The 72,089-nt window shown below is 38.0% G+C and overlaps 2 protein-coding genes across 3 annotated transcripts; both read left to right on the forward strand.

The window, feature by feature from the left end:
* Positions 1-2,027: 2,027 nt before the first annotated feature.
* On the forward strand, positions 2,028-7,634 carry LOC307121111 (complement factor H-like). Its single transcript, XM_079808544.1, has 9 exons — positions 2,028-2,181; positions 2,261-2,443; positions 2,621-2,726; positions 2,800-2,876; positions 3,154-3,342; positions 4,041-4,232; positions 4,328-4,519; positions 6,871-7,056; positions 7,224-7,634. The coding sequence occupies exons 1-9, from the start codon at positions 2,106-2,108 to the stop codon at positions 7,415-7,417; spliced, it is 1,395 nt and encodes a 464-aa protein (XP_079664670.1). The 5' UTR covers positions 2,028-2,105; the 3' UTR covers positions 7,418-7,634.
* Positions 7,635-8,882: 1,248 nt separating this feature from the next.
* Positions 8,883-54,553, forward strand: LOC307121106 (complement factor H-like). Of its 2 annotated transcripts, none has more exons than XM_079808529.1 (20): positions 8,883-8,944; positions 9,107-9,179; positions 9,568-9,759; positions 14,595-14,774; positions 14,885-15,052; positions 19,685-19,876; positions 22,226-22,411; positions 22,579-22,686; positions 24,467-24,655; positions 28,872-29,066; positions 29,145-29,321; positions 29,408-29,584; positions 29,719-29,892; positions 29,974-30,144; positions 30,267-30,446; positions 31,532-31,675; positions 41,235-41,429; positions 41,508-41,684; positions 41,771-41,947; positions 54,286-54,553. In XM_079808529.1, exons 1-20 carry the CDS (start codon positions 8,921-8,923, stop codon positions 54,291-54,293), a joined length of 3,087 nt encoding a protein of 1,028 aa, XP_079664655.1. In that variant the 5' UTR covers positions 8,883-8,920; the 3' UTR covers positions 54,294-54,553. The 2 variants fall into 2 exon arrangements, with proteins under 2 accessions (XP_079664655.1, XP_079664656.1); XM_079808530.1 differs by having other exon boundaries at positions 24,521-24,655.
* Positions 54,554-72,089: the final 17,536 nt, after the last annotated feature.

The raw sequence follows: 72,089 nt of genomic DNA on the forward strand, positions 1-72,089 counted from the left end.
ACACCCAGAGGGGGTCCCATTACGTCATTAAAGTGACGCAGCGTCGAGTGAACCTATGAAAGAGAACTCTGAGCGTGTCTGTCTGTCTCTGGCCCAATGACAGCCAAAGCGCGAGTGCAGATTTGAATTTAGTAGTTGATGACATGATGCACTGAACGTTATAATCACACCGGTGTGATCGTACACTTAAAAAGTGTAATCATCAAATGTCTGAGTGGCACGTTTCCCCTCTGTTTGAATGGGCACGATGCCTCTGCCTTAAAATATGCTTTAATCACGGCCGGGAGGACCTCAGGCCAATTTCAGAGAGAATCCCACCAGCAAAAAGAGTACAACAGTTTTTAAGAGCATGACAAAGCTGGCATGATGCATTGCATAATTTTTCTCCAACATCATATACAATTCAGCAAACCCTTTTGTTACTTACTTGGTAAAAGTAAATCTGATTTGTTTTATTTTAGCTTATTACTCAAGTCATGAGGTTATATATTTAGACAGCTGTCTAGTTTTGTTTCCCCTTTTGTTATATTCAGACATGATTCAGACACACTTTGGCCTAAATGTTGGAGATATTTAAAAAGCATATAAATGTTAATCCTGCAAGAAAAATAAATGTAAGTTATGATTAATCATGTATGCCATATGTAACATGAAAAAGCTGTGTGACAGGAGAAAATGTGTAATTTAATAGTAATAATTTTGAACAATTCACCTTAAATGATTTGCACAGAAGAGGTCACATGCATTGCGAAATTGCAGAAGGTCCTACCGAATGATTTTATTTTGTCCAGGGCATTGCTTCATGAAAACATCAATTCCAGGATATTTCTATTTGATCTTTCCATACAAAGTGCACTTCATGTTTGCACAGAGTATTTGCTTTGCAGTAGTTAAATTGACTATGTGTGTGTTATGAAAGCACCACAACAGTTCCAGAGGTCCTAAGCTCACATTTGTCAATGTTTTGAAGCTGGATAGGCTACATCACTCACAGGAGAAAGACATTACACAACTCCCTCAAGTGGTTGTTATCGCAAATAAAGTATTTTTGTGGTCTCAGACACATTGTATTAATAAATTCATACTCTAATTTCTAAAAAATTCTCAACTAAACTCAACTATTAAATGTTTAGGATTTACCAAATACACAATGCAATACCGCCGTTAAAGCAATTGTTTTCTTTTCTCTTTTGTTTAGTTTAAATTCACTTTTCACTCAAATTGTTCCTGTCTGCCAATGATTTACTTTGTGGTGAATTTAAAAATCAACAGAAAAAAATGTTAAATGGGACCATTATCACTGGTGTTCAGACTTTTAAATCTCATTATACACTGATACAAATTATTTTAAATACTACAGAAAAAAACATGTAATGATATAGTCGATGATCTATTAGTACTCAATATTCAATCTTGTAGAAATTAAAGCATACATATCAGCATTATAAAATTAAGTAAACCTACTCAAAATTTCTGATAGTGGTGTTCCCATCATGCACTGGGGCTTGAATAATTAATAAGATTTTCCAGCTCTAAATACACTGTTTTATCATTGCTTTTGTTGGTAGGTTTAGTAACTAGCCATTTTGTGACATTTAGAGTTGTTCTACTCAAAATGACACATTCATACTCAAAAACTTCTTCAGTCTTTGTGTTCAGGTGCCGTTATGTAGATATGGTGTCTATCTACTGTATTATTTACTTTTGTATTATTTTGTTTCTAAGTAAAGCATACACGTTAAAAGTGTGGTTTAATTCAGTGTTTTATTATTTGAGTAAAAAGTTTTACAAAGGAAACTTCAACTAAGTAGAAATTACTCAACCTTTTACTGGCCAAGTTAAAGTTTACTTAATTCCATATGTGAAATTTTTAGTCAAAAATTAAGTCAATTTTACTTATAGTTTTTTTTCTGTGTATTTCTGTTTTATTGCTGTTGTTGTTTGGACAAAAAAGACATCTTTTTCACAAATAAATTTCACAAATTATCCCAAATAAACATAATTCAGTGCACAAAAGTCCTGCCCACAACTGGCAAATATTAACTAGGGTAAAGACCTTTTTGGTGAGTTTCTTCTTCATCTCCTACAGTGAACAAACTAACAGAATGGGGAAAATGAGATCAAGTTTTGCTATTTTATGTGTGTCTATATGCTTTAGTGTTGATGCATCAACACCGAATGGTAAGGCATTCCTTTTTCAAATGAATAACAAAGAATTACACACAAAAATGATAGCAATGATGGCATTTTATAACTGTAGCAGGTTGCTCTGAGATCCCAGAGGTGGAGAATGCAGAGGTTTCTCAAAACTCAAGGAAAGACAACTACACTATTGGTGATAAGCTTGACTACAATTGCAAACAAGGCTATGCAACTCCGCTAAAAATCACCTACGTATGTCTGGATAATAAGTGGTCTAAATGGCGTGGTGTAAAATGTTCACGTAGGTATACAAGACACACACTTAAAGTTTAGAAATCAGTGGACTGCTCTAAAAATACTTTTAAATCTTGTTGTATGCATTCAACATACTTAAAGTATCTTCTTATCACGCAAGTTCATTGGACTGCTGAATTCTTAGAACTCTGAATTGTATATTTTGTTTCTGATTCACAATCAGTCAAACGCTGTGAGTTGCCGGAAGATATTCCAAATGGTCGGTACACTATTGTGAGTGGTGGCAACTTCGTTTTTGGAACGACCATCAAGTATATCTGCAGCGATGGGTAAGAATGTAAGTTTATATTCAGACAGAACTATTTGAAAGTTTAAAACAATCTTATAGATATATTTGTCAAGCTACCAGATGATGAGTCGAACTGACACCAGAACATGTCGGAATGGTGGATGGGACAATCAATTACCTGCATGTGAAGGTACTGAAAAAGTCACCTACACTTATAAGTCAAGGGTCCAAAAGTGTGTTTTTCATAGAAGAAGGGTGCATTTAGTGTGAAGGGTGCATTCAGGCCTATGCTTTTTTGACTTCACACAAAAATACAGGTGACATCAGATTGTTGTCTTAATATTTTGAATGTCCTACATTATTTTTAACTGTTTAAGTGGCTGGGCGGCCTGATATAACTGCTTTGGTGCTAGGGGATTTTGCAGTCTGAGGTCCTGAAAACTAGACTTGTTCTTTTTTTTTTTTAGAGATATCGTGTGTCCTAGACAACACAGAGAAAAACATCACAGTGGAGGGACTCCCTGATTATGATGAATTAATCAGATCTGGACACAGGTTGACATTTTCGTGTGATTATGGGCTGATCTTAGAAGGACAGAAACAAATCACCTGCCAGTCGAATGGACAATGGAGCAGCCCATTTGCTAAATGTGTAGGTAAGACCACAAAGGGTATATTCAAATTTAATATAATAAAAGACATAATACGTATGTATGTATAAATAAATATATAACACTCTGTATATAATATTTGTATATACTATTTTGCATATGTCTATTAAATATTTTGTATAATTAATATTATATTACATTACATACATTCTATTTTATAATATTTCTGGTCTGATTCTTTTATTATATTATGCATCTTATAATACTTTTTTGCATAGTTCTACAAAAAATATTTTACATAAATAATGTTAATTCATTTATTAACATTATTTTGTATTATACATTTCATTCATACACTCTAAAAAGTGCTGGGTTAAAAATAACCCAAGTTGGGTTGAAAATGGACTAACCCAGCAATTGGTTTTTTTTAGCCCAGCGTTTGGGTTAAATGTTTGCTTAAAACAACCCAATTGCTGGGTTAGTCAATGCAAAAATGGCATTTCCAACGTAATAACATATTGTAGTCAGGATAGGCAATATATTGAATTTTTCATAACGTTGTTAGTGATAGATGTATACACCATCTTTAACTCAATACCATATGACAAAAATGTAGTTGTTATGCTAAACCATTACTCAGTATACAGTGGAAATCAGTAGGATATGACTCCAAAACACTGGGCCGCATAAAGTATAAATGATCTCTGTGGATAAATATGTGATCAAATGTCTGCTTTCTCTAGAGGTAACATGTCCTCTAAACACAACTGTGGAAGACTTAACAGTTGAGCGATCCCCTGAAATGGAGGGTCCCGTCAAATTTGGACACAAGTTAAAATTTTCATGCAATAGACAGGGGCTGAAATTAAAGGGACAGAGTGAAATCATCTGTAAATCAAATGGAGAATGGAGCAGCCCTTTTCCTAAATGTGAAGGTAAAGCCACAGACGGTAAAGCCTCGGATTGGACAAAGATTGATCTGTTTTTCACATGGAGGATGCTTGATTGATCAGATCTTTCTGTTCTTTAGAGGTAATGTGTGTCGCAAACCTGCCAGCAAACATGAGATCAGACAGACACCCGGGGCCTGAGGTTTCAATCAGACCTGGAGACACAATAACTCTTTCATGTGTTGGGAGGGGATCCGAATTACAAGGACAGAGCAAAATCATCTGCGGGCAAAATGGAGAATGGAACGTCCCATTCCCTAAATGTGAAGGAGGTATGGTTCACAGGTTTACTAAATGAGCTTTATTACAGTTTTTTACGATTGCTTAAGCACAATTTTAAAAACACGGCTCATTTTGTCAAAACACACAGTACACACTGCTGTGCTCAATCTTAAACACTTGTAAAATTTCTACTTTTCTAATGATATAATCTGGGTTAGATTTTTTTCAGAGATATTGTTAGAGTAAAGTATATGAATATATTGACCAAATAGTACACACAAGACCAGTCCTGCATATTGATGAAAATATATATTTTTCTCCACATTGTAAAATCATTCGATTCATTCATGCATTTTTAAAGGTTTGTTTTTTAATTCTGCTGAGGTTGGGCTGAACTCTCTGTCCTGCCTCTCTCAATGTCAACCCACGGGTACTCAGTACTCATGGTCAACCAAGGTTGCGCGAATCGCATCTGATAAATTTGGTTCCCTTCTTCTTTGTCCACGTCCTACTCCAGGTCTACCTCTTCCTATACCCCTTCCCCTCACCCCCTCTATACCCCTCTTCCTCCACGGGCTCCCCCTCTCATCCTCACTCTTCCTCTTACTGCGACATTGCTGTCCATTTTAGTTGAAGACAGGTAAACTCACTTGTTGCCTTTTTATAGTGTTTACCCCTGATTGTTGAGTTTACAATTAAGCACCTAAGACTAATCAATTGGTTTATAGGGGTGGTATTTTGGAAAGCAGTGCCTTGAAATGGCAAAGAAGTGACATCAGGTTAGATTTCTGTGTCTAATGTAGACACACTAACCTCTTTGACCTAATATATATGCTTGAAGTACCCCTGAGAATTTGAGTTAATAAGTTAGGTCAATAATAGAAGTAAAAAAATAAAAATTAAAAAAAAGTTCACAGTTCTGTGATGTCCGTTAATGGTCACATTACATGCAGGTAAACAATTTTTTTTTTTTTTTTTTTTGTAAGTATTATATTTTTAAAAAAAATGAATTTTCAATTCTTATAATATATTTACTGAATAGCTTTTCATTAAACTCACAAACTCCCATGCAGTTCCATCACAAACCCCAGTCTGGGAAAGCCTGACTAATGTAATATTTAATGCACTTCTCATTTTGTTAATAAAGCATGGAATATATTTTCTTTCTCTTTGTATTTTTATGGTCAATATGGTTCAAGATTATCCTATTCAAATCAATGCAATAAACAAGTTGGGTCAAAAGTAATCTAAAAGTAATCAAAAAGTAGTCTGATTATATTACCTTAATTGTGTAATATAAATGTGTATATACAATTGTTGTCATGTAATTTGGAATCAGTAACACACCGACTACATTTTGTAAGTAATGTACCCAGCTCTGCCAATAGGAGCAGACTGGTGGGAGTTGTCTTGGACGGCAACAAGCCCAATGCATTATGGGCGTCAAAGTTTTGCCATATACCTATATGGCAAAAGGAAGACAACAGCGCCTTTTTCTCTGTTTTCTCTAGTCAGGTATCACCAATTTTAACAAAGATTTAGCCTTTCTACCACAAAGGCAGCTTTATTGAAAGCCATTTTGTCAGCAGAGAATTACATGCTCATTAAATGAATGCATGGTAAAAAATGAAAGATGCACACCAAAAAATGTGGAGGGAAGCGCTTTTGAGTACCAACATTTTTGGGGACAGGTACACGGACACCTTTACTTACTGGAGTAGGATTTTTCTCCATCTCTGATAAGATAGCAATCATGATTAGGGCAGCACAATATAACGTTTTAGCATCGATATCGCAATGTGCTCTGTATATGTATAGGGATCTTAGTTGATCGGTTCCGGTTCGGAAAGCACGTGGTTAGTGGATTAATTACAAAGTTTCCCTATCATAGAGTGAAAGTTTTTCATTTGCATGTTTTTTTAAGTCCTGGCAGTTTAAACATCAAGCACAAGACCAAGACTTTAACTTGCATGTTTTATGTGCATAGACAGCCCGTGACAGCCCTCTCTTTCTCTTATTTTGAGCTTAAACTGACACATGCATACAAAATTAAGTCAAAATGCCTGTCTTGGCGAGTATCCAATTGAGAAATAAAACCAGATGCTTCTCATTTGATCTGTGCATTCGTCTTAAAGGGACAGAAGCCTAATATACCTGCAGCTGTTTGTCACCACCAATGTTAATCAAACAACAAATGAGCACCAAGCAGCATCTCCAGGAGCTCCCTTGAGAACCAGACCAAAAAAGTTACATGCACCTCTGCTTATCTTCTCATATTCATGCATTACATTAAACACATGTTCTGTTGTTTAAGGCTGTAAAAGAGGCATGTGACTGATATTGAGATTTATTAATGCCACACTTGATCTAAAAACAGTCTAAAAAATGTCTTTGTCCTCAGGGAAATGTGGGCGACCACCACATGTGGAATTTGCAGATACAAGAGAAATGACAAAACCTGAATACAATTCATGGGAGAGAGTTGAATACATCTGCTTTGATAAATACACACTGGTTCCGCATCACCCCTACTCCAACTACTTGACCTGTGAACAAGGCGAATGGAGAGGAAATATTAAGTGTTTAAGTAAGTATGAACATCTACACCATATTTAAGACATTAAAAGTCATGAGGTTTTTCTCACTGTATTTGTTTTAAGTTTGATGTAATCTTGTAGTTGAAGTTGTAAATCTGGTTCTGATGAATCAATGAATGTATATTGTAACACTGACAGTGAGATGTGTTTGTTTCAGAGCCCTGTACAGTGACGGTGGAGGAAATGGATAAAAGAGGTATACAGCTGAAGTGGGGCGGACGGCAAAAGATATTCTCACCACATGGGGATAGAATCACCTTTGCATGTCAGTGGGGAAAACAACATTTAAAAGTCAATGCCTTAATACAATATTGTAATGATGGAGTGATGATTTTGCCTAAGTGTGTGTGACAAGGAGAATAAAACATCACTGACGCATCAGCTGTACGAATAAACCAAAACAAAACAAAATAAAATGTTTTTCCTAATTCAGTTTCTCTGTTTGTGAATTATTCCAAGTAAAACAAAAATGATAAAAGCTGTTTAAAAATGTGCATGTATAAAAAGGACATTAATTCATTTAATGCCAAGTGATCATATGTGTATTGTACAATAAAAAAACATTTCCAAAAAAGATTCAATCAACTCTTTTTAGACTCTTCAAACTAAAGAGTACATTTTGGTCACAAATTAAATTAAATGGATTAAATTGCAAAACTTCAGCTAATATTAGCGCACAAACAGAACAAATTACAGTTCTGTGCTGTTTACGCTCATAAAATTTGTGTGAGCCTTTTTGCATTCCAACTCAATATTTCAAGTCAGCAAGTTTAATTGGAATGTGAATTTGTGCAGTACATCTTGAATTATTGTCAAAATAATGCAAAATTACAGTTCTCGTCCTTAAATAAAGAACACTGTCAAGTTATCAAAATAACATTGGTGGGAGGGGCTGAAGAGGCGGAGGGGAGGGGCTGAAGAGGCGGAGGGGAGGGGCTGATGAGGCGGAGGGGAGGGGCTGAAGAGGCGGAGGGGAGGGGCTGAAGAGGCGGAGGGATGGGGCTGATGGGCGGAGGGGAGGTGCTGATGAGGCGGAGGGGAGGGGCTGATGAGGCGGAGGGGAGGGGCTGATGAGGCGGAGGGGAGGGGCTGATGAGGCGGTGGGGAGGGGCTGATGGGGCGGAGGGGAGGGGCTGATGGGCGGTGGGGAGGGGCTGATGAGGCGGAGGGAAGGGGCTGATGAGGCGGAGGGGAGGGGCTGATGAGGCGGAGGGGAGGGGCTGATGAGGCGGAGGGGAGGGGCTGATGAGGCGGAGGAGAGGGGCTGATGAGGCGTAGGGGAGGGGCTGATGGGGCGGAGGGGAGGGGCTGATGGGGCGGAGGGGAGGGGCTGATGGGGCGGAGGGAAGGGGCTGATGAGGCGGAGGGGAGGGGCTGATGAGGCGGAGGGAAGGGGCTGATGAGGCGGAAGGGAGGGGCTGATGAGGCGGAGGGAAGGGGCTGATGAGGTGGAGGGGAGGGGCTGATGAGGCGGAGGGAAGGGGCTGATGAGGCGGAGGGGAGGGGCTGATGAGGCGGAGGAGAGGGGCTGATGAGGCGTAGGGGAGGGGCTGATGAGGCGTAGGGGAGGGGCTGATGAGGCGGAGGGAAGGGGCTGATGAGGCGGAGGGGAGGGGCTGATGAGGCGGAGGAGAGGGGCTGATGAGGCGTAGGGGAGGGGCTGATGAGGCGGAGGGGAGGGGCTGATGAGGCGGAGGGGAGGGGCTGATGAGGCGTAGGGGAGGGGCTGATGAGGCGGAGGGGAGGGGCTGATGGGGCGGAGGGGAGGTGCTGATGGGGAGGAGGGAAGGGGCGATTGCCTTTATCTTACACAGACTTCAAAGATTCATATCGCAACCAGTCTTACGAGTGTTCATGAATATAACTTTTGGAAAACAGGTAATATTAGATTTTTTATACATATATTTAATACTAAAGAAATCTTTGCTTTGTTTAAAATAAATGAAATCTAAACTTGTTCAAAATAAGGAAAGTGTAATTCTTTAAATACTCCATGTTCAACCTTGTAAACTGTACTAAGCAACCTGTCATGTTTTACAGCCTAAAATGAAATATTCTAAGATATTTCTCTTTCTTCTATTCACGACCGTGGATGTCTCAACAAATGCTCAAGGTAACGCAACAATATAAAAAATAGCTAAAGCAAAAAATTATAATATGGGTTTTTATAAACAAGTGTTTATTTATAATTTCTGTCTAAATTTATACTGCTTTTTCTTCATTTTCCATAAAATCCAAATGTGGATTAAAATTGAAATAGATTTTAAAAATGAACTGAAATTATAAAACAAGAGTATCATTGATTTTATTAGTAGTATACTAGCATGGCATACACCCTAATTAGGGTACTTCAAATATACACTGCAGTATGGTTTTGATGTCTTAGAGCATTTTTCCTCATTTTCATGCCTTTGTTTAATGTCAGATGCTATTAAACTGTTCTTTATTCCAGTAAACTGCTATCTTTTTATATTGAATTAATTTTATTTCTTCTTCTCCAGAAGTTACATGTGAGAGCGAACAACTCATCAATGTTGACATTTTAATTGGACATCCAGGTATCGTTTCACCTTATAAACCTGGACATATCTTAGTTTTCCGATGCACAGATGTGAACATGAAGATGTACGGCCAACGAACAATTGAATGCCTGTCAAGTGGAAAATGGGATAACCCATATCCAAAATGTGGAGGTATGAAGAGATACTGCAGTAATATATTTGATTAAAATATTTAAAGGTTTGTTTTTACACATATAATGTTGAAAAAATATCATAATTGTAATTTATACCAAAAAAGTAATGTGTTATTCTATGATTGATCCATTAAAACATCAACCATTCAATACATTCACACATGAACGCTGTCCCAACTGGGAAAGACCTTTTAAAGATTTTGTTTGCTATCTTGCTTTACCTTAGAGTGAGTTAATTAACAACTAACAAAGCCTCAGTCTACACTACACAGTGAAAATGAAAAATACGAGATTCTAGTGCACTTTGGACATTTCCTAGACACTGTGGTTGTTGGGAAAAGTTCAATTTGTGAACTAATATGACTTTCACCTTTAAAAAAAACAAAACATTTTGATAGTTGACGTTGTATATTAAAACATATGACCTAAATTCTTATGAATAGATAAGTCCAGATGGAGGACACTGCAGTGAACTTGTCCTCTAAAAACAATAGAAGACTTAATGGAGCGATTCCCTGATATTGAGGGTCCAGTCAAACCTGGACACAGTTTAATATTTTCATGCATAAAATTCAAATGTGGGTCTTAATTTGAAGTAGTAAGTGTAGGGACACACCAAATCGACCACAGAACTATAGCGCTGATGAAAGCAGACTGTGTTGTCAGAATCAGAATCAGAAAGAGCTTTATTGCCATGTGTGCTTTCACACACAAGGAATATTTCTTTCTACTGAAACATCCAGTACACATACAAATACAACAAGAAACAGTAATACAAATTCAATGAATAAAAATATGAAAATAGTATAAAAGTACAAGGGCACAGTTAGCTTTTGTCAGAATTAACATTTATAGATTATGAACGTATTTACAGTATTTTGAATAGTATGAATAAATATAAATATCACCTGAGTTTAGAAGATTGCACTAAACAGTGGGAAAATTGCACTTACATGAATATGCCTTAGGGGTATATAACTGTTCAAAAGGGAAATGGCCTGTGGGAAGAAACCTATGCCTAGATGTTCTAGTGGCCAGTGATCGGAGTCGCCGTCTTGACTGTAACAGTCAGGGACGTGCACAGGAATTTTGAGGGGCAGTTGCTCTGACCTAAAAAAAGGGCACTCCCCTACCAACCCACCACCAACAACCCGCCCCGTGTCCGACAGCTCATCAAAATTATCAGCCCGAGTCCGCCTGGAGCCCGTGTTTTTTTTTTTATCCTCCCTATTACACATTAGTTGCAGCCATTAAAAGTGAGTTAACCCAACGCTTTAGCCTCTGAAATCAACACTTGACTTCTCTTGCTTATAAAATCCATATAAAACACTTAAAGCATCGTTTAAACGTTTAGCCTACTATCACCACCATCACTGTAAAAAAGGCATTTTTGACAAGATGAGGCAGGCAGATTGCAACGGCGCAAACGAAACGGGCTATAGGCTACACAATCTAAACAAATAAAAATAAAAAATAAACGCTGGTTGTCTTACACCTCTCCGCGAAATTAATATAAATCCGATCTTCAATTCCTGTGCTATATGCACATTTAGAGTTCATGTCAACGAAAGCAACCGATATGAGCATTTTATTCATCAGCTCATTTCAACATCAAAGACCGCATTATGAGAACAAGCGACCTAAACACTGGTAAAAGCCTCTAGTCTCATTAGTTTTAATGAAGATGGTTGTGCTTTTGAGCATCTCAGACTTAGCTTATTTTCAGTTTCACTTGTGGCAGTTTGCGTGTTGGCTTGCTTTACTCATTTGCGGCGATGCGTGTTGCATAGCGCCAGCCCCACGCCGTCCTCTAAACACTGTGCGAGTCAGTCTTGACAGTTGCGGACTCGCGATATCATGGTCTCATGTTGTTTCCACCAGCGCAGCACATCTCATTGTTTCTTTTAATTATTGAATGTCTAAAAAATAAAATGAAGGAGAAGCCTAAAAAGACCTGAAGCCCGGCCCGCGTTTGAGGTATGACGGGAAAATTGGCCCGATGCCCGGCCCTAGGGGCGTAAAAAAGTCGGGGCCGTCGGGCTCGGGCAGAAATGCAGGACTCTACTTCAAACAATACCAAAAATAGTGATAGGATTTAGGCATTTAACCATTTTGAATAAAATAATTAATGTGATGCATTACTTCCATCATTCATTCTTCTTGCTAAAACGAAATGTGAGAAACTAACTATCAGCAGACATGTAGCTTAGTTTGCCTAATTCCTACCAAAAAAATAGTAGCCTAATGCAAGCTATCTGTCTGATAATTTAGGCTAAACGTGGCAAACTCATCCTGGATTTATGAAGATTTTAATTCATTTCATAAAACTTGATGATGATGATCGTCCGTTTGTTATACCTTTCCGACAACGTTAAGTCGTCTCACCCGACATCCGCGACAATCTCCTTCTATTGCCGCTCATGTAGGCTCAGCGAAGGTGCCGGTCGCGTGCAGCCTCTACTGGCTTTCACTTTCGGACGGGTGCCCGAATATGGAAGTGAATGAGGCTTTTGAATGAGGAATGAGTTCAAACAGGTGGTGTCCAGGGTGAGTGGAGTCTGTGATGATTTTACCTGCTCTCTTCCTCACTCTGGAAGAAGAGTACAGGTCCTGGAGGGTCGGCAGGGGGGCACCTATAAACCTCTCCTCAGTCCGGACTGTACGTTGTAGTCTCCTGATGTCTGATTTGGAAGCTGAACCAAACCAGACAGTGATGGAAGTGCATAAAACAGACTCAATGACGGCCGAGTAGAACTGAATCAGCAGCTCCTGTGGCAGGTTGAACTTCCTCAGTTGACGAAGGAAGTACAGTCTCTGCTGGGCCTTTTTCACAATGGCATCAATGTGATTGTCCCACTTCAGGTCCTGAGAGATGATGGTGCCCAGGAACCTGAATGACTCCACTGCTTCCACAGAGCTGATCCATAGACCGTAAAAAAATATGGATGACGTGACTTCATTGTCTTCTGCTGAAGTAACTGAAGCCTCTGGAGGCTCGCACACGCCGCTGACATCTTGCGCAGATTTGGGACCGAGTCTGTGGAGTAGTGATTTCGGGACCGGAATCTGTGTGGTAGAGAGCAGGAAGTAGAAGCGCAATGTCAAAAGCCCGCCCACACTCTCACAGATGCAGAAAAATTAATTATGTTGGTGTGAAATAAACAATTATGGAAATGTAGAAATTAAAACTAAAGCTCAACTCTCCTCCCGAAAATCCTGAAAAAAGTCCATTGGTGCCTCAGTGACAACTTCACTCAGAGAAGCCGTCAATCTCAGCTGTCAATCATGACCTCACATGTTATAACTGCACCAGACAGCTAGCTGTTCAGTGACTCGTTACCGTTTTGGATGAGGCCGATGACAGTGGTGTCGTCTGCAAATTTCAGGAGCTTGACAGTGGGGTCTTTAGAAGTGCACTCATTTGTGTACAGGGAGAAAAGCAGTGGGGAGAGAACTCACCACTGGGGGGCACCAGTGCTGATTGTGAGAGTCCTGGATGTGAGTTCCCCCAGTCTCACAAGCTGCTGCCGGTCTGTCAGGAAGCTGGTGATCCACTGACAGATTGAGAATGGCATGGAGAGCTGGGTCAGTTTGGCTGTGAAGATCAGGCATTACGGTATTGAAGGCCGAAATGAAGTCCACAAATAATATCCTTGCATAAGTCCCAGGTCTGTCGAGATGTTGCAGGATATAATGCAGTCCCGTGTTGAATGCATCAGCCACAGACCTGTTTGCTCTGTAGGCAAATTGAAGAGGATCCAGCAAGGGTCCAGTCAGAGCCGGCCCAAGGCATAACCGAACTAAGCGGCTGCTTAGGGCCACCCTTGCCACCAGGGGGCCCCCAAGACAAGAGCACATGAAATGTTATGATTATTGTCAATGTTGAAAACAGTTGTGTACAATATTTTTAGGATTTTTTGAAAGCTTTCTATTTCAGAGAAATGCTGTTCTTTTGAACCTTCTATTCATCAAAGAATCCTGGGGGAAAGTGAGCATATTCAGCATATGAGACTACTTAATTATTATTATTTTTTTAAGTACATATCCAAGTCCGGACTGTAGTACAGTAAGGCTTTGAATGTTAACATCTGACCACTCTTGTTGTTTTGCTACTGTTACAATTAAAAACCGTATAAGGGTAAAACCATTACAGCAAGACATGATGAAAGCAACACAGCTACAACTACTAAAATTGATACTGGGTGTGCGAATTATCAAGAATTGACAATAGTCAATTGTATCGGTGGCACCGAGGGGCCCCCAAATAAAATTGTGCTTAGGGCCCCATAAGGGCTTGGGCCGGCCCTGCTCTTGGGGGCCCCCTGGTGGCAAGGGGGGCCCTAAGCAGCCGCTTAGTTCGCTTATGCCTTGGGCCGGCTCTGCATATGCGCCCGAATATTGAAACTGTGCAATCTCAAAAAACATTTGGGAGCATTTGTGCGAGTGCAAATAATTGTTGAGGTGCGACCTCATTTCTCTACAAAACGTTCGCTTATAACTGCACAGTATGTGCCCGCTGTGAGCTGATACAGTGACTGATCCACCGTTCTATAAATAACCAATTAAACTTCATCTTTACGCTCTTAACTTTAAAGCAGACTTTAGGTAACTGCGCTCCGTTGTCACATGACAGGGAGCTAACTAGCCTACAAAATGTAAAGAGCTGAAGAAGATAAATATTTTTTTGAAAGGGCAAGTGAAAGAGCCAGATTAAAACGTCAAAAATGAATCACCAAAACATGATTCTGGTTTTATTTCATGTAGTGTAAGTGATGATTGATGGTGGATAATAATATTAATAATTTTTTACTTATTGTTATATTTTATTTATAGTGAAATGTCCAGCCATCCACACAGATAGAGGTGTGACTGCAACAGGAAACACGGAGGAGGGAAGTTATGGTGATGTTATTCACTTTGAGTGTGAATCTTCAAACCAAAAGTTAGATGGGAGTAGTGACATGTACTGCACAGAGACGGGCGAATGGAGTGACTCTGTTCCAACGTGTAAAGGTTCATGCCATTGTTTAATTTATTGTTTGTCCGTATTGTCACCCAATGATCACAGATTTCTGTCAAATTTAACAATTCAACTATTCCTCTTTCCCTTGCTTTACACTCAGGGATAACCTGCACAGCACCTGACATACCGAATGGTTATGTTGATGAGCAAGTCCAAGTATATCAGAAAGATGCCATATTAAAATACAAATGTTCAAATGGGTTCAAGCCTAGAGAGGGAAGCTCCAGATGTGCTAAATTTGGCTGGACTCTGAACCCAGAATGTGAAGGTAATGCACCACTGTTACATATTCAAATAAGAAATAATAAAATCCTTATATCTATATGTATATTGCTTTCATTATGCTAAAAAAATTATGTTAAACATTATCAGTTTTATATGCTTTTAAAATTGACTTGTTTTTTTTTTCTCTTCTGGGAAAACAGCAACAGTTTTTTGTCCAAATGTTTTCTAGAGTCAGAATCAAACGAGTGTTTTAGTGCCATTGTTCTAAATGTCCTTCTCATAAAGATTCTCACCAGCTTGAAGCCATTAGAGAAAGAGGGCTGAGTGGTTTAAAAATGGTCACGTTAATCCTCAGTGAATTCGCAAAATAAAAGAGATTATAGAAACTTTTTTAATAAAGTAGCAGAGACACCAAGTATAATGTACAAACCTGAATTTATCCAAAGCTATTAATGAGGAACATTCAAAAGAATGAATCCGACTCCACTCAGCCTCTCTCCACATATATATCATAAACCTGTTTGTGAGGGTAAGATAAAAAAGAGCATTTTTTTTCTCCAGATTTACGCATTTCAAGTAGAAAATTCCATCAAATTGAGTTGAATAATCCTTGCATATTTTCATATTATGAATTAGAATTAATACTAGATCTTAATAAAACATTTTGTATAAATCTTAATGGTTTACACAGTGCAAATATTAAAGCCAAAAAAATATGTATCAATGCAACTTTCATGAAGTAAAATTGCTAAAATACTTCCTTCCGCTGGAAAAAAAAGTCCCTGACCATGAACAGCAACTGACGTTACATTATTACACCATCTGCTGAGATGGCAGAAAAGACCGTCTTAATGAGTGAGTCGGTCAGTAGCGAAGACTTTAATATTGGACTGAAACTTGTGGTGAACACGGAGCAAGACGCAACTGACAAATGCTCTGACTAGCGCTGTCAGTGTCAGGACAAGGGAAAACCCCTTAACTATTAAAGGGAATATATCACAGTGGACATTCAAACTGATTTTTTTATTAGGAACATAGGACAGACCTGAAGGAAAATGCTATATCTAAATACAGGTAATACACTTGCTCACTCGATCTCTCTATCACAATACTCTTCTACATAATACAGTAAGCTTCAATTAACAAAATCAATGAGAACAAACATATGTTTACGTTGCTAAGAGTGGTTGCTAAGGGTGTTGTGCAGTAATAGAACCGTTGGGTGAAGCAGTCAATAATTTTTATCATAAATAAAAATATGCATATGCATATGCGCCCGAAATTGAATGTCCAATGCATTATGGGCGTCAGAATTTTCCTATACCTATTTGGCAAAAGGAAAGACAACAGCCCCTTTTTCTCTGTTTTCTCTAGTCAGGTATCACCAATTTTAACAAAGATTTGTAAATAAATGCATGGTAAAAAATTTAATGAACAAGACTGTAACTTGCGCGCTGTTTTATGTGCACAGACAGCCCGTGACCGATGAATTCAGCTCTCTTTCTCTTATTTTGAGCTTGAACGGACACATGAAAAAAAAAAATTAAAGGGGTGATGAATTGAAAAATCAACTTTCCCTTGAGTTTTTGATATATAAAATGTCATGGTAATAAAAGAATATCCTGTAATATTCAGAGCTGAAAACTTCTTTGTTAGTCAAAGAAAAGCTTTTAAAGACACCAGGCCCAGCAAACGATCGATTTCAGAATGTGCCCGGCTATGACGTGAGAGTGTAATGAAGCACCGCCTGATTCTGTAGCCCCGCCCACCGACTCGTGCCACTAACATGACAGCTAAGAGCAGAAATAGAGCTAAACAGCATCGAATTTCTAAACATACCACATAAGCTTTTCGGATTCTGATTTTTAAGCATTCGGATTCCAATATTATGAATGCATGGATGAACTTTATTTTTAATGAATATCCAGCTCACGTGTGGAAGACATTGCACGTATGTTCATTTAACCATGGAGTCGTTTGTAAACAAGAGACTGGATTTGCAGACAGGATGAGATTACATGCAGGGCTCGACATTAACGCTTGTCCGGGACAAGTGGATTTTTTGATGGGGCAAGTGAAAGACAATTTTACTCGCCCGACCAGACAAGCTGATTAAAACATCAATAAAAAAAAATATGTAGGGAATCACCAAAATGCAAGAATGATTCTGCATTCATTAGTGTAAGTTACGATTGACAGTGGATAATAATGTATAATGTACTGACGTTAACAAGGTTGTGCTGTTGACACTCGCGCAGCCTCTCGAGGAGAAATCAAAACAAATGTGTGCACTCACACGGAGAAACTCAGTTAATACACTGCAGTTAAAATGTAGAAATGTGGAGTTTATTTATATTTATAACATATGATACAGTTGCAACATCACATTACCAAGAGTGCTGTTTCCCTGAATACCATCATGATTGAAAATGTGACACTGATTTCACATGACAGTTCCATAAACAATTAACATTAAGTCACTTACATTTTAGACGCAATATTGAGTGTTTTTATTCTATTTCAGCAGCAAAAATATTTCCAAGATCTCATCAGAAACGCGCATCATAACGCATCTCACAGCAGCAGTGTGTTACTGAATAATTCAGCCTTTTGAATGAATCAAAGATTCAATGACCTGTTCATAAATGACTGCCTCATTCCTGAATGAATCAGCAGTTTGAACGAATCGACTCAATTTCTCATTAAGACCTGCGCCACCTACTGGCAGTTTAGTTTCATGTTTAAACATTCTTTCCAACATTTCTTATTTGTATATTCAAAAAATATTAAAACGATCTTTCAGTGTAAATTATTTAATTTGATTGGTAACAGCCCTATAGTGTCTTCTAATTTAATTTATTGATAAAATGTAAGAATATAAAAGGAAAGCTGAAGCATTGCCTATATTTAATAAGATTAGGGGGAAAATTCCCTTTATAAAAGGTAAAATATATGCAGATTTAAATATTTCAAAGCTGATTGAACACTGGTGAGAATATTGCTTCAGAATAAATTTTATTTACAACACACAAAAAAATACAAAAAATTTCCCGAACAAGCAAATCTTTTACTCGGACAAGTGAATGACAGATTTACTTGTCCGAAGGACAAGCACTCGAACATTCTTAATGTCGAGCCCTGACATGAACGAATGAAGCAACACACTAATGTGAGTGAAAAAAAAAGGTATTCTATGTGATAGTATTGCATTGTTACAGATCGTTTTATATCTATGGATTATGTGTACGTGTCTAACAGAACATACCTTAGCATGCTGTCACATGCAGGCTGGAGAATACTTTATTTGTGGTGTTCTTGGTTCATTACTGTCTTGATGTGCGTGGTTCACTCTCTTGACTCGATATTTGTTCGTGGTTATATTCATCGATCGGGCAGGCCAAGTAACGCTAATAAAAAGATATAATTCCAATAAATCGCGAGTGGATGAGGGATGAATCATTGTGTTTGTTTGATAAAGACATTTTGCGAGCCCTGGCTGTGGGCTGGGCGATTCATTCCGGTTGCCATTTTCCACACGCTCCGCGTCCCAATTCGCATACTATCCGCACTAAATAGTATTCGAAAAAATAATTAGTATGTTTCAAATCGTAGTATGTTGAAAAGAGTATTCCAAAGATTCCCGGATGGTCTACTATTTCCGGTCAGAATTCGAAGTGCAGATCGATGCCAACTCTCACGGCTGATATTGCCCACAACCCATTGCGAGATGAACGAGGATTCGATTAGAACTACAAACACATATAAAAAGTGTTAAAAAAACGACAATCATGACGGTTATGGGAGTCCGAGGGTTAATTAGAGAAGGTTAGATAAAGGGGTTTGAGTGAGCAATTATCAGTATTTAACCTGACGAAAAGATATTTATTCAATATTATCCACATTATATTTCACCTGCAGCAGCATTGTGAACTTTTGTAATGATACGTTTGGCCATTAACTTTTAAATGCATCATTATATTTAAACTGCAAACACATGAGGAGAGTTTCTGCATTAAAGACCCACGAATGGCAGATCAACGTGCTACTACATTTCTCTCCGATATATGACATTAAATTGAATGTGGAGGATTTGAACTGTGATGATGATTGACAGGGCGGTTTAAACGGTGACGGGATGCACGTAACTAAGCAACAGAGTCCGTTATAGATGACAAAGTAGTATGTCCCAAAGCTTGTATATTCTTCTGCTACACACTCAAAAGTAAGTACTTTTTCTTCACAAAAATAGTACATACTTTTAGGTCGTAGTATAAGTAGGTAAATTGGGACGCAGCTGCTGTCACTGTCAGGGGGAGCAGAAGCTCATTAAATATGCAAATCTTATCCAATCCTAGCCGTGGGCATTTACTTCCAAGTCTTCAGTGCGGCACGCCCATCAAAACTGAGCGTGTCTTGAGAGAGCCTCAAAACCAGGTCAGGAAATAGCCTATTACTTATATATTATGATGGTTTTGAATGTAAAAACCACGTGAACGCAATAAGTTGACCTCAGACAACAGTATAAAAAAAATGTAAAAAGCCAGTTCATGACACCTTTAAGTGAAAATGCCTGTCTGGCGTGTATCCAATTGAGAAATAAAACCGGATGCGTCTCATTTGATCTGTGCATTCGTCTTAAAGGGACAGAAGCCTACCTGTTCTTTCTGTTCTTTAGAGGTAATGTGTGTCGCAAACCTGCCAGCAAACATGAGATCAGACAGACACCCGGGGCCTGAGGTTTCGATCAGACCTGGAGACACAATAACTCTTTCATGTGTTGGGAGGGGATCCGAATTACAAGGACAGAGCAAAATCACCTGCAGGCCAAATGGAGAATGGAACGTCCCAGTCCCTAAATGTGTAGGAGGTAAGATTGGTTTACTAATTGAGTTTTATTACCGTTTTTTACGATTGCTTAAGCACAATTTAAAAAACACGGCACAACACACACAATTCACACATCCACACACACAAGTACACACTGCTGTGCTCAATCTTAAACACTTGTCAAATTTCTATATTTTTCCAATGATATAATCTGGGTTAGATTTTTTTCAGAGATATTGTTAGAGTAAAGTATATGAATATATTGACCAAACAGTACACACAAGACCAGTCCTGCATATTGATGACAATATTTTTTTCTCTCCACATTGTAAAATCATTCAAATCATTCATGCATTTTCAAAGGTTTGTTTTTTATATCTGCTGAGGTTGGGCTGAACTCTCTGTCCAGCCTCTCTCAATGTCAACCCATGGGGACTCAGTATTCAACCAAAGTTGCGCAAATCGCATCTGATAAATTTGGTCCCCATCTTCTTTGTCCACGTCCTACTCCAGGTCTACCTCTTCCTATACCCCTTCCCCTCACCCCCTCTATACCCCTCTTCCTCCACAAGCTCCCCCTCTCATCCTCACTCTTCCTCTTACTGCGACTTTGCTGTCCATTTTTGTTGAATACAGGTAAACTCACCTGTTGCCTTTTTATAGTGCTTACCCCTGATTGTTGAGTTTACAATTAAGCACCTAAGACTAATCAATTGGTTTATAGGGGTGGTATTTTGGAAAGCAGTGCCTTGAAATGGCAAAGAAGTGACATTAGGTTAGATTTCTGTGTCTAATGTAGACACACTAACCTCTTTGACCTAATATATATGCTTGAAATACCCCTGAGAATTTGAGTTAATAAGTTAGGTCAATAATAGAAGTAAAAAAAAAAAAAAGTTCACAATTCTGTGATGTCCGTTAATGGTCACATTACATGCAGGTAAACAAATCTTTTTTTTTTTTAATCTTTTTTTTGTAAGTATTATATTTTAAAATTATTTGAATTTTCAATTCTTATAATATATTTACTGAATAGCTTTTCATTAAACTCACAAACTCCCCTGCAGTTCCATCACAAACCCCAGTCTGGGAAAGCCTGACGTAATGTAATATTTAATGCACTTCTCATTTTGTTAATAAAGCGTGGAATATATTTTCTTTCTCTTTGTATTTTTATGGTCAATATGGTTCGAGATTATCCTATTCAAATCAATGCAATAAACGAGTTAGGTCAAAAGTAATCAAAAAGTAGTCTGATTATATTACCTTAAATGTGTAATATTAAATGTGTATATACAATTGTTGTCATGTAATTTGGAATCAGTAACACACCGACTACATTTTGTAAGTAATCTACCCAGCTCTGCCAATAGGAGCAGACTGGTGGGAGTTGTCTTGGACGGCAACAAGCCCAATGCATTATGGGCGTCAAAGTTTTGCTATACCTATTTGGCAAAAGGAAGACAACAGCCCCTTTTTCTCTGTTTTCTCTAGTCAGGTATCACCAATTTTAACAAAGATTTAGCCTTTCTACCACAAAGGCAGCTTTATTGAAAGCCATTTTGTCAGCAGAGAATTACATGCTCATTAAATGAATGCATGGTAAAAAAATGAAAGATGCACACCAAAAAATGTGGAGGGAAGCGCTTTTGAGTACCAACATTTTTGGGGACAGGTACACGGACACCTTTACTTACTGGAGTAGGATTTTTCTCCATCTCTGGTAAGATAGCAATCATGATTAGGGCAGCACAATATAACGTTTTAGCATCGATATTGCAATGTGCTCTGTGTATGTATAGGGATCTTAGTTGATCGGTTCGGAAAGCACGTGGTTATAGCGGATTAATTACAAACTTTACCTATCATAGAGTGAAAGTTTATCATTTGCATGTGCTTTTAAGTCCTGGCAGTTTAAACATCAAGCACAATAACAAGACTGTAACTTGTATGTTTTATGTGCATAGACAGCCCGTGACCGATGAATTCTGCTCTCTTTCTCTTATTTTGAGCTTGAACGGACACATGCATACAAAATTAAGTCAAAATGCCTGTCTTGGCGAGTATCCAATTGAGAAATAAAACCAGATGTGTCTCATTTGATCTGTGTATTCGTCTTAAATGGACAGAAGCCTAATATACCTGCAGCTGTTTGTCACCACCAATGTTAATCAAACAACAAATGAGCACCAAGCAGCATCTCCAGGAGCTCCCTTGAGAACCAGACCAAAAAAGTTACATGCACCTCTGCTTATCTTCTCATATTCATGCATTACATTAAACACATGTTCTGTTGTTTAAGGCTGTAAAAGAGGCATGTGACTGATATTGAGATTTATTAATGCCACACTTGATCTAAAAACAGTCTAAAAAATGTCTTTGTCCTCAGGGAAATGTGGGCGACCACCACATGTGGAATTTGCAGATACAAGAGAAATGACAAAACCTGAATACAATTCATGGGAGAGAGTTGAATACATCTGCTTTGATAAATACACACTGGTTCCGCATCACCCCTACTCCAACTACTACACCTGTGAACAAGGCGAATGGAGAGGAAATATTAAGTGTTTAAGTAAGTATGAACATCTACACCATATTTAAGACATTAAAAGTCATGAGGTTTTTCTCACTGTATTTGTTTTAAGTTTGATGTAATCTTGTAGTTGAAGTTGTAAATCTGGTTCTGATGAATCAATGAATGTATATTGTAACACTGACAGTGAGATGTGTTTGTTTCAGAGCCCTGTACAGTGACGGTGGAGGAAATGGATGAAAGAGGTATACAGCTGAAGTGGGGTGGACGGCAAAAGATATTCTCACCACATGGGGATAGAACCACCTTTGCATGTCAGTGGGGAAAACAACATTTAAAAGTCAATGCCTTAATACAATATTGTAATGATGGAGTGATGATTTTGCCTAAGTGTGTGTGACAAGGAGAATAAAACATTAATGATGCACCAGCTGTAAAAATAAAGAACAAAACAAGACAAAATAAACATAAAAAAATCCTAATTCAGTTTTATAAAAGCAACATGTTTAAAAATGTGCATGTATAAAAAGGACATTAATTAATTTAATGCTAAGTGATCATATGTGTATTGTACAATAAAAAAACATTTCCAAAAAATATTCAATCAACTCTTTTTAGACTCTTCAAACTAAAGAGTACATTTTGGTCACAAATTAAATTAAATGGATTAAATTGCAAAACTTCAGCTAAAATTAGTGCACAAACAGAACAAATTACAGTTCTGTGCTGTTTACGCTCATAAAATTGTTGTGAGCCTTTTTGCATTCAATGATGAGGCGGAGGGGAGTGGCTGATGAGGCGGAGGGGAGGGGCTGATGGGGAGGGGCTGATGGGGCGGAGGGGAGGGACTGATGGGGCGGAGGGGAGGGGCTGATGGGGAGGAGGGGAGGGGCTGATGGGGCGGAGGGGAGGGGCTGATGGGGAGGAGGGGAGGGGCTGATGGGGAGGAGGGGAGGGGCTGATGGGGCGGAGGGGAGGGGCTGATGGGGCGGAGGGGAGGGGCTGATGGGGCGGAGGGGAGGGGCTGATGGGGAGGAGGGGAGGGGCTGATGGGGAGGAGGGGAGGGGCTGATGGGGAGGAGGGGAGGGGCTGATGGGGCGGAGGGGAGGGGCTGATGGGGCGGAGGGGCTGATGGGGCGGAGGGAGGGGCTGATGGGGCGGAGGGGAGGGACTGATGGGGCGGAGGGGAGGGGCTGATGAGGCGGAGGGGAGGGGCTGATGAGGCGGAGGGGAGGGGCTGATGGGGCGGAGGGAGGGGCTGATGGGGTGGAGGGGAGGGGCTGATGGGGCGGAGGGGAGGGGCTGATGGGGCGGAGGGGAGGGGCTGATGGGGCGGAGGGGAGGGGCTGATGGGGAGGAGGGAAGGGGCGATTGCCTTTATCTTACACAGACTTCAAAGATTCATATCGCAACCAGTCTTAAGAGTGTTCATGAATATATCTTTTGGAAAACAGGTAATGTCAGATTTTTTATCCATACTTAAGTTTAATACTAAAGAAATCTTTGCTTTGTTTAAAATAAAAGAAATCTAAATTTGTTCAAAATAAGGAAATTTTCTTTAAATACTCCATGTTCAACCTTGTAAACTGTACTAAGCAACCTGTCATGTTTTACAGCCTAAAATGAAATATTCTAAGATATTTCTCTTTCTTCTATTCACGACCGTGGATGTCTCAACAAATGCTCAAGGTAACGCAACAATATAAAAAATAACTAAAGCATGTTTTTATATGTTGTACAAAAAAATTATAATATGGGTTTTTATAAACAAGTGTTTATTTATAATTTCTGTCTGAATTTATACTGCTTTTTTTTTCAATAAAATCCAAATGTGGATTAAAATTGAAATAGATTATAAAACTGAACTGAAATTATAAAACAAGAGTATCATTGATTTTATTAGTAGTATACTAGCATGGCATACACCCTAATTAGGGTACTTCAAATATACACTGCAGTATGGTTTTGATGTCTGAGCATTTTTCCTCATTTTCATGCCTTTGGTTAATGTCAGATGCTATTAAACTGTTCTTTATTCCAGTAAACTGCTATCTTTTTATATTGAATTAATTTTATTTCTTCTTCGGCAGAAGTTACATGTGAGGGCGAGCAACTCATCAATGTTGACATTGTAATTGGACATCCAGGTATCGTTTCACCTTATAAACCTGGACATATCTTAGTTTTCCGATGCACAGATGTGAACATGAAGATGTACGGCCAACGAACAATTGAATGCCTGTCAAGTGGAAAATGGGATAACCCATATCCAAAATGTAGAGGTATGAAGAGAAACTGCAGTAATATATTTTATTAAAATATTTAAAGGTTTGTTTTTACACATATAATGTTGAAAAAATATCAAAATTGTAATTTATACCAAAAAAGTGTTATTCTATGCTTGATCCATTAAAACATCAACCATTCAATACATACATGAACTCTGTCCCAACTGGGAAAGACCTTTTAAAGATTTTGTTTGCTGTCTTGCTTTACCTTAGTGTGAGTTAATTAACAACTAACAAAGCCTCAGTCTACACTACACAGTGAAAATGAAAAATACGAGATTCTAGTGCAATTTGGAAATTTACTAGACATTGTGGTTGTTGGGAAAAGTTCAATTTGTGAACTAATATGACTTTCACCTTAAAAAAAAAAAAAAACATTTTGATAGTTGACGTTGTATATTAAAACATATGACCTAAATTCTTATGAATAGATAAGTCCAGATGGAGGACACTGCAGTGAACTTGTCCTCTAAAAACAATAGAAGACTTAATGGAGCGATTCCCTGATATTGAGGGTCCAGTCAAACCTGGACACAGTTTAATATTTCCATGCATAAAATTCAAATGTGGTTCTAAATTTGAAGTAGTAAGTGTAGGGACACACCAAATCGACCACAGAACTATAGCGCTGATGAAAGCCGACTGTGTTGTCAGAATCAGAATCAGAAAGAGCTTTATTGCCAATTGTGCTTGCACACACAAGGAACATTTCTTTCTACTGAAACTTCCAGTACACATACAAATACAACAAAAATCTGATCTTAACTATTTTAGTAAAAGGTTTAATGTAGGCCACAGTCCATTGCGTTATGATTGCTCATGTCAGCAGCGCCTTGCATCGCCAACAAGGCTTTACAATCAGTGGATGGCGGGCAGGATCGGCTTTGAACATTAGTCAAAAAACGTTGGTGCGGACGGATTTTGTGATGCGGTTGCGGATTAAATAAAAGCCCATCCGTGCATCTCTGGGCCTATAGTGAACGCATTTCGCTCACAGCCAAGCGTCAGTAAGAACCCAGTGATAATGTTAATTTTACTGCTTTAATTATAAGAAACCCCCCTAAAACACAGTGGCTGGCTGAACTGCAGCATGAGTCACATTGGAGTGATGTAAACTTCCCTCTTCAATTGACTGGCTTGAGGATGAGCTGTCAATCTAGAACTAGTGGACCAATGGGGATGCAAAGACCCACCCTAATTTACATGAAACTTGAACTGCAACATTTGAAACCGCAAGCACAGAATGTGGAAACAAGAGCAAAGGAGAAAAGAGCATGGACATGCAGAAACTGAAAATAAGAGCAGAAAACATGATTTTGTGAGCGATTCAGATAATTCTGATTGATTTTTCAGTTTTGTGCGTTATATTTTCACGTGTTTTTAAAATTTTGATTCACGCTTATTATTTTTTTATGCGTGACTGCAATAAATTTGGCCGGAATCTGATCCCATACTGGTTATGTTCAAGGTTTAGTTTGCTTGAGAGGTATTCAGATGTGTTTTATATAATTAATATAGTTATTAATATAACCAAATTTGTTTCAGTTATATAATATACAATACTATATATTAATTCTAAATAATTCGAATCAAAACAATATATAGCAAGGTAATGTTTAAATGTTAATTCAATTCAAATATATTTATTATTTATTTTATTGTCATCTCACACATGGATCTGCATTCAATTAATTAGCATCAAACAAACAATATAATCCTTATTCTCAGTGAATAAAGAATACTTATTAAATGAAGACATTGAAAAAATTATTGCATAACCACCAAATAGGTGTCGATGTGCAATAAGTAGGTTATGTAAATCGGAAGACCGTGAGGTTTTAGGGTGCCATTTGGGACAGGGCCTGAGTGTCTGTTTCCATGGTGAATCATTGATTCGTCGCTCTGTTGAGAATGCCTTGTGTGTTAACCGGGAACATAGGCCCTGTCCCAAATGGCACACTTCATGTGCACTTTCGGTCTTGTGGACTTACAATGGCCTTTGCGTGCTCGTGTCTGTTAAGTCCACGAGACCGCAGGTTGTCCCATTTGTCATTTTAGGTCTCAGAAGGGTGCTCACGAGCGCCCCCTTTGAGGTTGATATGTGCCCTCGATTCACACTTCTGCCGAGCCTGCACTGGTGCGGGTTATGGGGCTTTCACACAGGATGCGGAATGCGCTGCACTGGCCACTGGCTTTAGCATAGCCCTTCATATACAAAGCGATTTGCGCTTCGCTGCCCAGACCAAAGTAGGTGGAGTTTTCAAAACTGTTCAGCCATTATGCTTTCCGTGCTTGTTTCGATGCACCGTTTCTATTGGCCGCGCGGGTCATCGTGACAGAGCGCAGCGGCAAAAGTTGAAATATTTTGAACTTTGACCGCGGCGTGCGCGCAAGCTCGTCAATGGTGCACTGTGCTCCGCTGCACGTTCGCTTTGGTAGACGCAGCAACAAACCGTTCTTGCGCGGTGCAAGCCATTGAAATGAATGGATTTCTTAGTGTAGCGGTGCCGTTGCCGCGTTCTGTGTTAAAGGCCCATTACGCTGCGGACTTCTTCCCGGCAGTCAAAGCGGCATTATGTCGTGAAAGTGCGGACTCAGAGGAAGACCATGAGGGTTTAGGATGCCATTTAGGACAGGGCCATACTCTGAGCTGTCTGAACTTACTCCCGGGGTCCGTTCTTCATACCTCGCAAACTCAATTAGCTTCGAAGTTCATCCTGGACTTGCTGTCATAGCAACAGGTCCGTAAGCTTAAACCTGCTCGCGAACAGGCTTATTTCATGTAAACAGGATTAGATTGCAACTTTTTAAGCGGTGTTGATACTTAAAATTTGTCCCAACCACTGCTACTTTACAAGATTTACTTACTGAACCAGGGGCAATAATAATTTTAAATAATAACAATAATAATATAAAAATGTCTTTGAAAATGATATTATAATGTTGTGTATAATACTATAGACACAGCCCCTTGATTGAGAGATTTATTGTTGATATGACTCTATAATGTTAATTGCAGTCTTACACACATGCTGTACAGTTACTCTGAGCCGTGCATTAATTTGAGTGATGACAGATATTATGGGAGTGGCTTGATGCAGCACAGGAGATGCAGATAACTTGCTCTTAAGAAACTTTAATTAATGCTGTCACGTAACAAATCTGTTTAAAATTGAATTAAAGATTAAATGAATTGCTAATTACAACATTGAAATATGCGCAGGCTGTAGCTCAAACACTAGAGCGTGGCACTAGCAATGCCAAGGTCATGGGTTCGATTCCCTGGGAAAGCAAGAACTGACAAAATATAACAAAAATGTGTACCTTGAATGCAATGTAAGTCGCTTTGGATAAAAGCGTCTTCCAAATGCGTAAATGTAAATGTAAAATGTAAATAAAAATGTAAAGGGTCTACAAGTACTATAAAATCGTGAATTTAAAAAATTGGGAATCATGTTTTTTTTAAAAAATCATTTATCTATTATAACTTTTATGTTGGTTTGGTCGTTTGGCTGTTTCCTTATAAATGTCCAGAAATTTGTGGGGGGGTTTTTGTGTAATTTGTCAAGATTTTTGCCAGGTGGCTTTTTAAATTATATGCTGTCATTACGTTGTCTTGACGCCAGCCAATCGCTGCTTTACTGATCGTGGTTTCGAGTATCGATGCATCTGCCCTCTTCAGTGAACACAAGAACGTGCAGTAATCTTAGATATTTGAATCCAGATATTTGAATCCAATCTGCAAATTCGTTTGAAGAACCAAATTAGCCAGACATCAGTTATCACGATTAAAAGATCTGGGATCTGTCAAATCATCTCAGATGTATTAAGCGAGGTACGAAGAACGGACCCCAGTTTGTTTGTTTTTTTGTTTGTTTGAGGTAGCTAAACATTATTATTATTATTTGGTAACTACAAAATTTGCTAACTTACTACAATGATTATCAGTTCAACTGATTATTTCGAAATAGTGAGTGTTTTATCATTTGGATTGTCGAGAAGGTAAAGAACTTAAGGGGATACAGATATGCATGCTTTTCATGCTAGCTTGATTTTCAGATAATAGTTTAGCAAATATTTATAAAGGTTCTCAAAATAGAAAATGTGCCTCATAGGGACAACACTCTATTCATGGAAACCAAGCATTTTATTTTTCACTGTTTCACAATTATTATTATTTTGCTTTATCTTTTAATTATGTATTGTACAGAAATAACTTGTGTGCTGACGTCAACCACAATTGGAGTAGAAAAGATCAACCCAGCGGGTAAAACTATTTTTAGAGTTGGAGAAAGAGTGGAGATCACCTGCACTGAAGAATACTGGATCCGTCCAACAAAAGAATTAATCAAATCGTTTACATGTAAAGATGATGGGCAGTGGGATCATAAGCCTGGTTGTGAAGGTAAGATTATAGAGAAACACTTCTGCATTAGAGCTGAACTTACTGCATGTTATTAAAGTATTGTGAATCTTGTTTCAGAAATTAGATGTGAAGTTCCACGTGACCAGCATATGTATTGGTCGTACTCTTACTGGGAAGATCGGAAATTGGGAGCAATAAAATCTTACAGTTGTGAGCGTGGATATGATCAAGTGGACAAAGTGGACAAAGAGGCCACATGCACACGAGACGGATGGACACCAAAACCACAGTGTAGTATGTGCTGATATTAATGTTACAGTCTGTGCAAATGATTTCACATTTAATATGAATTCTAATTAATGATGGATATTTGTTTACAGAAAAAATGTGTGCAGCACCAAACATCCCAAATGCACAGATTGTGGGAGATCAGAGACCAAACTTCAAGATGTATTCAATAATACACTATAAATGTAAAACTGGGTTTGTACCAGATCAGCCTGTACAAATCACCTGTAATTCCCAGAGTGAATGGACAGGCATACAGCGATGCTCTGGTATGTTACAGTTACATTTATTACAGATACTAAAACCTTTTCAATATTCAATCAAATCATTATATATCTTCACAATGATAACTCAAAAACATGTAATCAGACTTTTGAAAAGTTTTGAAACTGTTTCGTCACAGCAAAGACAAACTTGTGCCCTGATAAATCTGTGGAAAATGGGTTGATATTGAACAACTCCAGTGAGAAAGAATTAATTTACTCCTGCAACACGGGTTATAAAACATTCACTGGGAACTGGTGGGATTCAGTGACATGCAGAGAAGGCTCTTGGTCTGAAGAACCTCGGTGCATCCGTGAGTTTTATTACCGTCAGTCTCAGGTGTTAGACGAATGATAGTGTACTGAAATGTGCTCCCTGTTTTCTGTCTTTACAGCGGTAAAAAAATGTGGTGCTTTTCCCAGTGTTCACCATGGAAAACATAATCAACTGAAAGATACCTTTCGTGATGGAGAAACAACAGCATTTGAATGTGATCCAGGGTTCATATCAACTCCACGCTTCATAAAATGTGTCAGTGGTACATGGGAGACACCAGTTTGTGTGGGTGAGCTTCTCAATTCTCATTGCATGTTTGTGAGGAGCAGTGCCAGCATATAGTGGACAATAGAGTCTATCTACAATCTGATCTCAGTCTTACTGGAGTTCATGAATTCACTTTTTTTTCAGTGGGTGTGCATTGTAACATTCCTCCAAAGGTGGAAAATGCAGTCATAACATCTAAACCTGAAGAATTGTATGTAGATGGATCTAATGTAACATACGCATGTGGAAGATCAATCTCAATGAATGGGGAAAGCACAGTTTTCTGCCGCAATGGAAATTGGGAAGAACCGCCAACATGTAAAGGTGAGGTTTTGATTGGTTATGATAACTGTCTTTTAAAACTTCTTACAGATTAGAAAACAAAACATTTTGGTAGGTGAAAATCTTACCAAATTGAAGATACTTGGATATTTGAAAATCAAGATGAATAACATTCATACACAGAATATGTTGTGGTAGTTATGACAATTATTATTAAATCAGTTTGCTTTGAAGATCCTGTGAAATCAGAAATTGAGTTTTGGCACTTTTGCTCTAGATTAATATTATAATATGATGTTAAACATTATCAGTTTCATTTGCTTTTAAAAATTGACTTGTTTTTTCTCTTCTGGGAAAACAGCAAAAATATGGGTGACTCATCCTATGCAACAGTTATTGTGTCCAAATGTTTTCTAGAGTCAGAATCAAACGAGTGTTTTAGTGCCATTGTTCTAAATGTCCTTCTCATAAAGATTCTCACCAGCTTGAAGCCAATAGAGAAAGAGGGTTGAGTGGTTTAAAAAATAGTCACGTTAATCCTCAGTGAATTCGCAAAATAAAAGAGATTATAGAAACTTTATAAATAAAGTCACAGACACTAAGTATAATGTACAAACCTGAGTTTATCCAAATAAGGAACATTTAAAAGAATGAATCTGACTCCACTCAGCCTCTCTCCACATATTTATCATAAACCTGTTTGTGAGGGTAAGATAAAAAAACTTTGTCTACTCTTTTTCCAGTAGACAAAATCCATCAAATTGGGTTGAATAATCCTTGCATATTTTTCATATTATAAATTAAGAAATAATACTAGAGCAATAAAACATACAACTAATAAAACATTTTGTATAAATCTTAATGGTTACTACACAATGTAAATATTAAAGCCAAAAAATATGTAACAAAGCAACTTTCATGAAGTAAAATCACTAAAATCCTTCCTTCCACTGGAAACAAAAATAGTCCCCTGACCATGAACAGCAACTGAAGTTACATTATTACACCATTAGATAGCAGTAAATACTGTCTTAATGAGTGAGTTTTATTACTGTCAGTCTCAGATGTTAGACGAATGAAAGTGTACTGAAATGTGCTCCCTGTTTTCTGTCTTTATGGGGAGGAAGAATGTGGTGCTTTGCCCAGTGTTCCCAATGTTAAACTAAACCTTCGTGATCAAGAAACTGCTGAAGTGGAATGTGATCCAGAGATCAAAACTCCACACGTCATAAAATGTGTCGGTGGTACATGGGAGACACCAGTTTGTAAAGGTGAGCTTCTCAATTATCATGTTTGTGAGGAGCAGCGAAAGCATATAGTGGACAATATAATAGTGGAATTAATACTAGAGCTTAATAAAACATTTTGTATAAATCTTAATGGTTACTACACAATGCAAATATTAAAACCAAAACATGTAAAATCGCTAAAATCCTTCCTTCCGCTGGGAAAAAAAGTATCTGACCATGAACAGCAACTGAAGTTACATTATTACACCATTAGATGGCAGTAAAGACCGTCTTAATGAGTGAGTCGGTCAGTAGCGAAGACTTTTATATTGGACTGAAACTTGTGGTGAACATGGAGCAACAAGAATCAACTGACAAATGCTGTGAATAGCGCTGTCAGTGTTAGGACAAGGGGAAACCCCTTAACTGTTAAAAGGAATATATCACAGCGGACATTCAAACACATTTTTTTATTAGGAACATAGGACTGACCTGAAGGAAAATGCTATATCTAAATGCAGGTAATACACTTGCTCACTCGATCTCTCTATCACAATACTCTTCTACATAATACACAACTGTTCAAAAACGATGAGTTATGCCAGAACGAAACCTACACTTTGTTTGAATCTATTTTTGTTGGAAAAATAGAGCAAAACTGTAAAAAAATGACAGCTTGTTGTTTATTGAACTGTTGAATAAAATGAATATCGCATTTTGCAATCGTGGTGATATAGGCTATTCTGGAAAATAGCTCTCTTGCTCGTATGATATTGCTTAACTCATAATTTCCTCTTTAATTACTTTCAAACGAATGTTTATTTCTTTTGTTCGTTATTAGCCTATTTTTTATGAAAATACAACAATAATAAAACAGTACGATAAAAAAACTTGCGTAGCCTATATTAAACTTTTGTTAAAAAAACAAATAAGACGTATGACATAAAATAGCTATAGGCTACCCGAATTATAACAAATAAATAAAAGATATTTGGAAATTCCCCTGTAAGGGGAACCTCAATTTGTGGTTTGTTTTTTGTTATTAACAAAAGTGATCTTGCGCTTGTGCCTCCGTTATCGTCCTATCAATCATCTCGCTCGCGGCTATGATTAGTAGCTACAGTTACAGTAAAATTTGAATTCACCATTATAGGTTCCCATCCTCAGCCGATCAGGAGTGCGTTTCCCGTACAACGATGTAACTCACTGCTTAACTACCATACGATGCATCGTTGAAGAAATCAACTAGCTCACAAAATGGTTTCCCGAAACCATATTGTCGCAAATCTGTCGTTCAACCACGTTGGTTAATGATGTTACAAGCTCGATTTTACATACTAGTGCACGTCCGCACATGCGCACTCTTAAAAAATGGTGCTTTAAATCTCTTGACAAACTAAAAGACATAATTTACATTTGTATGTATTCTAAATAAAATATATAGGTTGTACTGAGTGTCAGCTTGCTTATTTTGCTCAAGGTAAGGATTTATTAAGTCCACATATCATGCAAACAAGAAACTATGCTTCTAACCACAGGTCGAGAGTTGTCGTTCCAACCACGCAAGTTTGCGATGGTTTCGGGAAACACAGACTGGTTGAACTATGTTGATAACGACGGAACTTGCGACCATAGTTGGCTAACGATGCTTTTGGGAAACGCACCCCTGCATGACAGTTTTTGCAATGACCATCAATACTAAATAAATGGGCGAGTGAAAAGGCACGCCATGTTGCAATTTAGTAGGAACTAAAGAGCGCTCTAGAATGTTTGTTAGCCTACTCCGATTATTTTCTTTCTTTTCGTTTCTATATTGGAATCAGCGACAAAATTGTTGCTGCTCACCCCTCTGGCACTGGGTAGTTGGGCCCCTGGCTAGAGTCGCTGTCCGTTTGTCAAGTGCTAAAAAGTCACCTTATAGAATGGCTCGCATTGTCGCACACGCTTGCATTTCAAAATGTTTAGCCTAATTATCATTTGCTACGAGGTCAAAAATCTATATTACATAGTTTAGACATAGGTGGAGACAAAAAATGGCTGAATCAAAACAAAGAAAAAGGAGGAAACTAGAGGAAATTAATGTTATTTTACAGGAGGAGCTCAAACATAATTTTTGTAACAAATTGTATTCTTTAGGATAAACCCATCGAGATGAATTCTCGTTTTCAAGGGGGTCCTAAGATTTTCAGTAGGTTTAATGGCAGTACAAATAAACAAAAAACAAAAAAATCTGGAAGGATATTGCTGTAAAACTAAGCAGGGGCATTAAAATCAGGGAAGGAGGTCAGGAAGAAGTGGCAGGACTTTGCAAGCCTCAAGGGTGTCACTGAATTCTACTGACGAGGCAAGTTGTTGGACCCAAGTGCAGTTTAATCAAAAACTTCAAAAGATAACAAAAACTTGGCAATACTCAAAACAAAGACTTGACATGGCTAAACATAAACCTCACCTCTACAGCAGGTAACAACATCAATAACAGACAAGGTAACACGGCAAACATGAGGGCTTAAATACACAGACTAAATGACAAGACAAGTGACACCTGTGAACAGTGATGAGACAATTAGCCAATGACATGACACAACACATGAGGGCATAGGAATCACATGACAATGAAACACATGACAAAACCAGGAAACTGAAAGGACAAGACAAACTTAGAAACATGACAGTAAACGTGATGCACTAAACATATGAAACATGAACCAACACCAAAACACCCTGTGACAAAGGGTACCACAGAGGTCAACATGTAATAAAACAGGTGCATGGGCCAAATGACTATGAAGTTTAAAAGACTTTTTGTATAATCACGAGTTATTGCATTCATTGGTTTCATGAGTGTGTTCTCGTTTACCACATAATTGTCTAATGGTAGGCAATAGTTTTGTTTTCCTCATGTCTTATATGTCTAAAATAATAGGTAATAAGTAAATTAAGTCATTTGTGTGATATATGCGGCACGGTAGATTGCATTTGGTGTCGGCCTCTTTCAGGGCTTAACGTTAAGTTATTGCCTTTTATTATAAAACACATCAAGCTGGCGATTCTCTTATTCATCCATTCATTCGTCTCATCCTCATTATATAATGAAGAACTTCTGTTCTGTCATTTGCCAGATGTGATGCAGGAAAACTTTTTGCACTAGTTTAATGCACTAGTTTAATGCACTAACATGCCAATTGTTAGATTTTGGTGTATTTGGCCGAGCAGTCGTTTGGGTGGCTCGCCAATGTATTAGATTTCTCCAATACATAAAATAAGTAAGCTTGACCAGAGTTCTTGTGGGGAGAAGATTTTATTGAAGGTTTGTAGTGTAGCAGTCTTTCAGCATCGATGTTATCATGCCGCCCTTCAACAATCTTAACCCAACGTTCTGTGTTCTGAGACAGAACTTTATACAGGGAAGACAAAGGGCTTCAGACAAAGGGAAACTGTTAGGACCTCCCACAGGAGATCGTTCTTACACACCCCAAATACTGATCCAATCAGCATAACAGTGACATTCAAATGCATAGATGCTAATCCAATCACTCATGGGCTCCAAGGGCCATTAAAGACAACTGGTGCTCATTTTACAAACAGGAACTGGCCTGGAAGATTTAAATACAAAATCTATCAATCCCTCCTTTGATCATTTTTGATCACAATATAGATATCATGTACACATGCTGTATACAGGTTCCTTCTTAAAATTACAGTATAAGAGTTCATGGTGAAACTTATCATCCTCTTGAATGCTTGAATCCTCTTGAAGCTTTTATTTTGGAGTTGTGATCTTTTGGAAATGGCAGATAGTGTTGTGTTCTGTGTTTATTAATGAGAAAACAAACAGGATCATTGCAATTTGGATGTTTTACTATTAAACTCATTGCTAAGAGGCTGCTAGCCCGCTCGCAAGTGAAGTTAATAGTTGAAGGCCTTGCATGAACAATGCAGTCAGCTCACTGAGAGCTTTACCTGTAAATACGCGCTGATCTTTGCTTTTAGAAAGTAATTCCCTATTTTTCTGAAAATAAGGCGGAGGACGACCCTTTCCAAGTGACCAGCATTTTACCTCTGAATGGCCTATTTTCTGACAGGAACTGCAAAACCTGTTTTCTTTGCCATTTGGTTGTCTGCTATGTTCTCCTGGAGTTTGATTTAGAAGGGTGTGCTTTTGTTCTTCAGTATGCTGCTCAAACCTCTTGGTGAGATCATTCCCATCTTTGTTTTCATCCCTCATTCTCTTTTTGCATTCACGAAACCAGTGTCCTTCTTTGTTGCAAAAGTTGCACTTTCTGTGTCGTTCTTGACGTTGTGGTTTTGTGTGTGTATATCTCCAACCTCCTTTTTCTTGAACATCAATCCCCATGTTCCTTGTGCTGTGTGTTAAAGATCCAGATTGCAGAGTTCTTAGTTTGACCTCATGTGTCCTTTCAATTTTTGCTGACCACTCAACAAGCTGATTGAAAGCTGTTCCAACACTGTCCCAGTCGTCATATCGGATTTTTAGGGCTTTTGAGATTTCAGGTTTCAGTCCATTCACAAATGCAGTTTTCAGAGGCATGCTAGTATCCTTGTCTAGATCCTCACTGTCATTTACACCGGAGTGTTCCAACCAGGTTTGTGTGAAGCGTTCTTCAAACTCTGTAACAGTTTCTCCTGTTTTCTGCATGCATAAGGTAATTTTAGCCCAATTAATCTCTGCAGGTTTCATTTCGAACAAGAAGGTTTTTACAGCTTCCCAGCCAGCCTCAATGTTCTCTTGAGACTCACCTACCCTGGATTCAACACTTCCAGTGAGGTTTTTTTGATCATTGTCTCTCATGTTGATATTAAGTATCATTGCTCCATCTAATGGGTGTAAGGAATAGATTTTCTGCAACCGCTGAAGAACTTGCCATACTTTTCGTGGTTGTTTGTACACATCTGGTAATTCCTTAGACCACTTGTCTACTTGCTCCGGTGAAGCTGGCTGGTATGTCTTACAGGGAATGTATTTCTTAATAGTTTTTTTTACGATGTGGGTTCGTCTTTCGCCTTCCTCCTCATAATCCTCCTCATTGTCAACTTCAATTTCAGTCCTTCTGTTCTTGACAATTACAGGAGCAAGTCTAATCTTTTTGTTCTTCTTGGGGACATGAACATGTGTCTCAGGTTCAACATCACTGCCATCAGAGCTCTCAGTTTCTCCTAGCAGATGATGACGCTGTTGAACCTTCTCGAGTTCTTTAAATGGATAGAGCAACTCTTTCTCTATCTTGCTGCTAGATTTTATGGAATTTTGTTGCCCAGAAAGCAATTTTAACAGCTTGTCATTATCATTCAAGAGTCTTTCTTTTTCCTTCTTTTCATTTTGCAGTTGTTCAGCAAGTGCTCGAACTTTTGCCTTTTCCGCATTGATCTCTCGATGTAGTTTGTCAGTCTCACACTTCTGCAAATGTTGCCGAATTTGTTTGCCCAGAATAACAGATAATCCATCTCTCTTAGTGTTTGACCTTAAGTGATATGTCTTTCCGTAAACCCTTTTAATATCCTGCAAGTCCCATAATCCATCTTCCGAATTTTTAATGCCATATTTCTTCCACATGTCATCATGGCACTTCCTCAGTCCCAGCCTTTTGTCCAAATATTCAAACAGGTTGTCTTTCATTTCAGCAATGGTTACATTTGGGGGTTCTGTTCCATGCTTTTCTGTGGTTGGCCTTTTTGTCTGGTCATTATCTTTGATTTGTGTAGACTCGGCCATGGCAGTACAGCAGATGGAATTAGGAATTAGAATTAGGATATTTGAGCTCAGGATAACCGTCAAGTGGTATCTGCACAGATTAAGAAAGAGAACAAAAGACAACAGAGCAGTATTCGTTCTAAAAGACAGCAAACATTAGGGTTGTCTCATCTGTTCAATCTGAGTCTGCTATTGTTATTCCTTCTTTCCCTATTTCTTAATTCCTGCGACACCTAAAGAACAGTGAGGTAAGGATGGACTATTGTGGGAATGCCTATGAGGGAAATCTTCACCCAAGGATTGGCCCCCGATGCCTGTTGCATTCGGTTCTTTCCTGGGCTCCTCACTGGTCCATGTGTCTGTCCTATCCTATCCCTGTTGGTGGAGGAACAACTTTGCAGTGTGACACATGAGTAAGCAGGTTGAGAAATATTTTCAATTTCCTCAAATCTCTGAGATGTTCTCTTAGCGTCACATAGTTTCACTGAATCAAATGGCACATCAGATACTAGTTGAATGGCTACGTCTGTTTCAAAGAAATCTTGTAAATCAGGATAAATGTTATCAGGCTGACTAACTTCATTCACATCAGTTTTCTCTGCAGCTTTGTTGAGGTTCAATTTCTTAGTCAAAGAAGCTACTCTAGCACGGAGAAGCACAAAGAAGCTACTCTAGCTACTCTTTGTTCTGTTACCACACACTCACAAACACTGACTTCTCTGATCAACAGACTTGTTAACTTTCCTTCACAAAAAAACAGAGGACAACACAAATATTAGCCTGTATGCTAATCTTCCCTGCCTGAAAAACAGAGGCAAAAACAATTCTCCCCTGCTTGAACAGAGGCTTAAAACAGAGGACAACACAAAAATTAGCCTGTATGCTAATCTTCCCTGCCTGAAAAACAGAGGCAAAAACAATTCTTCCCTGTTTGAACAGAGGCTTAACTCATCTCTAAAACAAAAATGTTAGAGGATAACTTAGTTAACCAACCCCTACAGCTGTCTGTTAACTCTTCCCTGGCAGTGCAGAGGAAAACACAGAGATGGGACTCGAACCCACCACAATAGCTCCTACAATCTCTCTGATGAACGGACTCAATTGTTTCTTTAACAATTCCTACAGACTTCCAAAGAAAGGATCAATCCATATACAGTTTCTACAGTCTCTGGACGAACGGACTCAATGTGTTTCTTTAACAATTCCTACAGACTTCCAAAGAAAGGATCAATCCATATACAGTTTCTACAGTCTCTGGACGAACGGACTCAATGTGTTTCTTTAACAATTCCTACAGACATCAAAGTGAAAGGACTAAGCCTCAGATGGGACTCGAACCCACCAAAATAGCTCCTACAATCTCTCTGATGAACGGACTCAATTGTTTCTTTAACAATTCCTACAGACTTCCAAAGAAAGGATCAAACATTATACAGTTTCTACAGTCTCTGGACGAACGGACTCAATGTGTTTCTTTAACAATTCCTACAGACTTCCAGAGAAAGGACTAAACTTATTTCAATAGCTCCTTCAATCACATGAGAACGGACTCAACCGCTTCTTAAATGATTCTTACTGAGATGGGACTCGAACCCACCACAATAGCTCCTCAGAACTAAATAATTTAATGGGTTCCTACAGACTCATGAAAAAGGCCTAAGCTTAAAATTCTCAACAATACACAGTATGTGTGACTACACTACAAATCTTTACTGGTCTACTTATTTATTCTTGTCAGAAGTTGTTCTTTTAGAGAGCTGATAAGTTTCACTCACCAAATTAGGATATTTGAGAAAGATTCAGTCTGGAAATCTTTGTTCAGCTGGAAGTTTCACTCTGGATTCCACAAGATGCAGTCTGGAAAGCAGATCTTTGTGCTTGAAGTTTTAAATCTGGATTCAGTTTCTTGTTGCAGCTGGTGAGTTCTCTTCTTGTCAGTCTCTCCTGGCTGGCTCGCCAAATTGTTAGATTTTGGTGTATTTGGCCGAGCAGTCGTTTGGGTGGCTCGCCAATGTATTAGATTTCTCCAATACATAAAATAAGTAAGCTTGACCAGAGTTCTTGTGGGGAGAAGATTTTATTGAAGGTTTGTAGTGTAGCAGTCTTTCAGCATCGATGTTATCATGCCGCCCTTCAACAATCTTAACCCAACGTTCTGTGTTCTGAGACAGAACTTTATACAGGGAAGACAAAGGGCTTCAGACAAAGGGAAACTGTTAGGACCTCCCACAGGAGATCGTTCTTACACACCCCAAATACTGATCCAATCAGCATAACAGTGACATTCAAATGCATAGATGCTAATCCAATCACTCATGGGCTCCAAGGGCCATTAAAGACAACTGGTGCTCATTTTACAAACAGGAACTGGCCTGGAAGATTTAAATACAAAATCTATCACCATTTATGTTACTTGCTGTCATTGCAACAGGTCCGTAAGCTTAAACCTGCTCGCGAACAGGCTTATTTCATGTAAACAGGATTAGATTGCAACTTTTTAAGCGGTGTTGATACTTAAAATTTGTCCCAACTACTGCTACTTTACAAGATTTACTTACTGAACCAGGGGCAATAATAATTTTAAATAATAACAATAATAATATAAAAATGTCTTTGAAAATGATATTATAATGTTGTGTATAATACTATAGACACAGCCACTTGATCGAGAGATTTATTGTTGATATGACTCTATAATGTTAATTGCAGTCTTACACACATGCTGTACAGTTACTCTGAGCCGTGCATTCATTTGAGTGATGACAGATATTATGGGAGTGGCTTGATGCAGCACAGGATGCAGATAACTTGCTCTTAAGGAACTTTAATTAATGCTGTCACGTAAAAAATCTGTTTAAAATTGAATTAAAGATTAAATGAATTGCTAATTACAACATTGAAATATGCCCAGGCTGTAGCTCAAACACTAGAGCGTGGCACTAGCAATGCCAAGGTCATGGGTTCGATTCCCTGGGAAAGCAAGAACTGACAAAATATAACAAAAATGTGTACCTTGAATGCAATGTAAGTCGCTTTGGATAAAAGCGTCTTCCAAATGTGTAAATGTAAAATGTAAATAAAAATGTAAAGGGTCTACAAGTACTATAAAATCATGAATTTAAATAATTTGGAATCATGTTTTTAAAAAAAAATCATTTATCTATTATAACTTTTATGTTGGTTTGGTCGTTTGGCTGTTTCCTTATAAATGTCCAGAAATTTGTGGGGGGGTTTTGTGTAATTTATCAAGATTTTTGCAAGGTGGCTTTTTAAATTATATGCTGTCATTACGTTGTCTTGACGCCAGCCAATCGCTGCTTTACTGATCGTGGTTTCGAGTATCGATGCATCTGCCCTCTTCAGTGAACACAAGAACGTGCAGTAATCTTAGATATTTGAATCCAGATATTTTAATCCAATCTGCAAATTCGTTTGAAGAACCAAATTAGCCAGACATCAGTTATCACGATTAAAAGATCTGGGATCTGTCAAATCATCTCAGATGTATTAAGCGAGGTACGAAGAACGGACCCCAGTTTGTTTGTTTTTTTGTTTGTTTGAGGTAGCTAAACATTATTATTATTATTTGGTAACTACAAAATTTGCTAACTTACTACAATGATTATCAGTTCAACTGATTATTTCGAAATAGTGAGTGTTTTATCATTTGGATTGTCGAGAAGGTAAAGAACTTAAGGGGATACAGATATGCATGCTTTTCATGCTAGCTTGATTTTCAGATAATAGTTTAGCAAATATTTATAAAGGTTCTCAAAATAGAAAATGTGCCTCATAGGGACAACACTCTATTCATGGAAACCTAGCATTTTATTTTTTACTGTTTCACAATTATTATTATTTTGCTTTATCTTTTAATTATGTATTGTACAGAAATAACTTGTGTGCTGACGTCAACCACAATTGGAGTAGAAAAGATCAAACCAGCGGGTAAAACTATTTTTAGAGTTGGAGAAAGATTGGAGATCACCTGCACTGAAGAATACTGGATCCTTCCAACAAAAGAATCAATCAAATCGTTTACATGTAAAGATGATGGGCAGTGGGATCATAAGCCTGGTTGTGAAGGTAAGATTATAGAGAAACGCTTCTGCATTAGAGCTGAACTTACTGCATGTTATTAAAGTATTGTGAATCTTGTTTCAGAAATTAGATGTGAAGATCCACGTGACCAGCATATGTATTGGTCGTACTCTTACTGGGAAGATCGGAAATTGGGAGCAATAAAATCTTACAGTTGTGAGCGTGGATATGATCAAGTGGACAAAGTGGACAAAGAGGCCACATGCACACGAGACGGATGGACACCAAAACCACAGTGTAGTATGTGCTGATATTAATGTTACAGTCTGTGCAAATGATTTAACATTTAATATGAATTCTAATTAATGATGGATATTTGTTTACAGAAAAAATGTGTGCAGCACCAAACATCCCAAATGCACGGATTGTGGGACATTGGAGATCAAACTACAAGATGTATTCAATAATACACTATAAATGTAATCCTGGGTTTGTACCAGATCAGCCTGTACAAATCACCTGTAATTCCCAGAGTAAATGGACAGGCATACAGCGATGCTCTGGTATGTTACAGTTACATTTATTACAGATACTAAAACCTTTTCAATATTCATTCAAATCATTATATATCTTCACAGTCACTACGTTTACATGGACAGCAGTAATTTAATTATTGACCTTACTCTGAATAAGGCAATAATCTGATTAAGGTGTTTACATGAGTTGCTTTTAGAATATTACGTTCATGTTCCCGTTTTACATGTTACAGAACATAGTTTGATTAATGGTACGTCATTACGTCCCCATGCCACACTACGCTGTCCGGTGTCCAATCATAGCGCGACTTTCGTGGGTGTGTTCAAATCAATGGGCTCAGGCAACCCACTGTAACTTTACCTGCGGGTGTCACTGTTGGACAGTGTGACTTTATAAAAACGAGTGATTTTTATACTTTTTTTAATGATATTATGATATTATATATATATATATATATATATATATATTAGTTTTATTTTTTGTAATATTAAATATTGTCTTTCAGGTTTTTTAAGAGACACTGCCCATCTTGCCTCCTTCTTGACAGCCTACATTTCGAATAATAGTTTTGATAAATGATGAAAATGTGATGAAAAGGTTTCAAAATCGTGATTGTTTGGATTGTTTTTTTTTCTGCTATCGAGCCACAAAGCGTTCACTGAATGGCATATGGCTCGCAAGCCTAGAGGTTCCCGACCGCTGTTGTAAGCAGACAAATATGAATCTGGGATTACAGATACAAAATGATCGTATTTTACTTTTAAAATGAGCATTATTGCAACACAAAGAAAAAAAATATAGAGAGGCCGTGTCCGAGTGAGCAGAGTTTTTACGGTCTATGAGCAAGACACGCAGTCACGCACCATAGCAACACGTCATGGCAACGACATTTCAGACTGAAAGGTACGTAAAAGATAAACGGGAATTTAAGCGCATTGTTTTGTACGTGCGGTTATATTAATTAGGGGTTCAAGCCTGAAAGGCTGAAACCCTATTGTAATTGTTAATTTTCCCATGATGCATCATTCTCCATCTAAAACTGATCGGGCAGACCAAACCATAAGTTGTAGAGACATGAAACTTTCAGGGCTGGTAGTACTCACAACGACTACCAGCGTCACCGAGGCACGCCCCGACCGGCCTGACGGGGGCGCTACAGCAAGCAAAAGTACAAAATGGCTCATAACTCCTAAACCGTTAGGCGTGGGCTCAAGTGTCTTATATCCTTGGAATCCTTGGCTCAAGGCGGACAACATGCAGGCCTCGGATTGGCTCGTCACCCTGGGAATAATTTTAGGTATTTTGGTTTTTTCCAAAAACCTACTTTTGCGAACTAGTCCTAGGTTTTTGGCCCGACCGGAACCAAACCAGTGCAGCAAGATTCTCTGGAGTCTGAATGTCAAAAGTTATCAAAAAAAAGTGCACATTTGGGTTCAGGGTCCTTAAGGGCCGCCAAAACGCTTGAGGTGGGAGGAGCCACTTTTACTTCACTGGCCATAACTCGTCAACGGAACGAGATATTTTCACCAAACTCAGCACGCCTATGTATGAGCTCATTTTGTGGCTACGTGAAAAAGGACGCAGCAACTGGCCACTTGGTGGCGCTATAAAGGTTAAAAAGGGGTCAAAATGATGTATTTCAATGGAAAATCCCATTATATGGCTGAAAGCGGCCCTCTTCCGGCCTGATTTGCATACACCTTCACCAAATCGGGCATGCACATGCGTCACGTGATCCCAAAGAAGCTTGCCAACTGCTAGGGCCATTAATGGTGGTTTAACTCTTATAAAGGTGAAAAAATGCTCTATAAATGACCATTAAATGACTTAAAAAGGGTCTGCTCTGCGCAAAACTTCACCAAATTAGCTGGGCACGTGCGCCATATTATTCTAAAGAAGCGTGCAAACTTTTGTGGAGATCGGGCCACCAGTAGAGGTACTAGAGTTTAAAAGGTTTTTAAAAAAACACAGCATTTCCATGCTAAATGAGCTGAAAATGCGAAAATCGACCTCTGACCTCTCCGACGCGCATGTCAAAGCGCTTGATAAAGTTTTTGTAACCAGCAGCTCAAAAATCAAGCTCTGAGACCCTATACTTTATTTTTTATAGGCTTTTGAAGGCCCTTTTTATGCCCTCTTTTATTAGGGGTTCAAGCCTGAAAGGCTGAAACCCTATTGTAATTGTTAATTTTCCCATGATGCATCATTCTCCATCTAAAACTGATCGGGCAGACCAAACCAAAAGTTGTAGAGACATGAAACTTTCAGGGCTGGTAGTACTCACAACGACTACCAGCGTCACCGAGGCACGCCCCGACCGGCCTGACGGGGGCGCTACAGCAAGCAAAAGTACAAAATGGCTCATAACTCCTAAACCGTTAGGCGTGGGCTCAAGTGTCTTATATCCTTGGAATCCTTGGCTCAAGGCGGACAACATGCAGGCCTCGGATTGGCTCGTCACCCTGGGAATAATTTTAGGTATTTTGGTTTTTTCCAAAAACCTACTTTTGCGAACTAGTCCTAGGTTTTTGGCCCGACCGGAACCAAACCAGTGCAGCAAGATTCTCTGGAGTCTGAATGTCAAAAGTTATCAAAAAAAAGTGCACATTTGGGTTCAGGGTCCTTAAGGGCCGCCAAAACGCTTGAGGTGGGAGGAGCCACTTTTACTTCACTGGCCATAACTCGTCAACGGAACGAGATATTTTCACCAAACTCAGCACGCCTATGTATGAGCTCATTTTGTGGCTACGTGAAAAAGGACGCAGCAACTGGCCACTTGGTGGCGCTATAAAGGTTAAAAAGGGGTCAAAATGATGTATTTCAATGGAAAATCCCATTATATGGCTGAAAGCGGCCCTCTTCCGGCCTGATTTGCATACACCTTCACCAAATCGGGCATGCACATGCGTCACGTGATCCCAAAGAAGCTTGCCAACTGCTAGGGCCATTAATGGTGGTTTAACTCTTCTAAAGGTGAAAAAATGCTCTATAAATGACCATTAAATGACTGAAAAAGGGTCTGCTCTGCGCAAAACTTCACCAAATTAGCTGGGCACGTGCGCCATATTATTCTAAAGAAGCGTGCAAACTTTTGTGGAGATCGGGCCACCAGTAGAGGTACTAGAGTTTAAAAGGTTTTTAAAAAAACACAGCATTTCCATGCTAAATGAGCTGAACATGCAAAAATCGACCTCTGACCTCTCCGACGCGCATGTCAAAGCGCTTGATAAAGTTTTTGTAACCAGCAGCTCAAAAATCAAGCTCTGAGACCCTATACTTTATTTTTTATAGGCTTTTGAAGGCCCTTTTTATGCCCTCTTTTATTAGGGGTTCAAGCCTGAAAGGCTGAAACCCTATTGTAATTGTTAATTTTCCCATGATGCATCATTCTCCATCTAAAACTGATCGGGCAGACCAAACCAAAAGTTGTAGAGACATGAAACTTTCAGGGCTGGTAGTACTCACAACGACTACCAGCGTCACCGAGGCACGCCCCGACCGGCCTGACGGGGGCGCTACAGCAAGCAAAAGTACAAAATGGCTCATAACTCCTAAACCGTTAGGCGTGGGCTCAAGTGTCTTATATCCTTGGAATCCTTGGCTCAAGGCGGACAACATGCAGGCGCCACGCCCTTCAGGCGCCAATTTCGAGAAATTTTGAGTTTTTTGAAAAACCTACTTTTGCCAACTACTCCCACATTTTTTCCCTGATCAGAACCAAACCACTGTAGGAATGTTCTTTGGAGAGAGATTATTAATAATTATGAAAAAATAATAATTTTTCAATTCATAGTCGCTAAGGGGATCCAAAATGTTCAACATGTCAGGATCCACTTTAACTAAAATGACTATAACTTCTGAACGGAACAAGATATTTTCACTAAACTCGGGTCACATGTCTATGAGCTCAAACTTCAATTACTTTAAAAAAATTGCAATGATTGGCCACTTGGTGGCGCTGTAAGAAGAAAAAATTGTCATGAAAATGGCTATAACCACACCCAACCATTAGTTTGATAATTATTTGCATGCAGTATCTTTGTCCAGGGTGCCATGATAGTCTGAGAACATTGGTGTATCTCAAAAAACTCGGCACAATGCCTTGAAGGAGCCTAAGAAGTTTCAAGCCAATGTTTTTCACAAAAGTCACCTCCTTTAGGCTCCTGAATCCTTGCCGAGTCCATCGATACCAAACATGGCAGGTTTTTCTTTATGGTTTGTGTAACAGTGTATTTAGCCTTTCAAAACTTTTGCTATTATCTTCGAAACTGCTAGTCCAATTGAGACAAAATCATCACAGGAATTTGGATAACATATGTCAATAGCTAAACAACAATGTCCAAATGTCAAAACTATGATAGGAAGTGAAATCCAATCAATGATGCCCAAGTGTCATTTTTATACTCTTATAAATATACTGTAAGTGTCTATAATAATGGGGTGTCCAATTCTGCTCCTGGAGGGCCACTGTCCTGCAGAGTTTAGCTCCAACTCCAATTCAACAGGTCTTATTAGGCATACTAGAAAATTTCAGATAGGGGTGTTGAGGCAACTTGGAGCTAGACTCTGCAGGACAGTGGCCCTCGAGGACCGACTTTGGACACCCCTGGTCTATAACCTCAAAATTAAGTGAGATATTTATAACAAATTTGACACACATATGTATGGACACACTCTAAGGACTTTTTTTAAAAAGTACTGGAGATTGGGCAAGACAAACTTTAAAAAGTAGTGGAGATTGGGCAAGACGAATTGGGCAAGACAAATTTTTATGCTATAACTGCAAAAAAACTTTTTAAAATGGTTATTAAAAAAGTATTCATTGGTAAATTGGCCGTAAACTATCTTTTTTCATCTATGATCTAAGTTTATTTATTTCTTTGGATCCCCATTAGCCAATACCTAGGCAGTGGTTACTCTTCCTGAGGTCCCAACAAGTAAAAAAAATACACTGTCCGTGACTGTCCATGCACACTTTAAAACAAGAGGAAGTTTATTGGTAAAATAGAAAATAGTAATGGTCAACTTCCTTGAGGTACACCACATTGCAACTCTTTCACAACTGAAAACTTCCAATATAATACCCTATTAAACAGATTACTTTCAAATCAATGTACAGTATGAAAAGTAATTGTGAAATAAAATATAACAATACTGCTCCTAATTTATTTTCCTCAATCTGTGCTAAGCAATCATCTGTCATCTGTGTTAATGCTGTTCGTGTTGAGGTCCCTCTCAATGTGCATGCTGAAAATTACTAAAGACTTACATTTGCTCACAAACTATTGTTTCCAACACTTTGCTAAGAACCATTAGCAAACTTATTTTAAAGCAACATAAAACATTATTTTCTTTTTCCTATTAATTTTCATTACTTAAATTCGTAATTTGCAATTGACCTCCCAGTTCTGTTGGCTGTACCATTTGAATCTCTTATATGATCGTTTATAAGTTACTTTTGGTTTTCGAAGTGGTTACATGCTTGCTAAATAAAACAATATCTTTATATGCATGTGCTTAAAAGCCTTAAACTGCTTGAACCCCGATAAATGCTGCTTGCAGCTTTAATTATAATTCAAATTCTGTTTTATTTGTCACAATATTATTGATGATTGTTTAGAGGGGCACTTTATATACTTTTGATACGAGCCCCCAAAGCCCTCCCCTCTGCACTTGCCTGGTGTGTGTGTGTGTGTGTGTGTGTGTGTGTGTGTGTGTGCAGGGCCGTGCAGAGAGTTCGTCAGGGGCAGGGGCTCAAATGTAAAAAAGGGGCAATATGTAAATATATATATATATATATATATATATATATATATATATATATATATATATATATATATATATATATATATATATATATATATATATATATATATATATATATATACCCTGTTCGTCCCTGTTCGGGCGAACCAGCCTCTTACTGCATTTCGTTGCCTTGTACCTGTACTTGTGTAATGACAAAGTTGAATCTAATCTAATACACATTATATATATATGTATGTATGCATGTATGTATATATATATGTATGTATATATATATCCTTATGCTCATCAAGCCTGCATTTATTTAATCAAAAATACAGAAAACACAGTAGCCTAATATTGTGAAATATTATTACATTGTATTCTTTTTAACTTTTTATTAATCAAAGAATCTTGAAAAGAGTATCACAGTTTCCATCATTAACATTAAATCCTCATATTAGAATGATTTCTGAATGATCATGTGACACTGAAGAGTGGAGCAATGATGCTGAAAATCCAGCTGTGATCACAGGAATAAATTATATTTTAAATTATTTTAAAATGAAAACCATTTTAAATTATTTTAAAATGAAAACCATTATTTTAATATATTTTGCGATATTGCTGTTTTTTATCAAATAAATGCAGGCTTGATGAACATAAGAGACTTCTTTCATAATGCTGCATAATATTAAAAAATTGTAATATAATAAAGTCCTTTCATGTAACCATTTTGCCAGCTTACACTTCACATAATAGGCCTGTAGGTGCCGGCGGCACTTGGGTTTTGTTAACTTTGATAGTTTCATGAAATAGTAAACGGTGTATCAATATACATAAATACAAGTGAATTTAACACTACTTACCATTAATGCGACTTTTGCTGCTGTGGTTTTGTGCAGGGATTTGTTTGTTGTCAGTTAAAATCCATTTTGTAAGTGATGCAATTTATAAAATGAGACAAACTGCAGGAAATTGTTCCACAAACGTTAGTTCGTCTGTCCATGTAATTTTCAACCGATTTATGAATAAGAACAGAAAATAACCGCTCCACTTCACATCGCCCAATGGAATTTGAACTTGCTTTGCCAGATCACGATTGGTTGGTGTAAATACAAGACAAACGAGCATTGGTGAATTGTGTAATACTTTAAAATATATATAGCTAATATATAGATTTTTAATTAAATCAACACATTAGCTCTGATTATGGATGAAAAAAAAAATATTGGTTTACTTTTTTCCCGCGAGGCCACACACTCTCTGAAAGGACCATATTTGGCTCGAGAGCCGTTTCCGAACAGTGGAAAATCAGCTGTCAATCAAAACGCACGCGACCCATGGCAACGCGTTATGGTAACGCCTCAACAGAAATTGTCCGACTTTTGAGCCTTTCGTTACTATTGTATGCATTGTCATGTTATAATAATCACATTTATTTAGTTTTATTGACCACGATATTATCATTGATATTTGTCTGAGAGGGGCACTTTTGATTCATATTTGAAAAAGGGCAGGGGCTCGAGCACCCAAAGCCCCCCCCTCTGCACGTGCCTGTGTGTGTGTGTGTGTGTGTGTGTGTGTGTGTGTGTGTGTGTGTGTGTGTGTGTGTGTGTGTGTGTGTGTGTGTGTGTGTGTGTGTGACCTGTCACAAAACGCGGCGGAAACTCCTTCACGACGTTAATAGTTAGATTAAGGTGTGTACATGTCTACAATGCACTTAGATAATGCGACTAAAACAGGCATACTCCACATGTCTTAATTCGATTTTTGTTTAATTCGAGTATGGCTTTAACCGGATTAAGGTAATTAGAAATCGCTGTTTACATGGTAGTTTCTTAATCAGAGTATGGTCTTAATCAGATTAATATCGGAGTATTGTTGTCCATGTAAACGTACTGATTGATAACTTAAAAACATGTAATCAGACTTTTGAAAAGTTTTGAAACTGTTTCGTTGGGAAACGCACCGCATGACAGTTTTTGCAATGACCATCAATACTAAATAAATGGGCGAGTGAAAAGGCACGCCATGTTACAATTTAGTAGGAACTAAAGAGCGCTCTAGAATGTTTGTTAGTCTACTCCGATTATTTTCTTTCTTTTCGTTTCTATATTCAGGGTTTCCGCGGGGTCTTAAAAAGTCTTAAAATGTCTTAAATTTCAAAATCTAAATTTTAGGCCTTAAAAAGTCTTAAATTCTCTGAAGTTTTGAGTTCTAGGTCTTAAATAGTTTTAAACAGGTCTTAAATTGTTCTGCGTCCATGTAACGCTACCTCTAATGCTCATTGAAATGCTCCCGCAGCGCTTTTGTGTGTGTGTGTGTTTATTCCGGGCTGTTGAAGTTCTTTCTTTCGCTAGTCCTACTATAGTTCGCTGTATTACAACTACAAATGAGACCAGCATGCATCTTATATTGCAGCCAATTAGTTTTTATGTTATTGGCGCGGGTCTCTTTCGGATTGTACCAAAGACGCATCAAACGGATTTTATTCTTCAACTTCAGTTCTCCAGTTCTTCCAGTTCACGCGATCGTGAAAGCGAAGGTGAATCTTTCTCACATCTCGCATAATGACCAAATAAAAGTATGATATGCCCGATAGCGCTTAAAAAAGTTAATTAATAAGAGTTAGTTAAAAGCAATGTAAATCACAAACTCAATAGACACACAGACCGATGTCAGAATGGCTGTGGATTTTGTGCACGCGTTTGCCGCCTGTCAGCTCGCGCAAGTGTACCGAATGTGTCTTTTTCTAGGCTCACCCTTGAACGATCATACACACATTAATATCTCTATGTTCTTATTGGCGGTTATGTCTTGACTCTTGAGTAAAAAAGTTTTGGACGTGTGTCAGTATTGTATCTGCACATTACTGTAGTTCTTAAAGTGAAAGCATACCAATAGCTTATGTTGGTGCTCCTGTCTGTGTGTTAAAGGTCCCATTCCGCATGATCCCATTGTTCAAACTTTAGTTAGTGTGTAATGTTGCTGTTAGAGCATAAATAATACCTGTAAAATTATAAAGCTCAAAGTTCAATGCCAAGCGAGATATTTTATTTAACAGAAGTTCCCTTTCAAAGCCTACAGCGAACGGCTGGCTTGGACTACATCCTGGTACTTCCTTCTTTAATTACGTCAGTAGAGCAGTAGAACAGACTAACCTCCGCCCACAAAGAAACGCGAAAAAGGGGGCGCGGTCTTGTTGCTGTCCCACGTGGAGAAGCGGACGTGTCGCGTGGAGAAAAGGAACTGTTGCGTTGAGTGTGTTTATCGCCATGTCATCGAGACGCTGTTATTTTCATCCAGGAGTCAAATCACCTTTGTTTGGCTTTCCCAGGGACGCTGTAGAGATTATTGAACGCATACATCTCTCCGTTAAGAGGCGTGACCTTTCCAACGTGCGCTAAACTGCTGTCGAATCATAACACAGGAACCGCTTTCACGTGCGCTAAGCTGTGGTCGAATTACAACACGGTAAGCGCTTGCACAATCAGAACTCGTTACGTATTTCTGAAGGAGGGACTTCATAGAAAGAGGAAATCACCAGCCGTTTTTAGGACAGTGGAAACAGCGGTACACAGATAAGTACATTGTGTGAAAAATACTGTGTTTTTTTACACGCGAAACATGAACTAATGTTATATTGCACACTGTAAACACAATCAAAGCTTCAAAAAAACACGAAGAACGGGACCTTTAATGTTAAACAAACAACAACAGGGAAAAAAACGTTACTTCAACTTTAAGCACTGTTTGTATCCGTATCTTTAGGTTGTATTTATTTGTCCTATTGTAATTGGTTAATAAGTTTAGTACTTATTAGTAAAAACGTAGTTTTACTTATATTAAGCAATTGCTTACTTGTAAGATTTTGGGCATATTTCCCACCCAAAGCGATAATGTTATTAAAGCTAGATAGCACACCACTTTACCAGCCTTTTTTTGTAATACCAAACAAGATTCATGCATTTTGTTTGTTTTATTGTCATGTGTGACTATTGTGCATCTACGGTAATATGGTAAATGTGGCATCCTATGCAAAAAACAAAACTGGAAATGACCACCACAAAATCAGTAATTTTGATCTCAGTAGAAATTTTTTTTTTTTATTTATATATATATATATATATATATATATATATATATATATATATATATATATATATATATATATATATATATATATATATATATATATATATAGTGAAATCCTGAGATTGAGCTATGAGGAAGTGCAAGTTTACTAATACTTTGTTCAATTTGAATAAATTAATTTGCTTTGCAAGTAATTTTGTGATTCTGCATTTCCTTTGTACGTTTTTTTTATTGCGTGATATAGGACTTAAATATAATCCCTAATGGTCTTAAAAAGGTCTTAAAAAGTCTTAAATTTGACTTGGTGAAACCTGCAGAAACCCTGTATATTGGAATCAGCGCCAAAATTGTTGCTGCTCACCCCTCTGGCACTGCTTAACTACCATACGATGCATCGTTGAAGAAATCAACTAGCTCACAAAATGGTTTCCCGAAACCATATTGTCGCAAATCTGTCGTTCAACCACGTTGGTTAATGATGTCACGCAGGTGGTGGAGTATTAACTTATTGTATTTAATTAGTTTGAGATCAAATTAATGCTAGAATTTTTGCTATAAAATACAGACATTGCATCTGAGGATTGATTCTTATTTTTCTCAGTTATTTTGCTTTATTTTCAGATTCAATCACAAGCTCGATTTTACATACTAGTGCACGTCCGCACATGCGCACTCTTAAAAAATGGTGCTTTAAATCTCTTGACAAACTAAAAGACATAATTTACATTTGTATGTATTCTAAATAAAATATATAGGTTGTACTGAGTGTCAGCTTGCTTATTTTGCTCAAGGTAAGGATTTATTAAGTCCACATATCATGCAAACAAGAAACTATGCTTCTAACCACAGGTCGAGAGTTGTCGTTCCAACCACGCAAGTTTGCGATGGTTTCGGGAAACACAGACTGGTTGAACTATGTTGATAACGACGGAACTTGCGACCATAGTTGGCTAACGATGCTTTTGGGAAACGCACCCCTGCATGACAGTTTTTGCAATGACCATCAATACTAAATAAATGGGCGAGTGAAAAGGCACGCCATGTTGCAATTTAGTAGGAACTAAAGAGCGCTCTAGAATGTTTGTTAGCCTACTCCGATTATTTTCTTTCTTTTCGTTTCTATATTGGAATCAGCGACAAAATTGTTGCTGCTCACCCCTCTGGCACTGGGTAGTTGGGCCCCTGGCTAGAGTCGCTGTCCGTTTGTCAAGTGCTAAAAAGTCACCTTATAGAATGGCTCGCATTGTCGCACACGCTTGCATTTCAAAATGTTTAGCCTAATTATCATTTGCTACGAGGTCAAAAATCTATATTACATAGTTTAGACATAGGTGGAGACAAAAAATGGCTGAATCAAAACAAAGAAAAAGGAGGAAACTAGAGGAAATTAATGTTATTTTACAGGAGGAGCTCAAACATAATTTTTGTAACAAATTGTATTCTTTAGGATAAACCCATCGAGATGAATTCTCGTTTTCAAGGGGGTCCTAAGATTTTCAGTAGGTTTAATGGCAGTACAAATAAACAAAAAACAAAAAAATCTGGAAGGATATTGCTGTAAAACTAAGCAGGGGCATTAAAATCAGGGAAGGAGGTCAGGAAGAAGTGGCAGGACTTTGCAAGCCTCAAGGGTGTCACTGAATTCTACTGACGAGGCAAGTTGTTGGACCCAAGTGCAGTTTAATCAAAAACTTCAAAAGATAACAAAAACTTGGCAATACTCAAAACAAAGACTTGACATGGCTAAACATAAACCTCACCTCTACAGCAGGTAACAACATCAATAACAGACAAGGTAACACGGCAAACATGAGGGCTTAAATACACAGACTAAATGACAAGACAAGTGACACCTGTGAACAGTGATGAGACAATTAGCCAATGACATGACACAACACATGAGGGCATAGGAATCACATGACAATGAAACACATGACAAAACCAGGAAACTGAAAGGACAAGACAAACTTAGAAACATGACAGTAAACGTGATGCACTAAACATATGAAACATGAACCAACACCAAAACACCCTGTGACAAAGGGTACCACAGAGGTCAACATGTAATAAAACAGGTGCATGGGCCAAATGACTATGAAGTTTAAAAGACTTTTTGTATAATCACGAGTTATTGCATTCATTGGTTTCATGAGTGTGTTCTCGTTTACCACATAATTGTCTAATGGTAGGCAATAGTTTTGTTTTCCTCATGTCTTATATGTCTAAAATAATAGGTAATAAGTAAATTAAGTCATTTGTGTGATATATGCGGCACGGTAGATTGCATTTGGTGTCGGCCTCTTTCAGGGCTTAACGTTAAGTTATTGCCTTTTAATATAAAACACATCAAGCTGGCGATTCTCTTATTCGTCCATTCATTCGTCTCATCCTCATTATATAATGAAGAACTTCTGTTCTGTCATTTGCCAGATGTGATGCAGGAAAACTTTTTGCACTAGTTTAATGCACTAGTTTAATGCACTAACATGCCATTTATCTTAGTTTTTATTTTTATTTGCAGGTTTTTAATGCAGTGCCGCGTTTTCTTCACCACATTAAGACATCCTGTTATGCAGAAGACTTCTTGAATATTCAGAGTTTTTCCTTATTGAAAATAAGGTATTTTCACTAAATATCCTTGGAATTGACTTGTTAATAAAGTAATGTGATACAATGTCAACACTGTTGTCTATGTTCATTTTGCTTAATATATAGCCTATGTTTTTAGTCATTTTTGTCTTTTGGGACAGTGAGAAATAAACAATTGTTACTACAATTTACTTACAATTAAACTTGAATTCACAGAAATTCAATTAGGCAAACTGAAAAATTTAGATGTGATCGGTCACTAGAAAATTTTGAATTGTAGAGGCCTTACATTCTTTACAGTGTAGGTGTGTTCTCTATTGATTTGATAACACATTCAGTTAGACACATAAATACACCAATGAAAATATATGTTTATCGTAAAGTTTTCCAGAGAGGGGTTTTATAAATGTTTCCCCCACACCCAACATCACACTCGTACATCACAAAATATATTCTTCTCATGCATTATGGAGTGAAAAATTATTATGAATGTCACTTTTCAACATCTCCACAGGCCTCTTCCATGGTTGGTGATTACCTGCAAAAACACCTAACTCTATCAAAATGCTTAATTTATGCCTCAAGTAAATATTTATGTCAGTGAACATACACAAGACTGCATTTTTTGTGTGACATACATAATGTCAATCAGGGCCGTGCAGAGAGTTCTTCAGGGGCAGGGGCTCAAATGTAAAAAAGGGGCAATATATATATATATATATATATATATATATATATATATATATATATATATATATATATATATATATATATATATATATATATATATATATATATATATTAGATTAGATTCAACTGTGTTGTCATTACACAAGTACAAGGCAACGAAATGCAGTTTGGGTCTAACCAGAAGTGCAATAGCAGCAAGTGCAGGATATATAAAACGTTTGCATAAGTGCAGGACATGGATATGTACTGAGTATATATAAATAGAGAGATGGTTATTACTATAAACAGAATTTACAGGTAAATATGTACAGTGAATAATATACAGATGATTATTACTATAAACAGAATTTACAGGTGGATATGTAATATAATATACAGATGGTTATTACTATAAACAGAATTTACAGGTGAATATGTACAGTGAATAATATACAGATGGTTATTACTATAAACAGAATTTACAGGTGGATATGTAATATAATATACAGATGGCTATAACTATAAACAGAATTTTACAGATAGATGTATACAATGATAAGTTAGGCTAAAAAGAGGAATATGGCAGTGGATTAAGGTAGTGCAATAAATTATGGACAGAAGCTATCCGAAACAAAAAGTGTAAAAGTGCAGTGGAAAGTGATTGCATATTACAGTTAGAAGTACGGTGCAAAATGCAAATGTAAACAGTAGGTACTGTAAATAACAGTCGGCAGTGCAAATGAGCATAATACAGTTAAGGTATGGTAGTGCAAAATGAATAAGTAAACAGTTGTTACTGTAATAAACAGTCGGTAGTGCAAATAACAGAGTGAAGGCGGATGTGAGGTAGGAGAGTTATCAGTATATGAGGGGAGTGGATCAGCGGGGGTTTGAGTTCAGTAAAGAGACAGCTCTGGGGAAAAAACTGTTCTTTAGTCTGCTGGTCCTGGTCCGGTGGATCCTCAAACGCCTGCCGGAGGGCAGGAGAGAAATATATATATATAACCTTATGCTCATCAAGCCTACATTTATTTAATCAAAAATACAGAAAAAAACAGTAGCCTAATATTGTGAAATATTATTACATTATGTTCTTTTTAACTTTGTATTAATCCAACAATCTTGAAAAGAGTATCACAGTTTCCATCATTGACATTAAATCCTCATATTAGAATGATTTCTGAATGATCATGTGACACTGAAGAGTGGAGTAATGATGCTGAAAATCCAGCTGTGATCACAGGAATAAATTATATTTTAAATTATTTTAAAATAGAAAACCATTATTTTAATAATATTTCACAATATTGCTGTTTTTTATCAAATAAATGCAGGCTTGATGAACATAAGAGACTTCTTTCATAATGCTGCATAATATTCAAAAATGGTAACGTTAATATAATAAAGTCCTTTCACGTAACCATTTCTCCAGCCTACACTTCACATAATAGGCCTGTAGGTGCCGGTGGCACTTGGGTTTTGTTAACTTTGATAGTTTCATGAAATAGTAAACGGTGTATCAATATACATAAATACAAGTGAATTTAACACTTACCATTAATGCGACTTTTGCTGCTGCTGAATGATTTTGTGCAGTGATTTGTTTGTTGTCAGTTAAAATCCATTTTGTCAGTGATGCAATTTATAAAATGAGACAAACCGCAGGAAATCGTTTCACAAACGTTAGTTCGTCTGTCCATGTCATTTTCAACCGATTTATGAATAAGAACAGAAAATTACCGCTCCACATGCCCAATGGAATTTGAACTTGCTTTGACAGATCACGATTGGTTGGTGTATATACATGACAAACGGGCATTGGTGAATTGGGTAATACTTTAAAACATATAATATATAGATTTGTAATTAAATCAACACATTAGCTCTGATTATGGATGAAAAAAAATATTGGTTTACTTTTTTCCCGTAAGGCCACACACTCTCTGAAAGGACCATATTTGGCTCGAGAGCCGCTTCCGAACAGTGGAAAATCAGCAGTCAATCGAAACGCAGGCAACCCATAGCAACGCTTTATGGCAACGCCTCAACAGAAATTGTCCGACTTTTGAGCCGTCCGTTACTATTGTATACATTGTCATGTTATAATAAAAACAAAAAAAGAGCCTGTCCCAAAGTTTGTATATTCTTCTGCTACACACTTAAAAGTAAGTACTTTTTCTTCACAAAAATAGTACATACTTTTAGGTCATAGTATAAGTACGCAAATTGGGATGCAGTAGCTGTCACTGTCAGGGGGAGCAGAAGCTCAATAAATATGCAAATCTTATCCAATCCTAGCCGTGGGCATTTACTTCCAAGTCTTCAGTGCGGTACGCCCATCAAAACTGAGCGTGTCTTGAGAGAGCCTCAAAACCAGGTCAGGAAATAGCCTATTACTTATTCATTATGATGTTTTTGAATGTAAAAACCATGCGAACACAATAAGTTGACCTCAGACAACAGTATAAAACATTTTTAAAAGCCAGTTCATGACACCTTTAAGTGAAAATGCCTGTCTGGCGAGTATCCAATTGAGAAATAAAACCGGATGCGTCTCATTTGATCTGTGCATTCGTCTTAAAGGGACAGAAGCCTACCTGTTCTTTCTGTTCTTTAGAGGTAATGTGTGTCGCAAACCTGCCAGCAAACATGAGATCAGACAGACACCCGGGGCCTGAGGTTTCGATCAGACCTGGAGACACAATAACTCTTTCATGTGTTGGGAGGGGATCAGAATTACAAGGACAGAGCAAAATCACCTGCAGGCCAAATGGAGAATGGAATGTCCCATTCCCTAAATGTGTAGGAGGTAAGATTACAGGTTTACTAATTGAGTTTTATTACAGTTTTTTACGATTGCTTAAGCACAATTTTAAAAACACGGCTCATTTTGTCAAAACACAACACAATTCACACATCCACACACACAAGTACACACTGCTGTTCTCAATCTTAAACACTTGTAAAATTTCTACTTTTCTAATGATATAATCTGGGTTAGAATTTTTTCAGATATTGTTAGAGTAAAGTATATGAATATATTGACCAAACAGTACACACAACTTAAGACCAGTCCTGCATATTGATGAAAATATTTATTTCTCTCCACATTGTGAAATCATTCGATTCATTCATGCATTTTCAAAGGTTTGTTTTTTAATTCTGCTGAGGTTGGGCTGAACTCTCTGTCCAGCCTCTCTCAATGTCAACCCATGGGTACTCAGTACTCATGGTCAACCAAGGTTGCGCGAAACGCATCTGATAAATTTGGTCCCGTCTTCTTTGTCCACGTCCTACTCCAGGTCTACCTCTTCCTATACCCCCCTCTACCCCCCTTCCCCTCACCCCCTCTCATCCTCACTCTTCCTCCACGGGCTCCCCCTCTCATCCTCACTCTTCCTCTTACTGCGACATTGCCGTCCATTTTTGTTGAATACAGGTAAACTCACCTGTTGCCTTTTTATGGTGCTTACCCCTGATTGTTGAGTTTACAATTAACCACAATTAACATTAACCAACTAATCAATTGGTTTATAGGGGTGGTATTTTGGAAAGCAGTGCCTTGAAATGGCAAAGAAGTGACATCAGGTTAGATTTCTGTGTCTAATGTAGACACACTAACCTCTTTGACCCAATATATATGCTTGAAGTACCCCTGAGAATTTGAGTTAGTAAGGTAGGTCAATAAGAGAAGTTTAATTAATAAAAAAAAAGTAAAAAGCCGGTTCATGACACCTTTAAGTCAAAATGCCTGTCTTGGCGAGTATCCAATTGAGAAATAAAACCAGATGTGTCTCATTTGATCTGTGCATTCGTCTTAAAGGGACAGAAGCCTAATATACCTGCAGCTGTTTGTCACCACCAATGTAAATCAAACAACAGATGAGCACCAAGCAGCATCTCCAGGAGCTCCCTTGAGAACCAGACCAAAAAAGTTACATGCACCTCTGCTTATCTTCTCATATTCATGATAGGCATTACATTAAAAACATGTTCTGTTGTTTAAGGCTGTAAAAGAGGCATGTGACTGATATTGAGATTTATTAATGCCACACTTGATCTAAAAACAGTCTTTGTCCTCAGGGAAATGTGGGCGATCACCACACGTGGAATTTGCAGATACAACAGAAATGCCAAACCCTGAATACAATTCATGGGATAGAGTTGAATACATCTGCTTTGATAAATACACACTGGTTCCGCATCACCCCGACTCCAACTACTTGACCTGTGAACAAGACGAATGGAGAGGAAATATTAAGTGTTTAAGTAAGTATGAATATCTACACCATATACATCAAAGACATGTGAGGCTTTTCTCACTGTATAATTTTTAATTTCTTTGTAAGTTTGATGTAATCTTGTAGTTGAAGTTGTAGATCTGGTTCTGATGAATCAATGAATGTATATTGTAACACTGACAGTGAGATGTGTTTGTTTCAGAGCCCTGTACAGTGACGATGGAGGAAATGGATAAAAGAGGTATACAGCTGAAGTGGCTTGAACGGCAAAAGATATTCTCTATATGAGGATAGAACCACCTTTGCATGTCAGTGGGGAAAACGTTTAACAGTCAATGCCTTAATACAATATTGTAATGATGGAGTGATGATTTTGCCTGAGTGTGTGTGACAAGGAGAATAAAAAAATCACGGACGCATCAGCTGTACGAATAAACCAAAACGAGACAAAATTAAAAAAAAATCCTTATTCAGTCTCTCTATTTGTGAATTATTCCAAGTAAAACAAAACAAAAATGATAAAAGCAACATGTTTAAAAATGTGCATGTATAAAAAGGACATTAATTAATTTAATGCTCAGTGATCATATGTGTATTGTACAATAAAAAACATTTCCAAAAATGATTCAATCAACTCTTTTTAGACTCCTCAAACTAAAGAGTACATTTTGGTCACAAATAGAATTAAATGGATTCAATTTCAAAACTTCAGCTAATATTAGCGCACAAACAGAACAAAATACAGTTCTGTGCTGTTTACGCTCATAAAATTGTTGTGAGCCTTTTTGCATTCAAACTCAAAATTTCAAGTCAGCAAGTTTAATTGGAATGTGAATTTGTGCAGTACATTTCGATTCATTGTCAAAATAATGCAAAATTACAGTTCTCGTCCTTAAATAAAAGAACTCTGTCAAGTTATCAACAAATCATTGGTGGGAGGGGCTGATGGGGCGGAGGGAAGGGGCGGTTGCCTTTATCTACATTACACAGACTTCAAAGATTCATATCGCAACCGGTCTTAAAGGGTTAGTTCACCCAAAACTGAAAATTCTGTCATTAATTACTCACCCTCACGTCGTTCGACACCCGTAAGACCTCCGTTCATCTTCGGAACACAAATGAAGATATTTTTGTTGAAAGCTGATGGCTGAGAAAGGCTTCAGATAGGCCTCCATTGGCATTCAGTACATTTACAATCACAAGACCCATAAAAGGCACTTAAAACGTCGTTACAAAGTCCATCTCACCACAGTTTCAAACAGGTGGTGTCCAGGGTGAGTGGAGTCTGTGATGATTTTACCTGCTCTCTTCCTCACTCTGGAAGAGTACAGGTCCTGGAGGGTCGGCAGGGGGGCACAAATAATCCTCTCCACAGTCCGGACTGTACGTTGTAGTCTCCTGATGTCTGAATTGGAAGCTGAACCAAACCAGACAGTGATGGAAGTGCATAAAACAGACTCAATGACAGCAGAGTAGAACTGAATCAGCAGCTCTTGTGACAACTTCACTCAGAGAATAAGAACTGTGAAATAAACAGTTATGGAAATGTAGAAATTAAAGCTAAAGCTCCACTCTCTTCCAGGAAAAAAAAAAGTATTTTGTTGCCTCAGTGACAACTTCACTCAGAGAAGCAACATTTAAAATGCAAATTTGGCATCTCAAATGAAATAACAGTCCTTAGTCACTCCGGATAGACGCCATATTGAATTTTTCATAACGTTGTTAGTGATAGATGTATACACCTACTTTAACTCAATACCATTTGACAAAAAATAAATAATCTCTGTGGATAAATATGTGATCAAATGTCTGCTTTCTCTAGAGGCAACATGTCCTCTAAACACAACTGTGGAAAACTTAACAGTTGAGGGTTCCGTCAAACCTGGACACAAGTTATTATTTTCATGCAATAGACAGGGGCTGATATTAAAAGGACAGAGCAAAATCACCTGCTGGCCAAATGGAGAATGGAACGTCCCATTCCCTAAATGTTTAGGAGGTAAGATTACAGGTTTACTAGTTAGCAGTGTTCTCAAGCATCACTATTGCTCATATGAAAATGCAAGTTTGCAGATTTTTAGGCCGCTTTATACTGTTACAATGTCCGACTCCGTAGTATATGTAAATGAACAATGTTTACTCATTCTCTTTTTTGCCGAAACAGAGAAATTCCCTTTCATTTATCAGCAAAAGTCTGCTTGGATGACGATAAACGTTCCAAGGCTTTTGTGAAAACTACATTGTATTTTTGTTAAATGAAAGGGAATTTCTCTGTTTCGGCAAAAAAGAGAATGAGTAAACATTGTTCATTTACATATACTACGGAGTCGGACATTGTAACATTGTAACAACCTGGCAAAGACTGAGTTCCTCATCTTTCCCGCCAGTCCCACTTTGCAACATGACTTCACCATCCAGCTAGGTGCATCCCTGATCTCCCCTTCAAAATCAGTCAGAAATCTTGGAGTTACATTTGACGACCAGTTGTCCTTCAGAGATCACATTGCTAAGACAGCTCGCTCTTGCAGGTTTGCTCTCTACAACATCAGGAAGATCAGACCATTCCTAACAGAACACGCAACACAGCTTCTTGTCCAGGCCCTGGTTATTTCTAGACTTGACTACTGCAATGCGCTTCTGGCTGGACTCCCCTCTTGTGCGATCCAAACACTTCGAATGATCCAGAATTCAGCGGCACGTCTGGTCTTCAACGAGCCCAAAAGGACCCACGTCACACCACTCTTCATCTCTCTGCACTGGCTACCACTCGCTGCTCGCATCAAGTTTAAGTCGCTGACGCTTGCCTACAGAGCCACCACGCACTCAGCTCCTGCATACTTTGTCTCGATTCTACGTCGTCACACCCCCACCAGAAGCCTTCGTTCAGCTAAGGAGCGAAGGCTTGTGGTACCATCACAGAGAGGCAAAAAATCCCTCTCCAGAACATTTTCATTCAACGTTCCCAGCTGGTGGAATGATCTGCCCACCGCCATCCGAAATGCGGATTCATTGACAACATTCAAAAGTCAACTAAAAACTCATCTCTTCCGTGAGCACTTAACCTCCTAAAAAAAAAAACCAAAAAAACCTTTCCTTTCCTCTTTTCCTCCTCTTTCCCGCCCTACTCTGGCCTGTGCTACACTGAGAAATGTACACGGACCAAGTATTTCAGGCACTTGTTGCGCTCACTCGACTCTTCATGACCAATCGCTTATTGTATCCCCAAGTTGTAAGTCGCTTTGGATAAAAGCGTCTGTTAAATGCATAAATGTAAATGTAAATGTAAACGTTTTGTAATGAATATGTCTTTTTTTTGTTTTATTCCCGCCCAAAAACAGTCAGATCGGCAGAGGGTTATTAACAGAACAGCTATTGTAAGAGCAGATTTATATCTGAAATTTGTATTGTTTGTTGTCTACTTTTTTAACAGCATTTTGGTAAAAATGGAACAATAAGGAAACAGCTTTCTGTATGCGACAGTGTATTCCTTCAGGGGGTTGGACAGAAATGATGGAATGGCCTTTTAGTTTTTCCCCTCCGTTTGTCCTTAAATACTGTGTTTGTAGTCATCCCGTTTGAAAGCGAGACTACAGACATGGAGGTTTTTCAGATTTCTGTCACTGTGTTCTCTCCATATTTATGATTCTCTGCAGCTTTTAGCCACTGCCTACAACGCGCTGGATTCTTTAGATCTATATATTATATTATATTAATTGTATTATATTTAACCCAGATCTCTTCAAATACATTTTCTTCAATGTCTTTGTCCTCAGGGAATAGTGGGCAACCACCACACGTGAGCTTTGCAGATACAATAGAAATGCGAAAAAATGATTCAGGGGAGAGAGTTGAATACAGCTGCTTTCATAAATACACACTGGATCAGCGTCACCACGACTCCAAATACTACACCTGTGAACAAGGTGAATGGAGAGGAAATATTAAGTGTTTAAGTAAGTATGAACATCTACACCATATACATCAAAGATATGTAAGGCTTTTTTTGTAAGTTTGATGTAATCTTGTAGTTGAAGTTGTAGATCTGGTTCTGATGAATCAATAAATGTATATTGTAACACTGACAGTGAGATGTGTTTGTTTCAGAGCCCTGTAAAGTGACAGTGGAGGAAATGGATAAAAGAGGTATAGAGCTGTATTGGGGCGGACGGCAAAATATACTCTCATCACACGAGGATAGAATCACATTTGCATGTCAGAGGGAAAAACATTTTAAAGTCAATGAGCTAACACAAACATGTACTGATGGAGTGGTGATTATGCCTGAGTGTGTGTGACAGTCACACTGACGCATCAGCTGTACTAATAAGCAAAAACAAATGAAGCCAATAAAAATAAAACCTTTTTTTCCCAATTCAGTATTGTCCGTTTGGAATTTCTTGCAAGAAAAATACTACAATTAGCATTTTTAAGATGTGTATGTATAAAAACAATATTAACCCTTTTGACCTACATTTTTGCAAGAAACTGCCAGTGTGTAGTACCTCAGCGGTCTCCTTGTCATTTCAGACTTATAACAAAATACAGAACAATGTCTAAAAGCTGCTATGTGACAAGGTGTACAGCAAACAAGCTAAAAAAAAACACAGAAATACGTTTTTATAAGCTGGCGACCCAAAAAAAACGATTTAAGCGTTTAAGGAGACAAAAGTGGATACAGGCAATAAGACGTGAAGCATCAGCAGGAAGAATGGGTACATTTTGGGATCCTGACACTCAGTATGCCTATGTGTGCAGTAAACATTTTGTCACTGTTAAGTCAAATATCCAAATGTCAGTTTTATATATTATATTTCCTGTCGCTGATTACATTCCCCTCTAGTGGGTGTAGTTCTCAGTGTCGTGATCTGTCTCAATTGCCTGTATCCACTTTTGTGTCCTTAAATGTTCGTTTTTTGGGTCAACAGCTTATAAAAACTTCTGGGTTTTTCGTTCTAGGTTTTGTTTTATCTTGTTTGCTGTACACCTTGTCACATATCAGCTTTTAGACATTGTTCTGTTTTTTGTTACAAGTCAAAAATGATAAGGAGACCACTTCACGCAATACAAAGGCCCTGTCCCGAATGGCACACTTCATGTGCACTTTCGGCCTTGTAGACTTACAATGGCCGTTGCGTGCGCGTGTCCGTTAAGTCCATGACACCACAGTGTGTCCCATTTGTCATTTTAGATCTCAGAAGGGTGCTCGCGAGCGCCCCCTTTGAGGTCGATATGCGCCCTCGATGCACACTTCTGCCGAGCCTGCACTGGTGCGATCTACGCAGCATTTACATTTATTCATTTAGCAGACGCTTTTATCCAAAGTGACTTACAAATGAGGGCAATAGAAGCAACTAGAGCAGTCAAGGGCAACAATATGCAAGTGCTGTAACAAGTCTCAGTTAATCTAGCACAGAACAGATTATAATTTTTTTTTTAAATAAATTAGACAGACAGAAAATGAATAGAATGATAAGTGCTATTCTTGATTGGTCAGGTGCTGCTGGAAGAGATGTGTCTTTAGATGTTTTTTGAAAATGGCTACAGACTCGGCCATACGAATTGAGATAGGCAGGTCATTCCACCAAGTGGGGGCGGTCCAGGAAAAGGTCAGTGAGAGCGATTTCATGCCTCTCTGGTATGGCACCACAAGGCGTAGTTCACTGGCAGAACGTAAGTTCCTGTAGCAGACTTCTTCCCGGCAGTCAAAGCGGCATTAACGCAAGGGGTTAATCTAGCACCCGGAAAGCGCACCTTCCATAGGGGCAGCCATTGCTAACCAAGCCATCACCTGCTGTTAGCATTCCATTGACTCCCATTCATTTTGGTGTCACTTTGACAGTGAATAACTTTGCATCTGAGGCGTTTAAAGACTCCATTTGACCATTGTTTATTTCTAAATAAACATGACAATGTATAAAAGGCTCCATTACCTTATATCTTACACTATCGCCCCGTAGAAGCCGTTTTTGTAAAAAATAGGCTAACGACCCAAGGAAAATCTCGCAGTCTTTTACTGTCTATGAGGCAATCGGGGGGACGTGGAGGCATAAAGTCCGATAAAGTTAAGGGAGAAGCATGTGGAGAAGCCCATAGAGAGCCAAAAGCAACGGGACAAAATATTTCAACAACGTGATTCAGATTTCACTTTGCACAACTACTAAAAGACTTATAACTGTCAGACTGGTCGCTCACGTACATCTACGTTGTCAAGCTCAGTCTGAGGCAGACATGGGGACTTGTGACTTGGACTCGAGTTGCTATTTTTATGACTTGTGACTTGACTTGACAAAAAATAAAATACTTGAGACTTGACTCGGACTTGGAAGTTAAAGACTCTGGACTTGACTTGACTTGAGACACGATGTGACTTGACTTGCCCAAGAAAAAAATACTTACTTGAGACTTGCACATGTGTGACTTGGTCCCATCTCTGGTCTGAGACTGCGCAGTACGCTCAGCCATCAGGAAGTGAGCGCTTCTACTTGACTTCACTTTTTCTCCGTGAAGTCTATGGGGTCGCTGTGTCCATTTCTTTTACTGTCTATGCATTAACGTCATGAAAGTGGGGACTCAGAGGAAGACAGTGAGTGTTTAGGGTGCCATTTGGGACAGGTCCAAAGTCAATGGAGATGGTTTGATTGCTTTCCCCCCACGTGGGCGTGGTCTTCAGATTATGCCACGTGCTGCTCTGTCTCTATAAGAGGCGTGATCAAAAATGACTGCTCAATTGGATAGTCCTTCAACTAATCAGATCAGACCACATGAGGCGTGATCATCGAGCATAATTCAAATGACTCTGTACCCAATTGGATAGTCCTTCAACCAATCAGACCACAAGAGGCGTGATCAACCGGCATCGAGCCATTGCTTCACTATCCATCATTGTGTTAAACCCACCAATAGCATGCCAGGTGGATAAGCCAGTCTGTGATTTGTTTCTGCAAATGTGTGACAGACACAGGATAAATGAATGTACAGGTTTCCAGACTGAGTTGCAGGGCAAAATCAAATCGCCGGCAGATCAGGCTGGGTTTACCCAGTCTAAGTATTTATAGCAGCCATGTACAATGTTCACATGAAATCAAGACAGACTGCACTTCATTTGACAAGACTAAGTAAATACTTTTTAGACTCTTCAAACTTTGAAGTAAATGTTGTTCACAAATGTTACCAATGAAATTAAATGGAACTTTAGATAATATTAGCACAAAAAAAAAAAAAAAAAAGGTCACCCAGGAACAAAAGGTCGTCTGCGTTTTTTTTCTGTTTGAGTGGGCAGAGGGAAGGGGCGGGTGCGTTTATCTACATTACACAAACTTCAAAGATTCATATTGCAACCGGTCTTAAGAGTGTTTATGAATATATCTTTTGGAAAGCAGGTAATATCAGATTTTTTTTATTCCATACTCTGTTTAATACTAAAGAAATCTTTGCATTGATTTGTTTAAAATAAGGAAAGTGTAATTCTTTAAATAATCCATGTGCTGCCTTGTAAACTGTACTAAGCAATCCGTCATGTTTTACAGCTTAATATTATATATATATTATTTCTCTTTCTTCTATTCATGACCGGATGTCTCAACAAAAGCTCAAGGTAACACAACAATATAAAAAATAGCTAAAGCATGTTTTATATGTTGAACAAAAAATAATAATGTGTTTTTATAAACAAGTGTTTAATACTAAATAAATCTGTGCATTTTAAAAAATAAATTAGTCACTCTTTAAATACTCTAAATTTGGCAGGAAGTTCAATCGATACTATTGTTACCCTTGTAAACTGTACTAAGCCATCTGTCATGTTTTACAGCTTAAAATGAAATGTAATATTTTTCTCTTTCTTCAATTAATGATCATGGATGTCTCAACAAAAGGTAACACAATGAAACACAAATTAGCTAAAGCAGATAATTTAAACATGCATTAATATTTTGTAAAAATGTTTTCGTTAACAAATGTTAAATTATAATGCATGTCTGAAAACAGTGATTGTTGTTCATGTACAATACATTTTAAATGTGGGCCTAAAACTGAAATAAAAATATAAAATGTGAATACAATAAAAACTGATTTTATCAGTAGTATACTATCATGACATACACCATAGGGTACTTCAAATATACATGGTTTCATTTTATTCCATTAGTTAATATTAGATGCTATTAAACTGCTCTTTATCCCAGTAAAACTATAGCAGCTATCTTTTTAAAATGGTTGAATTTGAATGTGTGGATGAGCTCTTATTTACATTCAAATGTAGTCAATAACATTTGGAAATGCTTAATAGTACAACGGTCGTATGGAAGGATATCGCGGACAATTTTCAAAAGGAATTGCAAATGGTATTTGCAATTGCGTTTTCAATTTGTGGACGCATAATATGTGACACAATCCAAACGCAATTGCAAATCGCGCATTACCATTTGCATTTTCGTTTACGCAAACGCACAATGACTGCCAAATTTCAAATGGAAAAGCAAAGTCTGTTTGCAATTGCATTTCCAATGTCTTGCAAGTTATGACCCTGCCATTTTGGAATAGCAATAGAAAATCACCTATTTGCTCTTTTATTTCCTCCGTGTCCTGCCACAACCTGCACAAAATTCAAATGGAATCGCAATCCTCTTTGCGTTTGCATTTCCGATGCCTAACACAGTCAACTGTCAATCAGGCTTGAGGGCGGGGTTTATTGATGTAGTCGGAAAGTAGGCCACGCCCTCAAGTGGTGGAAAACCAAGGACTTTTTCATCATTATTCATTCCTAAGAACATGGGGAGAAATATCCAATGTGTCTATTTAGCAAAAACAACAAAAAAGTCATAAAACTACTGTGTAGTTTTTTGCACTTCAAACAAAGCCAACTACCTGGAAATAGACTATTTATCACCTGCCAACCAAACAAAAAGAAACCAAAAGAAGACTGCTCTGGTTGCAAGCAAATTGTCAAGAAGCAATTAAGATAGGGATGCTTTAACCGTTGACCAAAAGTAAGAATTTTGACAGATTAATATACAGTTAAACGGTTTAAAATGTGTATATATATATATATATATATATATATATATATATATATATATATATATATATATATATATATATATATATATTTTTTTTTAAGGTTTTTATTTTTATTTAATTTTTTTGCTGCATGGTTAAAGCAAAATATGCTAAATTCGGTTTAAAAATCAGTTCAATATATAATATAGGCCTATAATCTTTTAAAATAGGCCTATCCTTTAATTGAACCTGGGGCAAAAAGACATTTTGAAAGATTTCACCAGCTGGTACTTTCGGTTTTGCCGCGGAGATCCTTGTGATAAATAAATGTGTTGTATTTATGATAATCCGTGTAGATTTCAGTTGACGAAAATAAATAATAAAAGTGTGAGAAGTCACGAAAGACAACTGAATTACTGACAGGATGCTGTGCGCGTGTTCCGAGCGCAACATGGACAAGCGTGCCCAAACGGCCAAATAAACACAGAAATAGGCTATATCAAAATGCCAAGTCGAGTATTCACATAAACACAGTAGATGTAAGCACTGTGTGCGTGCACTGCACACACACAAATTTATAACCGGACCTCAAAGTGAAAAATTTTAAATTAATCTGATGAGAAAAAAATGCCGGTTCTTTATAAGATTCAATCTGATTTAGTAGTTTTTCGTTTTGTCATCTTAATGTATTAATTATTTAGAATAAGTGAGAAATAGGCTATTTAGTATTTATTTATTTTATGGTTTTTATTTATATTACTTTATTATATATTATTTCAGTTTTTCTCTGTTGTCAGAAACGCTGCAGGTGCGTGAAAATTTGTGTGAATCCAGGTTCTGTTGTTGAGCTGTTCTGTCAAATCTGTTAAATGTCAAAATAAAGATACAAATATAGTTCAATGAATAGGAATAGGCTACATATGATGAAAATAATAATGTTGAATAAAATGAAATGAAGAAGAAAATCAGATCATCAGAGGAGGTAGGCTACGAAGCGAACATGAACTGCGATTGAATGTCACTAATGTAGTTTTCTTTTCTTTTTTGATCGCTTGGCTCTTGAGCACAGAATCGTATGGACAACACACAACTCACATCATGTCAAGTTTCTATAGATTTTCTGATTTTAACTCATCATGATAATTTACTGTGTCGGGTGCAATATGATGATATTCGTCTGATATAGGCTATAGCCTACCGAATGCAGTCATGTCACTTTTCTTATTTGCTGTTTTTTTTTCTGGTTGCAGGTGTACAATCAGTTCTGCATTTTGACTTTGTTTGAACTAAAGAGTTTAAACTTGTTTTTTATTACAAAAATAGCCAAATCCCCCGTTTTCCACCACTTGAGGGCGTGGCCTACTTTCCGACTACATCAATAAACCCCGCCCTCAAGCCTGATTGACAGTTGACTGTGTTAGGCATCGGAAATGCAAACGCAAAGAGGATTGCGATTCCATTTGAATTTTGTGCAGGTTGTGGCAGGACACGAAGGAAATGAAAGAGCAAATAGGTGATTTTCTATTGCTATTCCAAAATGGCAGGGTCATAACTTGCAAGACATTGGAAATGCAATTGCAAACAGACTTTGCTTTTCCATTTGAAATTTGGCAGTCGTTGTGCGTTTGCGTAAACGAAAATGCAAATGGTAATGCGCGATTTGCAATTGCGTTTGGATTGTGTCACATATTATGCGTCCACAAATTGAAAACGCAATTGCAAATACCATTTGCAATTCCTTTTGAAAATTGTCCGCGATATCCTTCCATAGGGGTCCAGGTATCATTCGTTCATTTGTTTTTGCTTTCACATATGAAAACGGAAAAACGAGAAAACAACTCCTTTTTTCGTTTTTTCGTTTTTTTAGAAAAACGAAAAAACTAAATTATGACTAGATTTTTGGTTTTCCGTTCTTGCACGGAAATCTGATTGGCAGGATATGCATCATTGTTTTTCAAAATAAGAGTTTTCCCAACACTGTATTTGTTAGCCTGTAAAATTAATAGTATATATATGCATGCTATTTGTCACCCAATTATTTGGTTTTATTTGTTAACCTGTAAAATTAATAGTCTATATGCATGCTATTTGTCACCCAATTATTTGGTTTTGCTGACTGAAAAAAACTATTGAAATAGCCTAAACACGTTCACGCATTGACAGTTGTCATCATTCAAATGTAAATAATACATTTATTCTTTTTTTTTTTTTTTTTTACTTAAATTCTTATGAATAATATATTTTTTGATTATATTAATATAATATAAATGCTTGAGTTTATGTTTGGGTCCTACTTGCGCTACAAACATCATGAAGGAGTAGCACAAATTGCACAAACATTTTAATATGCTTTCAGTTTCCTAGAACAAGTAATATGCAACATGCCTTCAGTCAAAGTTTGGTGGTAGGCTAATATTACATCATCATTATAATACAAAAAAATGAAACGTCTACTTTTTACAGTTTTTCTCAATTGCTAAAACACTAAACCCTATTGTTTGAACCAAATGCTCAGTTGCCTGAACCCACTGATTGAATCAATCACTCTTTTGGCAAAACCATAAGCACTTTTCACCTGTTTAGACACAACTTGTCAACACATTTTCATTGTGATGCACCTGTGCTGCAGAATGGTGAGCACAAGTGACAAAAGTCAAACACAATGAAAGCACAGGTGTCACCAGTTGAACACAACAACTCAAAATTGTGAGGTCTTACAATGGATAGAAATCTGAGAGGAAGAGTCCGTGTGAGAGGTGGTCGAGGTGGTCAGCAAAGACAAAGAACAGTAATATCTGATGAAATCAGAGCTACTGTGATTGACCATGTTCTTGTCCATGGTATGAGCATGAGGGAGGCTGGACAAAGGGTACAACCACACCTTAGTAGATTCACTGTGTCCACCATAATCCGAAGATTTAGAGAAGAGAACAGGTAATAACTTTTTTTTTTAAATTATAGCCTAGTATGTAAATGCTGACAGCAATTACTGTAAGACATACTATATACTGTATCACAGTATACTGTAAGTAAATATATGTTCCAGTACACCACTGTACCAATGTACTGTAGTATCGTAATGGAGGGTTGGTCTAACTGTTTGTAGGCCTAGTATTCCATGTATATTTTTTGTAACTCCATGTTCTCTTTTTGTAGAATTGAAAGACTGCTACATGGGGGTGGCAGGACAGGTATGTTCTCCCCACACCAAGAGACCCTAATTGTTGATATGGTCCGTGAGAACAATGCCATTAAACTGCGTGAAATTCAGCAGAAGATCATTGAGGACCATGTAAATTTTGAGGGTATAAACAGTGTCAGCCTCTCTACTGTTGATCGTGTCCTCAAGCGCAACAGACTGCGCATGAAACAGCTATACAGAGTGCCTTTTGACCGCAACTCAGACAGAGTAAAGGAGCAAAGATTCCAGTATGTACAGGTTGGCATACACCCAGACACATTCAATGTTGATTACTGTAGTGATTTACTGTAGTGGCCTAAATCACTTTCCGTATCACTTACAGAACTATATCTATTTCTACAGAGGGTTTTTGAACTGGATGCAATGGAAAGACCCCATGAATACATCTATATGGATGAAGCTGGGTTTAATCTCACCAAAAGGAGAAGGAGAGGCCGTAATGTGATTGGCCATCGGGCCATTGTTGGTGTTCCTGGGCAGCGTGGTGGCAATGTCACATTATGTGCTGCCATCAGCAATCATGGGGTTGTCCACCATCATGCCAACCTGGGGCCCTACAACACTCACCAGCTCCTCATTTTCCTCAATAACATGCGAGATGCTCTGTTGGGGCAGCAGGATGAGCAT

This window comes from Gobio gobio (genome assembly GCF_949357685.1).
Source record: "Gobio gobio genome assembly, chromosome: 24".
NCBI lineage: Eukaryota > Metazoa > Chordata > Actinopteri > Cypriniformes > Gobionidae > Gobio > Gobio gobio.

What these genes read in the sequence shown, in the direction of transcription:
- LOC307121106 (XM_079808529.1), top strand. Translation starts at nt 8,921, where the DNA reads ATGAATATAACTTTTGGAAAACAG. An exon ending in ATATAACTTTTGGAAAACAG is followed by an intron (nt 8,945 to 9,106) that starts GTAATATTAGAT and finishes CATGTTTTACAG; the next exon opens with CCTAAAATGAAATATTCTAA. An exon ending in AGGCATACAGCGATGCTCTG is followed by an intron (nt 29,585 to 29,718) that starts GTATGTTACAGT and finishes GTTTCGTCACAG; the next exon opens with CAAAGACAAACTTGTGCCCT.
- LOC307121111 (XM_079808544.1), top strand. Translation starts at nt 2,106, where the DNA reads ATGGGGAAAATGAGATCAAGTTTTGCTATTTTATGTGTGTCTATATGC. An exon ending in AAGTATATCTGCAGCGATGG is followed by an intron (nt 2,727 to 2,799) that starts GTAAGAATGTAA and finishes ATATTTGTCAAG; the next exon opens with CTACCAGATGATGAGTCGAA. An exon ending in AGGAAATATTAAGTGTTTAA is followed by an intron (nt 7,057 to 7,223) that starts GTAAGTATGAAC and finishes TGTTTGTTTCAG; the next exon opens with AGCCCTGTACAGTGACGGTG.